The sequence below is a fragment of the Alligator mississippiensis genome, chromosome 13 (assembly GCF_030867095.1).
Source record: "Alligator mississippiensis isolate rAllMis1 chromosome 13, rAllMis1, whole genome shotgun sequence".
Lineage (NCBI taxonomy): Eukaryota > Metazoa > Chordata > Crocodylia > Alligatoridae > Alligator > Alligator mississippiensis.
The window spans coordinates 14,748,284-14,815,217 of NC_081836.1; the positions used below are offsets into that span (position 1 = coordinate 14,748,284).

A 66,934-nucleotide genomic window follows, 5' to 3' on the forward strand; every position below is an offset into this window, starting at 1 on the left:
CACTTGGTTATGTCATTCAAACTGCCTCATAAATGATGGCTGCAGCAGAAGCAATCCCAACAGAAGGGCACGTTAAAGGACTCAAGGACCCAATCAAGTGAGACCTTTTCCATCACTGCCTCAACAAAAAACTGGTGAATCCAATCAGCAACAATGGGAGCATGTCACCAGTGCTTGGGGTGCCCTCAAGTCCGCTGTTATCAGTGCCTGCACTTTGATTCACTACCAGGTAATGTCAAAACTGGTTTGATGAGAATGACCAGGAGATCCAAGAACTGATTGGCTGTAAGCAAAGGCCTTTTGTGTTCGGCAAAATGGCATCAACTCCAAGCAAAAGAAGTTGAACCACCAATAAGCCAAGGCAGAGGTTCAAAAGAGGACCCATGATATGAAGAACCGATGGTTGGAAGACAAGGCAAAGGAGATTCAACATCTTACTGACATGCACAATATGTGTGGTTTCTTCAGTGCCATCAAAGCCGTCTATGGTCCAAGCACTCAGGGACGAACCCCCCTTGAGACCGAAGGGTGGAGGAGACCTGATCAAGGAAAGGGGAGCCATTAATGACCACTAGAAGGAGCACTTTGAAGACCTTCTCAATCAAGACTCCGTTGTTGACAAAAGTGTTCTCAATTTCATCCTTCAACACCCAGTCACAGAGGATCTCAGAATCTCTCCAACTTGTGATAAGGTGAGGAAAGCCATCAAGCAGATGAAGAACGACAAGGCACCTGAAGCAATGGAATCCATGCTGAAATCTTCAAGTGCGGGGAGAAGAGCTCCATGTCCTCATGTTAAGGATCTGGAATGATGAGGAAAGCCTTGATGACTTCCAGGATGCCATGATCATGACACTCTTCAAGAAAGGAGAGGTCTGACCTACCATGAAAATTAAAGAGGGATTGCCTTGTTGTCCACCACAGGAAAGATCATTGTGAGAACCCTCCTGAAGCATCTCCTTCCACTTGCCGAAGAGCTCCTCCTGGACTGTCAGTGTGAGTTTAGGGCATCAAGAGGCACAACTGACATAATCTTCACTGCTTGCCAGCTGTAGGAAAAATGCTTGGAACAACACAAACTCCTCCAAATGGCCTTCTTTGACCTCACAAAAGCCTTCATCTCCATCAAACAAGAAGCACTGAGGAGGATCCTCCTGAGGTATGGATGCCCACTGAAATTCATCACCATTCTTTGCCTGCTCCATGATGGTATATGAGTGGTTATTCTCAGTAATGGCTCTATTACCAATCCTTTTGAGGTTAAGACAGCAGTTAAGTAAGGCTGCATCATTGCTCTAACATTTTTCTCAATATTTCTTCCTGCAGTGCTACACCGGACAACCAACAACCTTCTAGTCAGAGTGGAGCTAAATTACCAAATGGATGGTAAACTGCTTAATCTCAGCCAACTGCAAACCACAACCACCCCGACCTCAATCACTGAGCTCCAGTACACTGATGATGCTGTAGCATGTGCTCGCTCAGAAGCAGACCTTTGGGCAATCCTCAACACCTTTTACAAAGCATACAAAAAATGGGACTCACACTTAACATGAAAAAGACTAAGGTCCTCCATCAACAAGCTCTTAACGAGCAGTCCCCAGCTCTGCTAATCCTGATATACAGTGAGACTCTGGAGAATGTTGTGTATTTCCCATAACTCAAAAGCCATCTCTCACAGAAGCTGACATCAGTGAAGAAATCCAACATCACCTCCAGTGTGCAAATGCAGCCTTTGAATGCCTGAGGTAATGGCTGTTCAAAGATAGGTGACATCAGATCCAAAACCAAGCTTATGATTTATCAAACGGTCTTGATCCCCACCTTCCTGTATGGAGCTGAGATGTGGACAATGTACAGGAGACACCTCAAAGTCTCTGGAGAAATATGATCAACGCTGCCTACAAAAGACCCTTTTAATCTAGTGGGAGGACAAACACATGAACATCAGCATCCTCTCACAAGCAAACACCATGAGGTGACGATCATCCAACATCCACTTTGTTGGGCTGCCCACACCATCCAGGTGTCTGACTCCAGACTTCTGAAGCAAGTTTTATTCTCCCAGCTCAGTCAAGGTGTACGCTCAAGAGGAGGGCAAAGAAAGTGCTTCAAGGACATCCTTAAGACCAACTTGAAGAAATGCAACATTGACATTGACTTGTAGGAGGCTTTTGCGCAGGACCACCCCAAATAGAGGAAGAGTTTGCTTCAAGGATCTCAGCACCTTGAAAACTCACAACAGCAGGAGATGGAAAAGCAGAGAGGCCGAAACAGTTTTGCGGGACTGAATCAGGAATCCAGACCCATCCGCGCCACACCGAAGCAGGTGCCCAAGTTGCAAAAGAACCTGTCGATGCCGCGGTGACCTCTGTCAGTCATCTTCAGACTCACAGATAAGTCTGTCATGGAGGACAATCCTCCTCCACTGGGCATTTAACGTTATAGTTAAAAGTATGTCCCTGATTCAGATTAATAAAACGAGCATGCTTGGTGCCTTGGCAATGCCTCCAATACTTCCCTTAGTCCTTCCTACACCCGCATTAGGGTGTATAGCGAGAGCTGGAGACAGTCTGCAGGGCTGTGAAATAGAGAGAGGCATTTCCAGGAACAGGCAGAAGAAAGGATCCTGTGAGTAGTGAAGCACGGGGGTCGCTAGGGAGCAGAGAGGGTGGTGGACGCCTGCGGAGCGGGGAGAGGGCGGCCCGAGTGGAGCTGCGCCTGCCCCTCCGGGATGCTGGTGTGCAAGTCTGGGCACAAGGCAGGGTAGAGCAGGGACCGCTGCCCCCCGGATCTGCCCCTGCGAGCCCGGGCCCGGGGCCTCAGCCAGCTGCGTCCCCCCCGCTTCCCCTCCCCGCCCTGTGTGTTCAAGCGAAGTGGAAAGTCCCAAGTTCGCAGCTCAACTTTCGCTTTCGCCTCCTCGTGTCGCAGCGCGATCGGCTCCTGCCCCTGCCCCTGCCCCTGCCCCACCGCCTCAGCCCCTGGACCGGGCTGAGAGTCCTGCCCGGACCCCCGTTCCGCAGCGGGGCCGTGCGGAGCAGCCGGGGGCGCGGTGGCTGCATGGGGCGGGGCGCGCGGCGCGGGACGGCGCTGCCCGGCGGGGCCGGTGGGACGCGGGACCATGACGCTGGTAAGGAAGGGGCCGCGCGGGGGTGGCCGGGGGCGGTGGCCGGGGGCGATGGGGCAGTGCGGTCCCTGCGCGGGGCGGGCCGGGGCCGGGGGGCAGCGCGGTCCCTGCGCGGGGCCCCGGGCGAGCTCCGCGGGCGGGTTTGTGGGCGGCCGGGCCGGGGCGGCGCCGCTCGGCTCCGTGTCCTGGAAGCGCGGACGTGGCAGCGCAAGAAGCTGCCGCGGGGCCTGCTCCGCTCCCCGCCCGGAGCCGCGGGCAGGTGTGGACGGGCCAGGCCGGGTCCGTCCTGCCCGCTCCGGGCGTCGCAACAAAACACCGGGGTTGTGGCCGAGCCAGACCCCGCAGCCGCATGTCCTGGCTCCGAGAGCTGCAGGTTCACTGCGTCTCGCAGCCCCGATATTTGCCCCCGCCGCTTACGGCCGCAGCTTTTGCCTTCATCTCCTCCAGCTGCTTCTGCTTGGACCTGTCTACCTCTGCCACCTCCTTCGCCTGCCCTGCGCGCCTGGCACCACCGCGCTCTGCCCTGGCAGACCCTGAGCTGGTGTGAGCTGTGTAACCCCGCAGGGGCCGAGGCTGATGCTGGGAGGGGGGACAAGGCCGTATCACGTCTCAGCGCCCAGGAGCCTCCCCAGGGCACCTGGGCTTAAACCTGGGGGATGCGACTCCCACTGAAATGCCAAGGGGGCACGTCCCGCGCCTGCTCCCAGACTGTCCCCTTGGCAGCAGCCCCAGCAGAGGGGGCGTTCCTGTGCGGGAAGGACTGAGTTGTGCCCAGACAGGACAGGGAGGCTCTCCAGGGCTTGAAACATGAGCAGTTTGGCGCAGACCCAAGCGGCTGTGAGGAAACCGGAACAGGCCCCAGCCAGAAATCCCTCCCGTTGCCCTTTGTTCAGAGGCCTGATGTGCACAGGAGCAGGCTGGGAAGCTCTTCCAGACGCAGCAGCCTGAGGGGACCGCGGGACTGGGGCTTGAGGGGCTGCAAAAGGTTTTCCATTCCAGGTGTGGACAGACTGGGACACACTCACTTGAAGCTCAGTCTGTGCCTGGTCTCTGGGGCATTGTGTTGTGGCCTTGTGACATATTTTTCCCCGCACTTTCAAACTAAACGGAGGGAACCAGGGAGGGGATGGGCCTGGGAAGGTTCGAGGCAGCTGCAGCTACCAAAAGATTCATGTCTGCTGTGAGGAGAGGGCAGCCGGCAATGGCACTACACCGCAGCAGGACTGAGGCCCCTGAGCATGGTTCACTGGAGCTGCTGCCCTTGTGTTGAGGATCACACTCCATCTCCTGTTGCAAATGGGGTCCGCCAGATCAGTGTCCTCAGCTGCTTTTAGTGATCATGCCAGGCTAATCCTCCAGGTTGGGAGAGGGTGGTGTATGAAAGCTGCTGGAGGTCCGTGGGGCTGGCGCAGCAGGGTTGAGAAGGAGAGGGGTTGCCTCCAAGTGCTATCACCATTGGGTTTTTCAGCTGTTACAGGCCAAAGCCTCCCAGTGCTCTGATGCTGCCGTGTATCTTGCTGTGTGCTTTCGAGCCTGCAGGGCAGCATGCAGGATAGTATATCCCTGGTATTGTACAAAACCAAACCCCTTTCTTCTTTTTCTCCCTAAAGACTTTTCTCGTGTTCTTGGTAATAAGAGCAGTTCCCTCAGAAGCTGTGGTGTGCAGTCCAGGAGAGTACGCAGTACATGGCGAGTGCTGCCCTATGTGCAGTCCAGGTACATAAATGTGGTTTGTTTTTGAAACTAAGCCCTTCCCTAAAGCAGCCGTCTTGCCTGGCCTCTTCTTCTAGGCTACTTTGTCTCTGGACACAACTCCAGACACCAAACCTTGTACAACTGGAGTGACAGTGGTGGGATACGAGTTCTCTACCCTGCAGAACCCATTCATGTATATCAGCAGAGTGCCCGGGTGTAGACACAACATGTGCTAACAGAAGGAACTGGCCATCTTCCCAACAGCATGAGAGAAGCTGATAAAGGCACCTATGTGTGGGCAGAGCTGCATCCACCCCACAGGTTTTGCTGGCAGAGCTGTGTTGGCAAGGAGTATGATATTTTCAGTGCTTTAAGAGCAAAATTTTGCAACCCAGGCTGCACCAGGAGCTAAACTTTTGGGCATAGCCACATTTACAATGCATGTTATTAATGCCTCAGAGGAGGATGTGGGGTGGGTTAATCTCATGGCTGAGGCACTGGGTAGGACACAGGAGATCCCAAAAGAGATTTTCTGCATGGCTTTGGCCAAGTTGCGCTCATCATCTCTTTGCTGACTGTCTGGGCCTTAGCCTGGCAGCTTACTGGTGGGAGTGGGGATGGTCTCACAAAGACCCTTGCTCGTTGCTGGACACAATGTGATTCTCTTTCCATGGAAACCCTAACACAAGCAATTGCCAGTTTATGTTAGCATAGTTCCCTGTAGCCAGGGACTTCTTCTGTCACCCAGTTTCAGTCCTGCCTCTGGCCAGAGTCCTACAGGGTGCTTTCAAGAGGCCCTTATCACCAGCTCCTTTAACCCCTTTTCCCAGACAGTCACCAGGCTCTCACATGGCCCGTGCTGCAGAGAGCATCCCTGCAGACTCCAGTTCACTTGGGGACTCCCCAGGGAGATCTGCATTCCCCGGGATTCCATCTTCTGAGGAGCCAAGACCCTGCACAGTCACACAAGGACATGTACATGCATCACAGGGCCCATGTCCTGCTCTACAGACTGGAAGCATGAGTGCAGCGGGGATAACAACATAACAGCATAGTCACACACACTCCATCCCTTGTGCCCGTCCATCCTGTACCTGTGTTGTGCAGACAGAACTGGTCTGATGGGTCACAGTCGCCAAATTGGTAGAGTGCTCCCCAATGAGAACTCTGGATTTTAGCCTGTTTCTTTTAAGTCTCCCTTTGAGAAAGGAACCATTTTTGCAGTAGGAATATTTCTGGACAGTATTTCTTCCTTCTAGTGAAGGTGCAAACTGGGTGTGGACTGGGTGTGCATTATAATGTGCACTTGCCTGTGACTGTATGTAATCTGTCCATGAAGAAGGTATCAAATACACTGCTTTGGTTCAGACAGGAGCTAATGGTTTTGTGTTCTTTTAGGTCAGCGAGTACAGAAACATTGCAACAATTTCTCCTCCACAAGCTGCATTCCTTGTGTCGGGAACACATACACAGACCATCCCAATGGCTTAGAGGAGTGCAGAAGATGTAAATTTTGTGATGAAGGTAAAGAGACTGTGAAATGTTGAATGTGACTTTATTCTTGTTCCCCCTTCACCCCAGGCACAGGACCAGATCTCCAGAGTCTGGGGTTCTGCTTCTAACTTATTTTTGCATCCCTCTGGAGCCTGGCAGTAGTCACGTAGATTGCCAGCAGGGCTTTATGCATTTCATGTAAAGAAATAGGACGAATGTTTTATTATTTAGGAGAAGAATGCTGATGGCAACCTTTCACCTCTGCCAGCCCCAGTGCCTCCTCACTTCCATGTTGTACCTGGGGCAGATCAGACCCTTGCCTTTCAAGCAGCGGCTGATAGTTTCATAGTTTCATAGTTGGTAGGGTCAGAAGGGACCTGAGCAGATCATCAAGTCCGACCCCCTGCCCATGGCAGGAAAAAGTACTGGGGTCAAATGACTCCAGCAAAGTGTTCGTCTAACCTCCTCTTCAAGACCCCCAGGGTAGGAGCCAGCACCACTTCTCTTGGAAGTTGGTTCCAGATCCTAGCCGCCCTGACAGTGAAGTAACGCCTCCTGATGTCTAGTCTGAATCTACCGTCTGCCAGCTTGTGACCCTTATTTCTAGTCACTCCCGGTAGTGCTCGGGGGAACAGGGACTCCCCCAGTACCTGCTGGTCCCCTCTGACTAGTTTGTAACAGGCCACTAGATCCCCCCTCAGCCTTCTCTTGTGGAGGCTGAACAGGTTCAGGTCCCTTAGCCTCTCCTCGTAGGGCCTGCCCTGCTGCCCCCTGATCATGTGGGTGGCTCTCCTCTGGACCCTCTCGATGCTGTCCACATCCTGCCTGCAGTGCGGCGCCCAGAACTGGACGCAATACTCCAACTGTGGCCTGACCAGTGCTGCATAGAGGGGGAGGATCACCTCCTTGGACCTGCTCGAGATGCATCTGTGGATGGATGCATGACAAAGTGTGGTTGGCCTTCCTGACCGCGTCCCCACACTGTCGGCCCGTGTTCATTTTGGCATCAATAATGACTCCAAGATCCTTTTCTGCCTCTGCACTGACGAGAAGGGAGTTCCCCAGCCTATAGGTGTGCTGCTGGTTCTTCCCCCCCAGGTGCAGCACCTTGCACTTGTCAGTGTTGAAACCCATCCTGTTCTCATCTGCCCACCCCTGTAACCTGTCCTGGTCCAATTGCAGCCTATTCCTCCCTTCTAGTGTGCTCACATCCCCCCACATCTTTGTGTTGTCAGCAAATTTGAATAAGGTGCTTTTTACCTGCTCGTCCAAGTCACTGATGAAGATGTTGAACAGCGCGGGTCTGAGGACCGAACCCTGGGGGACCCCACTGCCCACATCCCTCCAGGTCGAAAATGACCTATCCACCACCACTCTCTGGGTGCGGCCCTCCAGCCAGTTAGTGACCCATTTGACTGTGTAGGTGTCAACGCCACAGTCCCCTAGTTTTTTAATGAGAATGGGGTGAGAGACAGTGTTAAAGGCCTTCCTGAAGTCCAGAAAGACTACGTCCACTGCTACACCTGCGTCTAAGGATTTTGTGACCTGATCATAGAAGGACACCAGGTTGGTCTGACAGGACCTGCCCCTAATGAGCCCGTGTTGGTTGCCCCTAAGCATAACCTCCCCTGCTGGCCCCTCGCGGACATGCGCCAGGATAATTCTCTCAAAAAGCTTCCCCAGGATCGAGGTAAGACTAACTGGCCCATAGTTTCCTGGGTCCTCCTTCCTCCCTTTTTTGAAAATGGGAGCCACATTGGCCCTTTTCCAGTCCTCTGGCATTACACCAGAGCACCACGAGTGCTCATAAAGCCATGGAGCAGCTGGTCTAGTGCAGAAGACAGAAGGTGCTTGGGGAACTTCAAGCTGCCTTTGTGAATTAAGTTCCCAGTTGTGGGGCCATGACGGTCTGGTCTCAACATACATTAGAGCAGCTGGAAGGCAGCCAGGCAGAAGGCTAGCCTAACAGATGTTATGACAGCTGGGTGCCCTTCCAAAGTCCCAGGGCAAGACAGTGCTCCTCAAGTGCTGTTGAAGCCCTAATTCTGTGTTGTCTGGCACCTGGGGCCAGGTTTTTACCTGGCACACAGAGAATGCAGGGGAGTGTTGAGTCTTATCTCCCTTGTAGGTGATTAGCGTTCACTTGGTAGCCTTTTGGCACTGCCCTGTAGTTATTTTGCCCAAATGTAAATGCAACCCAAGGAGTATGGGAGGGGAGACGGCTCTGGGTGGTGTGATGTACATAGAAGCAGGGGCAGATTTGGGTGTGGGGATGTGTGGTGGCCTGGACGCTGCCGCTTTCAGTCAACTGTGCTATGGGAGCAGCAGCTGGGTCCTTTTTTTCCCCATTCCCTGAAATAAGCACCCGCTCATCCCTTCCCCTCTTTACTCAGTGGCATCTCACCTCCCATCCCCACCTCACTTTTCCCTTTGCCACCAGTATTATTGCCTTTTTCTGCCCAGGGGTTGGGAAGCTCCATAGCCTCTGCTGCATGCTCCAGCTCTGCTCTTTACGGAGGTGGGCTCAGCTGTGGGCAACAGTAGCAGAGTCTGGGTCCCTCCTGCCTGCCTTGCCACCCTCGGACCAGGCATGATGGCAGGGAACCTGCTGTTAATTAGCCTGTTGTTGCTCCGTCTCTAACTCAACCTGCCTTCATGTGCAGCCCTGCTGGAGTGAGGCAGGAGCAGCTCAAAATGCCCCCCCACCTCTGCCCTCAATTCAGTTGTGGGCAGCAGCAGGAGGGAGGAGGAAGGAGAAAGGAGAGAGAAGGAAATGGGTCACTGCACAGGGATGAAGGGAGAGAAGGAGGAAAGATTTTTACATGCTTGAGGGACTTAAAAATAGTCCCTTGCTGCTGCTTCTGTTGTATGACCTGTCCACCCTGGTGAAGGGGGTGGGATGGGAGCAGGGCTGCAGCCAAACCTGCAGCAGAGGTCACAGCTCTTGCATTCCTTTTCCAAAATCCTGAATCTGCCCATGCATGGCAGCACTTGTTCAATAGGTCAGCATGCCCAGTTCTGGGAGCTGCCATGCTGTTAGGGTTGTACCAGCATGGGGTGTGCATGTACATCTGCTTTTGTCTCTACTGTTGATTCCTCAGGTGAAGGTGCTTGTTCTTTGTGTGATTTCCCCATAGAACTCAAACTGATAATAAAAGAAAAATGTGTGTACACAAGAAACACAGTGTGTGGCTGCAGAGAGGGGTATTTCTGCCGTGACTTCCACGATGAGGACTGCGAAATGTGCCAAAAACGCACCATCTGCCCCCCTGGCTTTCGGGTGTCCAGTCCAGGTAAGGGGTCCTAGTGGCCACACCATCAAGGGCAAACTCCTGCACTCAGACTGAACAGGGGAAAAGGTAACTACAGTTAACCATTCAAGACAGAGGGAGGATGCTAAGTCAAATCAGCAGCTGGAGGAGCTGGTGGGATGTATACAGGTTGCAGCTGCCTTGGTTTGGAGACGTTTCTTCAGTCAACGCTGCTTTGGGCCACACTTCCATTTAAGCAGCCCTCTGCCTTCCTCTCTTACAGGTACAGTGACCAGTGACCACGTATGTGAGATCTGTCCTAAGGGAACCTTCTCAGCAGCAAATATGTCAATGGTCTGCACACCATGGACCAGGTAGGTAACTGACTTTTACTGGCACTTTCTTGCATTGACTTTCTGCTTCGCTCTGTGTTTCCCTTCAGGATTGCATCTTTCACCTGAAGTTGCTGGTACATCAGCCGTTGGTAAAGGAGCTCCAAGGACAGCAGAAATAAATCAGTCTGGGCCCCAGGTTGAATAGTGGGGCATCCCTCCAAGGCTGGGGGCACAAATCCCTTTCTGCTTCCTCTGCTGCTCTCTGCCCCTCATCCTCATTGCACAGGGGCATATGGAGAGACCAGGTGGATCTGAGCACTGGGCCAATGCTGGGAAGCTGTCCATCCGCCTGTGCAGCACAACTGCTTTTTCCAAGGCTGAGCGGACCACAATTGTGTGGCCGTAGAGGGGAGTTTGACTTTCCCAGGCTCCTAGTAGATGTGGAGTTAAAGGTGTCATGGAACCTGACGCATGACCCCAGCAATCATGCTTCCTGCCATGCTACATGAGCATGTGTATTGTGGGGTCAGAGATCAGATCCAAATCATGCCATATTGTCAGTGCAGGGGGAGCACAAGATCATGATCTCCATCTCCACCTGCACTGACCAGTAGCAAGCCAGTCACTAATTTCTGCTCTCAGCCTTTGGAGCACAGCAGAGTCAAGGAATCCATGTAGCCCTCAGGCTGGGAGTGGCAGCTGATCACAGCTCCCAGCCTCAGTGGCACGTTGGAGCCCTTGACTTGGATGCACCCCTGAGGTTGGCAGGTGGTTGGTGATACCTATATATATGGTGGTATATCATTTTAATTGTGGAAAAATGTGGATTTGGGGTTTTTAAAAAAGAGTGTTTTGGATTTCTATATCACAGAATCTGGGATTTTCAAAGAGAAAAAAAAAAAACGGGATCCCTGTATCACTCCATTCCTGCCCTCTGTTAACACTTGATGCTTTTATACCTTATGTTCCCAACCTTGCCCAGGTTGCTCATCTGAAGGCCCAATCCTGCAGCCTTGAAATGAACAGGGTTTGGTCTAGATAAAGGCTGTAGGGTTGGGCCTGGACAATGGGAGGGACTTTATCCCACATGCTCCAGGTCTGGCTGATAGCAGGGTGTGAGCACAGTCAGTGGGGATGCTGGTGATACATCTATTTGCTCCTAATGTGCATGTATCTTCCTTTATCCCAGGTGTGAAGACAGTGGTATGGTTGAAGTAAAGGCTGGGACGTCTGCTTCAGATGCAGGTTGTGGAAGAGGCAGAGATGCTGTGACAACTGGAGCAGTTACTGGTCTTATTATACTTGTCTTGCTGTTGATACCTGTAGCAGTGTTCCTCTACTGGCGAAAAAAAAAGAAGAGGAAACAGTATGAGCCACGTAAGTGTTAGCAGCCGAGAGCTCCTAGCGGTCCAAAGGGTGGCTGTAACTCGGGTCGGCAGCATGTGCCCGATGGACTTTGTTTCCCCTGGATGATCCTGAGCAGCAGCTTCTAACTAGGTGCCCTGAGCACGTCTGATAAGGGTTGGGCCTTAGCCATTGTACTTCTACTCTGGGAGTCTCCCCTGGGCTTAGTGCAGGTAACAGTTACAGCCATGCAGTCCAAGCACTGTCCCTTGGCCCCCCTGTGTGCAGCTATGGACAGAGGTTGGTCTTGTGACCTTAATGCATGAATACTGTGATGCAAAACACCCAACTGCTGTTGACAGGACTGTTTTCTTTCCTTTGCAGGAAAACCGGAGACAGAGGTGAGTGCCCGATGGCTTATTTTGTACGTGCCCCAACCAAAGGCAGCTTATTCGACAGGGCATTGCGAGCTGTGTCCGTGTGCTGGAAGAGTCTTGGCTGACCTGTGTGTGTGAGTGTGCGAGTGTAGTAATGGCACAAGCGTCTGGTGTAGTGACTGGATGCTGGGTCAGGATTTGCAGGTCCTGTTCCCAGCTTTGCTGCTGACTCACTGATGTGACTTAGTTGCCAGATTGTTAGAGGCTTCCAGAGGTCGAGTTCCCAGGGAAGTGTATGGGGATTAGGTGCCTGTTCCTTCCTGAGCACCTATTTTTACAAAGCAGGTAAAAAATATCCTGTGTTTGAGAGACCAGCTTTTGGGAGCCAGGAGCCCCTTTAAGAAGGAGTGGAGGGATGCTACAAGGGAGCTAATTAACTGATGCAGAGCCTTGCTCCACGTCAGCACAAGTCTTCCTTCTGCCATGGAAAATAGGCTGTCCCTTTTGAATTCCCCAAAATATACACTATGTGAGCCCACTGTGGTACTCTCCCAGGTGTGCTGCAGGACACTGAGTATGAACCCGTGGTGCAGTGAAGGGGTGCTGGGCTGGATAAGCATTGGTCAGGGATGATATAAGAGTACATTTTTATATTTGTGCAGGGGATTGGACCAGAGGACCCTTGAGGTCCCTTCCAACACTGGTTCGTTGCAATGGAGCACTGTGCATGCCTTGTCAGACGTGGGGCTAGTGGTCCAAATGGAGACATGACTTGCATCTCAGGACAGCAGGACGTGACCCTGAAATTCTGGACTGGCACAGAAAATGTGGGATGCATGACCTAACTTGGTCTGTGCATAGACAGGGATTTGCCCTCTGATATTTGAGAAATGCTGAGGTCCTGGAATGAGGGATGCCCATGGAGTGTGGAGAACTGCGATTATTCAGTGTCAGGGGTGTCCTAGTTCCAAGGGGCAAATTGCATTGGTGTCTAGGCTGGAGTGGAGCTTGGCCATGAATGGCTATGCCACCTTTGAATCCCACAGTAGACCTGGATGTTCAAAGTCTCTCTTATGTTTCATTTTTAAAGGGCCTTGAGAAAGGTGAGGAAGCACTGGTGCTGGTGCCAGAGAATGGGCGAGAGATAGCTATAGGCATTCAGGAAACCGCCTCACACCCTGGAGTGCTAGGCCTCTGACCTGACACAGACAAGATCAGTTGATGGAGGAAAGCTGTTGGAAAACGGGAAGAACGAAGACCTCTTAGCCAAGCCTGCAAGCCGTATGTGTGCAGTCCTGGGGAATAGCCACCAGCCTAGCTCCTGTGAATGCAGCATAGGCTTATTTGGATAAGGCCCAACAAGGAAGAACTGAGAATGCATCCAGCCCAGTTCAGGAACAGGATGGTTTTTAGACTCCCTCCCTGCTGCATTCCAGTATCCTCCCCCTCTGGCAAGGGGGGTTAATTGAGCTGCATCTGGAGTAGCACGATAGGAGCATTGTAGTGGGAGACACCAACTGTACGACCATCCTGCAGCACTCAAATGTCTGAAGTCACACAGAGCTTCCTCACCATCACCCAGCCTGTCGATGCCACACCCAAGGAGGGACAACTACGGATGTGCAACGAGAGGCTGAAGAAAATACCTGACCGCAGGTCTGCGAAGGCCCCTGTGGGGAGGGCAGCAGGACAGAGAGACCCAGATCCTTGCCCCACTCTGGAGGGGAGAGGGCCTACAATATGTACATTACAGCAGCCGAGTCCTTCCCACCAGGGGATGAGGAAGCAAGGCAAAGGTGGTCTCAGACTAGGCAAGACCTGCTGCAGTGTTAGTTACATAAAGGCACATGTACAGTGAAAGATTTTGTCAAATACATTAAACGAACACAAGCATGTGTATCAAAATGGTCCAACATGGTGTATAAATATAAGAAGAAGAAGAATGGGATGCAGTCTCCTTTTCCATGTAAAATCAGTATCCTGATTATCGCCATTTCTATTATGAACTCTCCCAGTGGACACAGTGCCAAGTTTGAGGACTGGTGTTTTTGAACACTGGGCTTCATTCCATACCTACACTTATATTCTCAATGGGTTTTTTGTCACTTCTGTGTGGTAATCTCCCAAGCATGTGTCGTGTTAGACTCTGACACCACAAAGAGCTTCTGGTATCCAGAAATTTTGAGTCATATCCTGTATTCACCCACCCATTGATCCCTCAACCTGTTTCTCAGTTCTGCCACATTAAACCAACTGATCTTCAGGTTGCCTCGAAGTGGTTGATGGATGTAGTGTTAATATTGTAATAAACAAGGACAAGTTTTTATACAACCAGTACTAATTCTGAGTACTTTTCCTGACAATACATCTGCATGTACTTTTCCTTACAATACATCTGTCACTTGATAAGCACCTTTTATCTAAGTCTCTTCTAGGTTTAATATACACAGAGAATCTCTCAGGTAGGAAGTCTGTCTGGAAATAAAGTTGAACCCTGTGGGTAGCAGCCCCATTCTCCGCATAGAACAACTGTCCTGTTGCAGGGGACCAGTTTATTATAAAGAGCTTTCATTAGTTTGTAGACAAAGGGGTTCTTGACTGAGAGACAAGATTACAGGGGAAGGCATTGGTGTTAATGTGTGACATCCTGGGAGGTGCTGATTTTGAAGAACGGGGAAAAGGCTTTTCAGCGCAGCCTGGGGAAGAGTGGAAGCAAGTGCCGGGTGGTGGAGAAGCAGTTGGAGGGGTGATCCCTGCTGGCCTGGGTGGAAGTGTGGAGGGTAATGTCATCATCTTGTGAGCTACGTGAGCAGGTAGGGAGGTAAAGTAGAGGCCCAGCTCTGCTCTGCTGGCAGGCTTATGAACTGGGAGGAACAGCTGTGTTTTGCATGTGCTCTCATGCTGGCCTGCACTGTATATCCAAATCTGCTGCAGATCAGAGCCCCAGTGCATTGCTAGATCTGAGTCCCAACATTTGGACCAGGCCTATGGGCTGGCCCCTGGTGTAGGAGTAGGGCCTGGTGTGGCACAGGATTTCCTCTGTGTCGTGGTGTCTAGGCCTGAGCTTTTGCTTCTGACTGCCGAAAGCCCATCTGCTAACACAGAACTGTGTGTTATTAGTGTTTGTAAAGGACTTGACCATCCTCAGAGGAAAAGTGTTTGAGGGACGTGAAATATGAACTCTAAACATAACAGCAGCTGCTTCAGTATCGCAGGGCTGAGTGCTGAGAGCAGGGGTGTGGGAGTCCCGAAGGGGTGCTCTGGCCTCTGCGGTGCCTTTTTCCTGGTGCGTCATCTGGGGTAAACTATATGACTGCTTCCTGTGAGTAAAATGACGCAATACCAATGTCATCAATCATTTTGCAAGAGTCTGCTCCTTCCTGTCTTAGGGGTTGTGCTGCTGGTTGTGCTTCGAGGGGGAGCCTGGGAAAAGGGGTTGTAAGAGGGTGCTCAGCTTTGGGAGTTGCAGCTTTGAGACTGTGTGCGTGGGGGGCGGGGATAGGCACACTGTGGTGGGTTCTTGGTTTTTTTTACATGACATCATCCTACTAAAGAGACGTTGCAGTAGGAAGCATTGCTGTCTTGGGCTGTATCTAGGAAGTGGTTTACAGCGTGCAGATGAGAAAAGAAAGCAAAATGTTATTTGCTGCTGTTCTGAGGTTTCCTGCTAGCAAATGAGCCACATAGAAAGTGGGTCTTGAGAGTTGGGACCAAGTAGGTGGGAAGTTGCTGAGAATTTGGGCTTGCACGGCTCCATCAAAATCAGTTCATGCTTGTGAAGGGTTCTGTGCTATGTCTGGGCCAGCGCTTTCCAAAGGGAAGAATGAAAACAACCCTGGGCCTGTAAAATTTCTGTATCCGGCTGAGTTGAAGCAACAGCATTTGAAGCCCTTTGTGTGTTGTTTGAGTTGCGCTCTTAAGGCGTTTGAGTACTGGCTTTAGTGATGATCGCTGGCAAGTGATGCTGCTAGAAATGATTCCCTTTTATACAGTTTGAGCTGTATTTCCATCCGCCCCGTCATACAAACACTGCAGCCCAAACAGGGCAAGCACAGCTACCCAGCCCAAGGCTCAGGTACCCCATCAGGCAGCCCCCCCGTCTTTTTGGCCAATGAGTGCTGCCCAATCAGGCAGTAGGACTCCCATTATCCAGACAAAGGCACATCCTTAGGGAAAAAAAGGACCCTTAGCCGTGACAAGCCTACTCAGCAATAGCCATCCTTTGCCAAATTGCTTGCTACCTCTGTCTGCTGTGATGCACCTTGAGACCGACTTCTCTTACTCCAGCCTTGGCCAGTAGATCCTGCAACACATCTTGCGCAAGGCCACAGTGTCCCATGCCTCCAGACTCCTCCCTGAATGTAGCAATAGTATAGCGATGACAGCTCCTTTCAATCCCTCCTAGTCTAAACTGACACAACTTTGACTTGGACTGGCATCTTGCTTTAACTTAAAAAGCCCTTCTCCCTTTCTGGTATTTACTCATGAATACACTTAGAAGGAACCCTCAATATCCCCTTTCAGCCTTCAGCTGGCGAGGCTAAACAAGCCAAACTGGCTGAATCCATTGCCTCAAACACCGTCGGAGCTGTTTTTTGCATCTGTTCTAGTTTGAATTCATGCTTTTTGGTCCTAGGTGACCAGAACTGGCCACAATATTTTAAATGGGATTTTACAAATACGTTGAAGAATGGTGCAAATACTTCCCAGTCTCTTCTGAATGTACCTCATGAGATGCATTTCCGAGTAGCCTTTTGCACAGCTGCATCCCTTTGGTAGGTAATGGTCCTCCCTTGAGCAAGCAGTATACCCGTGCAGCAAAACCCCCAGTTTTTGTTTTATTTTTAAAATGCTTTCCATGCCGTTCCCCAACCATTTCTGAGCTCTTCTCTGCCCTCTCTATCCCTTATAAGTGATTACAAGTAGTACTAGGTAAGCTAAGTTCTTGTATACTATAATTGTAATATTCCCCTTTTTATATTGTAAATAGAGTTCTATTATGTTTGTATTCAGTTTTGTTCTTTTATATTCCATTATATTGTATCCATATTATTTGTACATTGATTTTTATTGTTTCCTATTAATATTGTATGGTTTAGGACTGTGTCTGTAAAGTGATGTCAAGTATCCATTCCCATCTTTTCCCATCTTGTCCCCATGCCTTGTTGTGTAAGTATGTTGCAGTTCTGTAACCTCTCCCATGTAAATTGGTTTTCCTTGAATGCCTGAAACAAAAGAGGAAATGGATGAGTGAAACACAATGATAGCAAGACCCCCTACTAAATCACCCCACCATCCAAAGCAGTACCTGGACCATTGACCCAGCCATTGGAACCCCCCTCAGCATTCAAGACGCAAAAGACGAGGCAACCCACCATTGTGCCAAGTCTGCACATGCTCACTATGAGCATCTGGAACAGGACTGACGTTGCCTGGCCAGGCCCTCCCCATAGGAGATCATAGGTAGTCTGCCCCATAAGAACGGGTAGTGAAAACTGACTCCTGGGTACGCCATCTTCACCGGGACCAGACCTGCTCCACGTCACGCTGCCTATCAACCCAGAGACCCTCCAGCGACCCCCCTCTGGACTACACCTGCTGGAGAAAGACCCTGACTGGCCATTGAGGACTCGCTCCCAGCCTGGATAGATAGCTATCACCCTCATCCTGTCTTCAACCAAGGACTTAGACTCTGTTTCTCTTCCCTACCTGGACTCCAACCCTTCCACTCAGTCTCTTTCTCCTGCTACTATTGTGCGAGTGTGTGTGGGAACCAAGCTGTACAATACGGTGTTCATTTAATGAAACTGTTATTTGGACCCCTGAGTTGGGTTTTGCTTTACTACCGTTTGGCCCTGCTCCAATCTCTGCTCCTCGCTCCTCTAACTTCTGTCTCATTTCTCCCCCTCCTGCTTCTGCCTCCCTGCCACCCCCAACACCTGTCCCATGCACCTGTGGCTCTAGCCATCCTGAGCCCCCTCTGCCTGCAAACCCCGGTTTCTTTGCTATTGCCCCATCTCCACTAACTTTTCCCCTGATCTCTGCCACTTGCTCTTTAGTTACCAAGCACCCCAGACCCAGGTACCACAGGCACCACCACACACACACTGTCACCTGAGTCAGTGTTTAACCTGTGTGTATATGTGTATGTATGGTGTATTGTGTATGATTTCATGTCATTATCATTAGAGCGTGTATGTGCTTGAATTGGTGCTAGGTATGCATGTGCCTAGGCTGGTAATCTTGGATGTGTGTGTGCCTGAGTTGGTAGTGTGTGTGTGCATGCCCGGTGGGGGTGTATGCATCTAGAGCGTGTGCGTGCACCTAATTGATTTTTGTATATGTGCAATTGTACACCACGCCCTCCTGTCTAACAGGAGATCCTGAGTGTTGGTCTGACCCCACAGGGCAACATCCACATCCCTCTCCTTTATATCCAATGTAAAACAAAAGTTTTTGTTAATCTCTAAGTACAGGACTTTGTCTTTCCTTGTTATATTTTATCATATCATAAGTACAGTTTTGGCCTAGCTGCTGAGTTTTAACTGCTTAAAATACAACTGTGTAGGTTAGTCAGTCTTAATTACCTGTAAAAAAATTGTTACCTTATAAGCTCCCCTTCAAAAAGGAAGGCAGCAAACTGACCTGTGAACCGATTTGCAAACTGCTTGCAAACACTGTTGTTTGCGCTCTCTGGTTGGTGCTCCCCTGGTCACTTGGAGTCTCTCCTTGCAAACCTCTCCTGGGCCTGGACTAGCTAGGCCACTTGTTAGGGCCTTTTGCCTCATTCCTTAGATTACCTCATTCCTATTAGTTCAGCACACATGTTTATTTTTTCTATACAATAAATCTAGTCTTCCTTAGTGTCTCAAGTGGGTTATGGAATAGAGAAAATTCCACGCAATTTACTGATTCGTTTGATGCAGTGGCTGGGGGAATTTTAGCTACTTGCACGATTTCACAATGATTACACTCTTAATTCATACAACACAATTTTATTTTAAAATTCTTTGCTACGCATAGAACACTGCTTAGCTTTAAGAAATACCACAAACATTAAGAACACAATAACTACATATATCAGAAACAATGCTCCAAATGCACTTCCTTAAAACAATTACAATTACAACTAAAAGTTAAATTTGAATCAATACTATTATTTTCATGATATTCTTACAATCCCAGAATTCCGAGAAGCCAAACACCTAAATATGGTTTCATTCCTCAGTAGTACAATTTAATGGGTTGGCCTCAGTAGTACGGTTCAATGGGCTGGCCTCAGCAATACAATTCAATGGGCTGGCCTCAATACTAATAGGACTAAGTCCCCTTCCTTCAGTCACTTTCAGGCACTCTGCGGCTTCAGCGTGAACTAAGAGATTCGTGTTCTTGGAAAGGGTGGTTCAGGTGATCAGTCTGATCCGGCCTACACTTGCGATTCTTCCTTCGTTGTTCTGCAAGTGAGGTTACCTCCAAATTAGGACAGTAGGTTACAGTTTTTGTTGAGTGAGTTGCCGTCTTGGGCCCCTCCTACCCAAACCTGTCACTACTCCCAAATTTGGGCTCGGATCTTTCTTAACAGATTCTTTTGCTGGGTTCAGTTTCTTTTCTTGACCATTTAATTACTTTGGGGAATTTCCTTTCTTTCCAAGCTTTTCAAAGGCTCCTAGGGTTTGATTTCTCGGAATGTGGGATGTTTGCTTAAGGGTCGTTTTTAGGTTAACTTTGTTAAAGGCCTCTAAAGATAAAATTCAAGAGTTAAGACTTTGAGCAAAGCTAGGACCTTCCACATGTAGGCCAAAACAATGGCCTAGATAAGAAGATGAATCTTGTCTTTTTCCTAAACTGGCTAATGGGCAACTATTACAAACATTCAAACTATTACATTCAATATGACACTTAGTATTGGCAGCTCTTCCCAGTTTTGAGTCTCCTGCAGATTTCATAGGGACACACTTGTGTACTTCATCACAGAGAGGGGTAGTTAGCTGTTGTTAGACTCACGTCAGTCAGTAGGCAAGATGATTATGTACCTTTATAGACTAACCAAATAAGATATATATGTAGCACAATATATATCTTATTCAATTCAGTCTATAAAGGTGTATCTCTACCCTGCCTCCTCATTGCCTCATAGTCACTGGTGAAACTTTTAAATGGGATAAATCCTAAAATGAATCCCTGTGGACCGCCACTACTAATGTTTTTCTATTCCAAAAGCTCATCTTTCAATATGAACAATTGTAGCCTCCTTGTTAATTAACTTTGTACTGACTTTATACTTCTTTTATTGACTGCAGTCTTCTCTGCCTTAAATAATATTTCCTAGGAGACACTGAATCAGAAGCTTGCCTTACATCTAGGTAAGTTAGGTCTACTGTAGTGCCTTTGTCTAAGGCTGTTGTTAAGACATGCGAGATGATCCTGATGCAGTTGGCTTTTGACAGAACTGTGAGGGTGTGTTTAGTCCATTTACTGTTTTCCCTGATTTCCTTCGTTATTCTTGCCTTCAAAATTTCCTGCAAACCATTGCTAAACCTGGTGATCAGTCTAATGGGCCTGTAGCCATTGAGGTGTCTCTTCCCTATTTTGAATGTAATACATTGGCTGTTCTCCAGTCCAGGGTGACAGCTTCCACAGTGGCAGTCATTATAAATGCTTTGTATTGAATCTGCAGTTTCATGTGGCAAACAGACCCCCCCTGCTGGCAATCTTTCTGGAGAGAATACTCGACCCAGCTTGCAACGTGTGAGAGACAGGTCATGCCATAAATGTTTGACTTCTATGCATAGGAGACAAACTATTGCCCACTGCCCAACAATCAAGTGTTTTCCTCAAGCAGAAAACTGAAAATAATAGAGCAGCTCCATCACAACACAGACTTATTATTTTAAAAGCAGGGTTTCACTTTTTGAGGGCTCCTATTGGCTCTAGTAGATATTCTGCTTGCCTGGGTAACAAAGAAATCGGAGGCATGTGATCTGCCAACCCTATAGAAGGAGCAGAGCTGATGGTCCCACAGCAGCATTTTATACATGGCAGATTCACTTCACAGAAGGGATGTAGTGGTGTGTGGGAAATCAAGGTACGGGGAAGGCTAAAAAAGCCCCACCTTGCCAAACAGTCACCATATCTTAGGCAGCCTCACGATCCCTCTTCCCCCATCTCCAGCTGTATGCAATCCTCTGTGCTCTTTCTGATCTCTTTTTTTCAAATGAGGGAACTGAGAAGCACTCTGGACCCTCAGAGTCTCTTTTTTTTAAAAGGAGGGTTTTATTTTCTGTAAGCTTGTTTCCTCAACCCCTGCCTTTGGCTCCAGTAGACATCCTGGTCACCTGGGTAACAAGCAAAGCAGAGGCATGTAATCCCATCAACCCTGGAAGGAAAAAACCATTCCGCCAAGCAGTTTGTTACTGGCTTTGATTACAGCTCCCTCACTCCCAAATACGGTGTAATGGCTGGATTTTGGAGCCTGTGCACTGACAAGAATCCAGCAATTGCCTTGCCACGCAAACACAATGGGGGATAGTTTTCCTGCTTTAACAACAAATGTTGTAGAAGGCCATGCGGTGGCAGTCTCAGATGAACTACCCCAGCCTGGGACTGCGGGAGTCATGGCAGTGTCCCTGGGTTCTTTCTTACCAGGCTCCTTCCCACACCGTGGGGTCTGCTGAACTAGCTTGAGGGGCAAAGCAATGTGCAGTGACTCAGTATTGGCAAGGACTCTTGGGCATTGACCTGGGGTGGTTGGTAAGTGTTTGTTTGTAACTACCAAGAAGGGCAGAGGCTCGGGCAGAGGCTCAGCCAGTGTGAAGGCTTTTCTGATCTACGAGCCTGATGAATCAGGTCACACAGGCAGGTTTGTGCTTTTGCAGCAGACTGAAGGGGTAAAGAGCACAGAGATATGGAGGGCCGACACTGCAGACCGGAAAAGGACGGCAAGAGAGGATAAGCATCTCCCCCCCGCTTTCTGTCTGACAGCTGATGTGAGGAGACTACCCTGGGCAGTGATGAACGTCAGTGTGTGAACATGGATCCAGGCAGACCTGTGAATAAAGCCATAGTGGGGAAGGGGGTGGCTGTGCTTGTGATCCACAACCTGAGCAATGGGGCAATGAGTGTGGTCACTGCACTAAGGATCAGTCTTCAATGGGCATGGCCTGCAGGCAGTCATTTCACGCTCCAGCTCTGCCTCAGCCCTGATGTATGGTTAATGATTGCTGGGTGGTGCCCTCTGTTCTCAGTTCTCGATCTCTCAGGAGCGTGCTCTGGTGAGGCAGTCAATGTGGTGCAGGGTTTGAAGGAGGAAAGTGTTCAGGCTCATTTGCATGCTTGCCCAGTGAGAATACGTGTAGCTCTTCTGCTTTAGTTGCACTTTATGTCCTGTTTTTTGCTGGCACTGCTGACAGAGAGCAGAGCCCTGCAAGACTCTGCTTTTGCATTTTGTCTCCTAGAATTTCCTGCTGGTTTTGGATGAGTCTATTCCTAGCGGAGCTAATCTCCATGGAGGGATGTGCCAGGAGCATTCAGGGACTGTGGCTGGTCAGCAGGAAGAAGGGCACATACTTCAGACTTCCTCAGACCATTCCTGCTGGTGCACATGCAGTGGTCTCCCATTACTGCTTCCTTTTGTATTTTGTATTACTTTACAGTTTGGTGGTACCCTGGACAGCAGCGAAAGCTGGTAAGGAGAGCAGAGGTCTATGAATCAGGACTGCTTGCTTATTCATGTGACTCATGAAATAATATTTTAGTGCGTCTGAAGCTCTGTCCCTCTGTATTGTGAAAATAACAGGCCTTATTGTTACAGGAGTGCTGTGAAAAATTAGTTTTTGCCTGAGTGGCTTGAGCACCTCAAACCAGTGTAATATAGTCATTATACCAAATAATTAGAAACAGAAGAGAGAAAGCTAACACTTCAAGACAACAGTCTTTCCTGCCCAAACCTACATCCATGCTACAAGCAAGGAGCACTGCCCAATCACAGTCCAAATCCTATAGTATTATTCCCATGACTTTCGTTTCTTTTTCAAACCCAGTGAAAAGTTGTGTTCATACAATCAATAGCAGGCCTGCACTGGTTGTAGTTTGCAGTTTGCAGCTCCAGCCCCAGCTCTAGCTCCTCCTGGATTTGAATTATTGCTGGGCCAGGTCAGAATTTTGCAATTGTCTTGTGCTCTGGGGGGCCGTGGCTGGAGGCACAGGGGTGACTCCAGGGGGCAGAGACCAGGGTGCAGGGCAGTGCCATGGTGGGCACTGCTTGATGATGGAGGGATGCAGCCTTGAGGAACATGCAGCCCTGGACTGCTAGCGACCTGCTGTCCCATGGGCCGATGCCGAGCTCTGCTGTCTCCCTGCAGGATGTTCTCCTTTTAATGGTCTCTCTCATTTTTAATGGTCTTGATGTTTCACGGTTCATACTGTTCTTTCTTTGGCAGTGTTGATGTCTCTTAGCTCTTCCTAGTTAATGTCTCTCTCCCATTTTTACAGCCTTGCAGACTGTCTTCAGCTGTAGCTAAAAATCATAACTCCGGTGTGGTAGTATTGACTCAGGTATAGAAATGAGTGACAGTGAAGTACTTTAGGCACTGCCAAGACCTTCATGAAGGCTAGATTTTGTTTCATGAATCTGAATAAGAGAGGGACTTGTAACTATAATGATTGCAGGACTAATGATATAATATCCTTTGATTATTTCTCACCCAATGTATTGTTTTTTAAATTTTATATATATTCTAGCAAATGAGTGTGTATTCCAATAGTTATATTTGCTTTTTGCCTTGATCTTAAACTGAATACTCTCCCCCTCCCCCCAGCATGTTGATAAAGCCTCTAGCGTCTCTTTAACTGGACAAAAATGTGTTGTGTTATATGTGATGATGTGTCGCACCATTTGCACCCCTTTTCCAAAATGAATCTATGAATCTATGAAAATCCTACATCTGAAGCTGTCCCTGGGGAGGAGTCTCAAATTTAGGCTTTGAATTGCCACACCGGTGTTCTCTGCCCCTTTGCTAGTTTTCTCTGCTTGCACCTGAGACAGGCCATCATGGGATGGAAAGTGCCCAACCTGGATGGGGAGCTGGGTGCGGTGTAGCACCGCTGGGGCTGTACATGGCCAATCCAATTTCAGTCCTTCCCAATGTGTCCTGATAAAAACTAATTAAATCTGTGTTGCAAACACCCTGCAGAGGGTTCAGCTGCTGAGCAGGGAGTGGAGAGAAGGGAACTTTATGTCCAAGTGGACAGGACTATAAACTGGGCTTAAAACCCCTAGGACATGTGGTTTCTCTGAAATGCTAGGGGTGGCACTTCCTATGCTGGCTCACAGGACTCTTCCCTTGTGAACAGGCCCTGACAAAGGGAGCATTCACATGTGTGAAAGGTTGAGTTGCACCCAGACCGATGTCAGGGAGGTTCCTTAGAGCTTGAAACATGAGCAGAGTTTGGCCCAGAATCCAGAGAGGCTAGTGAGGAAACAGCTAAACGGGCTGTGGCCAGAGCTCCCTCTGATTGTCCTCAGTGGCAGAGGCCTGATGTGCACAAGAGCCGGCTCAGGCCCAAGAAAGATCTCCCTGACCCAGAAGCCCTAGGGGACTGTGGGACTGGACTTTGAGGGGCTGCAGAAGAAGGTTTTCCCTTCCAGGTCATGGACAAATCTTTTAAGCCTTTCTTCTTTCCTTTTTTTATGGATAGACTGTGGTGACACACTTGCTTTTAGCTCAGTCTTGGCCTTGGCCTGCTAAACTAGCCATTGGGCCACTGTGGAGTGGCCCTATAGCATTATTTTTCTTTCTTTTTTTTTCCGCTTTAAAACTAATGGGAGGAAACCAGGGAGGAGATGAGACTATACAAGGTTCTAGGCAACTGCAGGTAATGCTGTTTCCCCTAGTCTCAAAATAATTCTTGCTCATTGTGAGAAGAGAGCAGGTGATGACATGGCACTGAACACTGACAGGACTGAGGCCCCTGCACATTGAGGCTAGGGACAGCCATTTAAAAAGCCTGAGCTTGAACTGATTCAATCTTTGGAGGTTTCATAGTTTCATAGCTAGTAGGGCCAGAAGGGACCTGAGCAGATCATCAAGTCCCACCTCCTGCCATGGGCAGGAAAGGATGCCGGGGTCAAATGACCCCGACTAAGTGATTGCCTAGCCTTCTTTTGAAGCCCCCCATGGTAGAAGCGAGCACCACCTCCCTTGAAAGTTGGTTCCAGATCCTCACCGCCCTGACTGTGAAGTAGCGCCTCCTGATACCTAGCTTGAACCTACTCTCAATCAACTTGTGGCTGTTATTCCTTATCACTCCCGGGAGTGCTCAGGGGAACAGGGACTCTCCCATTTCCCACAGGTCCCCCTGGTGAGTTTATAGATGGCCACCAGATCCTCCCTCAGCCTTCTCTTGTGGAGGCTGAACAGGTTCAGGTCTCGTAGCCTCTCCTCACAGGGCCTGCCCTGCTGTCCCTGGATCATGTGAGTGGCCCTCCTCTGGACCCTCTCGATGCTGTCCACATCCCTCCTGAAGTGCGGTGCCTAGAGCTGGACACAGTACTCCAACTGCGGCCTGACCAATGTCGCATAGAGGGGGAGGATCACCTCCCTGGACCTGCTCGTGATGCATCTGTGGATGCATGACAAGGTGTGGATAGCCTTCCTGACTGCATCCCCACACTGGCAGCCCACGTTCATCTTGGAATCACTAATGACTCCAAGATCTTTTTCTGCCTCTGTGCTGACAAGAGGGGAGTTCCCCAGCCTGTAGGCATGCTGCTGGTGCTTCCTCCCCAGGTGCAGTGCCCTGCATTTGTCAGTATTGAATCCTATCCTGTTCTCATCCGCCCTCCCCTGTAACCTGTCCAGATCTAGCTGCAGCCTGTCCTTCCCTTCTAGTGTGCCCACCTCTCCCCACATCTTAGTGTCATCTGCAAATTTGAACAAGGTGCTGTTCACCCCCTCGTCCAAGTTGCTGATGAAGATGTTGAATGGTGTGGGCCTGAGGACTGAGACAATTCCCTCAGCACCCTGGGGTGGAGATCATCTGGACCTGCTGATTTAAACACGTCCAGCTGCACCAGAAGTTCCTTAACTAGGTCCTCTCTGACCCTAGGCCTGGCGGTGGCTGTCCTGAATTCATCCGGGATCCTGGTGCAGGGAATGTTCTGATCTCTGCTCAGAAAAACGGAGGCAAAGAACTTGTTAAAGAGGTCAGCTTTATCATCTGGTGCAACCACCAGATTGCCAAGCGTGTCCTGCAGGGCCCCACATTACCCGGTGCCTTCTTTTTACTTCCTATGTATTTAAAAAAAGACTTCTTGTTTTCTTTGATTCTGGTCGCTAGTCCTAGTTCTGTCTCCACCTTAGCCTTCCTAACAGCCCCACTACAGTCTCGAGCAACAGAGGTATAATCCTCCTTGGTGATAGTCCCTCCCTTCCATGGGGTGTCCATTTCCTTTTTAGCTTTCAGACTTTTCTGAATGCTTCGGTGAGCCATGGGGGCTTTTGACCGCTCTTGCCCCCTTTGATTTGCGTTGGGACTGTCACTCTTTGGGCTCAGAGGATTGTGTCCTTAAGGAACGATCACTCGTCTTGGACTCCCAACTCCCCTACCCTCCAGGACCTCAGTGCTTCTCCGACTAATCTCCTTAACTCATTGAAATCGGCCCTCCTGAAGTCAAGGGCTACTGCCTTGCTGCAGGCTTTTGACATCCTGTGCTGGATAATGAATTCCAGTAGGTGATGTTAAGTGCGGGGCTATTCCTCCAGGATGGAAGCAGGTGGTATATTAAAGCCACTAGAAGAACATGGGGCTGGTGCACCGGGGTGAGATTAATGGGTTGGCTCCAAACGCTGTCACTGCTGGGGTTTCCAGCTGTTTCGGGCCAAAGCCTCCCAGTTCTACCCAGTGCTTTGATGCCACCTTGAACGGCCCAAATGTGCTTTTGATCCTGGAAGGCTACAGGCAGGATAGCATATCCCTGGTGCTGTATAAGCCAGAAACCCTTTCTTCTTTTTCTCCCTCAAGAATTTTTTTCGTGTTCTTGGTAATAAGACTAGATCCCTTGGAGGCTGTGACATGCTGCCCAAGACAGTACTCATTAGTGTTGCCCCACGTGTAGTGCTGGTACGTAAATGTGGTTTGTTTTTGAAGCAAAGCCCTTCCTTAAGCCAGCCCTCTTGTCTGGTCTACTTCCCTGTATTGCAGGACACAGGTTTAGAGACACAACTTTGTACAATTTCCTGAGTTTTGGTGGTGCGAGGTGAGGTCTCTACCCTGTAAAACCTGTTCAACTATGTCAGCAGTGCCCGGGTGTAGACGCAACGTGTGCTGACAGAAGAATCTGGCCGTCTTCCCCAACAGCATGAGAGAAGCTGATACAGGCACCTTTCTGTGGCAGAGCTGCATCTACCCCAGAGGTTTTGCTGGCAGAGCTGTGTCTGTGAGGAGTGTGATATATTTTCAAAGCTGTGTGAGCAAAACTTTTCAACCCAAGCTGCACTGGGAGCTAATCTTTTGGGCATAGCCACATTTACAATGCATGTTATTAATGCATCAGAGGAGGATGTGGTGGGGGTGAATCTCATGGCTGGGGCACTGGGTAGAACACAGGAGATCCTGAAAGAGATTTTCTGCATGGCTTTAGCCAAGTTGCACCTAGTGCCTCCTTGTTGGCTGTCTGCGCCTCAGCCTGGCAGCTTATTGCAGGGGAATGGTCTCACACAGACTCTGGTTGAGTGCTGGACACAATGTGGTTCTCATTCCCTGGAGACCCTAATGTGGTCAGTCCCCAGTTTACATTCTCCTAGTTCCCTGTACCCAGGGACTTCTGTCACCCGGGTTCAGCCCCACCTCAGTCTTGCAGGGTGCTGTCAAGAGGCTCTCATCACCAGTTTTTTAACCCCTCATTGCTCCAAGACTGAATTCAAGATAGTTCTTAGAGTAGCTGAAGACTGTTCCCAGGCAGTCAGCAAGCACTCATGTGGCCCCTGCTATGGAGAGCATCCCTGCAGACACCAGTTCACTTGGGGACTCCCCAGGGAGATCTGCAGTCCCTGGGAGTCCATCTTCTGAGGAGCCAAGACCCTGCACAGTCACACGAGGACATGTACATGCATCACAGGGCCTGTGTCCTGCTCCACAGACTGGAAGCACGAGTGCAGTGGGGATATCAACATAACAGCATGGTCACACACACTCCATCCCTTGTGCCCGTCCATCCTGTACCTGTGTTGTGCAGACAGAACTGGTCTGATGGGTCACAGTTGCCAAATTGGTAGAGTGCTTCTTGATGAGAACTCTGGATTTTAGCCTGTTTTTTAATTCTCCCTTAGAGAAAGGTACCATTTTTGCTGTAGGAATATTTCTGGGCAGTATTTCTTCCTTCTAGTGATGGTGGGCACAAGGTGCAAACTGGGTATGGACTGGGTGTGCACCATAACGTGCACTTGCCTGTGGCTGTATATAATCTGTCCATGAGTGCAGCAAGGATAAGAACAACACAACAGTATCGTTCATCACACTCAATCCCTTGTCCCAGTTCATCCTGTACTTGTGCTGTGCAGACATAGAACAGCCTTGGTGGGTCACAGTCACCAAACTGGCAGAGCACTGCTGATGAGAAGCCTGGATTTTAGCTTGGTATTTTAAGTCTCCCTTTGGGACTGGTACCATCATTTCTATTTGGATATTTCGGGGAAGTATCTCTTCCTGCTAGTGGCGGCAGGCACAAGGTGCAAACTGGGTGTGCATCATAATACACACATGTAACTGTGTATGTAATCTCTCCATGATGAACGTGTCAAATACACTGCCTTGGTTCAGACAGGAGCTAACAATTTTGTATGGCATTAAGTGAGCAAGTGCTGAAATATTGCAACAGTGTCCCCGCACAATTTGCTTTCCTTATAAAGAGGACACGTAGACCATCTCAATGGCCTAGACTGGTGCATGAGATGTAAATTTTGTGATGCAGGTAAGGGAGGGGCTGTGCCATGTTGAATGTGAATGCATTTCCCCATCCTCCCACAGAAAAAGCAGTCTCATTGTTTGGGCACAGGATCAGACGTCCAGAGACTGGGTTTCTGAGTCTGATTTCTGTCTGCATCCCTCTGGAGCCTGGCAGAAGTTACCTGGCTTAGGATTTAACTGTGGTTATTTTTCTGCTGATTTTTAAGGTGGAAAAAAATCATCCCAGAAGTGTTTATTTCAGTAGACTAAAGAGAGTAAACATTTTATTATTTAGGAAAACAGTGCTGATTTTTAAAAATTTTTGAAAAGTATATTTCTCTCTCTATATAGTTAATATATATGCAGCATCCCAGATAAGCATTTCCACACAAACCTTAAAATGCATTTAAAACCCACAGACTCGTTACAGTGGTCACCGCTGTGCACCCGTGCTCCCGTCTGCAGTCCTTTCCATAACACAGTCTCTTTGTTTTCACCCCACTGTTGGGGTTTACATTGTCCGCTTATTCCCTGTCTTTGTTGTTGTCACTGTCATGCTCACTGTTGCTTCCACCATGCTGCCCCTGCTGTTGTCATTGTCACTGTTTTGAGGTCCGGTTGTGTTGCTGTCATCTTTGTTATCGCTAATCACTCCGTCTTTCAGAGTGTTTTTGAATAGCCTTTGCCAAGAGTCCCTTTGCCAAGTGGAGTTGGTCGCCTCTTTTCTGTCCTCTCCCACCGCTTTTCTGTAGTAGGACTGGAGGTCCCTCAGAAACATTTTTGACACCGTCTGTTTTCTCAAGCTCTGTGTGTCTGTACACCAGTAGGTTCCTGCATTGCCACAGGGCGCTCCTGACACAGGACACAAACTGGTAAAAAACAAGCTGACTAGGACCAACCACAGGAAGATACAGAAGGCAATCAGAGACAGAGACATACTATCAATCGTGGAGATGCTCCCTGAAGATGACTGCCAAGCCGTCTGGAACTGGATCTTCCACAAGGACCTACGAAAGGACCACAGAGACTTGAACTGGCTAATAGTGCACTGTGCTCTCCCAGTGAGGCCATGGAGACACGGAGAGGGATGAGGGACTTGAGCCAAGTGCCCCAGAAAAACCTGCCAAGATGGAAGAGAGACCATCAACCACTTCCTGTGGCTCTCCCCTACACCAATGGAGTATGGAAAAAGGTAAGCTGCTCCTTGAAAAGGTGACAGGAGTCAGGTTGATGACAAGGGAGGTGGCACTGTATGGACACCTAACTAAACAGCAGGAAAAGAGTGCGGGTGGGAGCCTGTGACTTTTGTCAGCTCCAGCTCCTCCTCATTGTATCTTGTAGCTGGGGGAGGTCAGAGCCCTGCCTTTCAAGCTGTGGGTAAGGAGCAGCTGGTCTAGTGCAGAAGATAGAAGTGGGACTTTAAGCTACCTTTGTGCATTAAGCTCCTGGTTGTGGGACCATTGTGGTCTGGTCCCCAGCATGAATTAGAGCAACTTGAAGTCTGCTTTGTTTTTCCAAGGCCCAAATGGCCCCTAGTTAGCCACTGTGGCATGTCCGGCTCAGCTCAAGTGATTCGCAGTCAGATGGTAGCCTTTTGCATCCACCCTGAGGTTACTTTGCTCAGGGAGTATCGGAGGGGAGAGCAGGTGGTGCAATGTACCTGGCAGCACTTGTTCAGTGGGGCAGCATGCTCAGCCCCAGGGAGTCTCATGCCATACAGGGGTGTCTCAGCACAGGGTGTGCACCTGCATTTTCTCTTATTTGTGCTGCCCAGGGCTTATCAGAGTCAAGGGCTCTGCTTTGTGCCCAGGGCTGGGAGTGGCAGCTGATCATGGTTCCCAGCCTCAGTCTCACAGGCATGTTGGAACCCTTAACTCCAATGCACCCCCTGGGCTGGGAATGGCAGTCAGCTAACTGGTGCTCCCAGCCTTAAGGGTGCATAGGAATCAAGTGGTCCCACATGCTCCTGAGGCTGGGAGCCCAGCCACACCAGCTATTTAAGGCATGATGGGAACCAGCCATAAAGACATTTCAGGTATGTTTTGTAATAACTTTGTGGCTTATCCCTTGTTTTATCGTGTCATTTGTTGTTTCTTTCTCCCCTTGGTCAGCAGGGGAGTGGTAAGAAATTTCAGTCTGGCTTATGGTGCAGGCTGCCTATGGGGCAAGCAATCACATTTGTCAGTGCCTGCTCCCCCTCCACAGTGTGACCACATAACTAATGTGAGCATTCTGAATGCCCTAGTGAGGAACAATACAGAGACCTGGGCTCATATCCCAGGATTCAGAGTCCCCACTCCCACCTCTCTGTGCTCTCCAATGCAAGGGCATTATGGAGTGATTTATTTATTTCCGCTTAGGATTATGTGAAGAAAGAATCTAGACCGTTGACCACTGATTTCCTGGTAGGATGGTGGCAGCTGCAGCCTGCCTTCCCCTGCTGCCTCTGCACCCTTCTGTCTCCCCCCTGCACCCTCTTTCCTCCATCTCCCTGCCCCATGCATCCTCTGGTCCCTCACCTGCCTCTCCCCTTACCCATCTAGGCAGGATTGGTGCACACTACAGCCTGAGGAACTGAGCACAGCCCCAGGCCAGGCCCACAGCAGGGCTGGGCTGGGGCTGTGCTCCATGTTCAATGCCCCAGGCTAGAATGGGGACAAAGCCTGAAGGTGCAGTGCAGAGGCTGGCAGGGAGTGAGGAGAGCAGAGCAGCTTGTTACTGACTTTGATTACAGCTCCCGCACTCCCAAATACATTGCAAAGGCTGGATTTTGGAGCCTGAGCACTGACAAGGATCCATCTATTGTCTTGCCATGCCCAGCACAATGGGGGATAGTTTTCCTACTTTATGGAAACAAATGGTGTAGAAGGCCATGTGGTGGCAGTCGTCATACATGAATTACCCCAGCCTGGGACTGCTGGAGTCATGGCAGTGTTTCTGGGTTCTTTCTTACCAGGCTCCTTCCCACATCGTTAGGTCTGCTGAACTAGCTTGGGGGGCCAATAATGTGCAGTGACTCAGTATTGCCAAGGACACTGACTGGGTGGTTACTAGGTGTTTGTTCATAACTAGCCAGAGGGGCAGAGGATGTTCTGATCCATGAGCCTGATGAATCAGGTCATGCAGGCAGGTTTGTGCTTTTGCAGCAGTTTGGCGGGGTGAAGACCACAGAGACATCAAGGGCTAGAGCACAGGCAGGAAAAGGGGGGCGAGAAAGGGTAAGTGACAAGCATCTTCCTCTCCCTCTCTCTGTCTGACAGGTGACGTGAGGAGATTACGCTGAGCAGTGATGAGTGTCAGAGGAGTGTGAGCAAGGATCCGGGCAAGCCTATGAATAAAGCCACAGGGGAGCCACGCATGTGATCCACAACCTGAGCAATGGGAGCTCAAGCCTTCTGGGCACTGAACAGGTGGCATGGGGGATTGACCATGCAGCAGAGTCCCTGGAGTTCTGGAGTTCTCTTCCCACTGTATCTGCTTTGTTGCAGGACCCTCAGCAAGTCATGTCACTCTTCTTTGCCTCCGTTTCCCTGCTGGAAAATGACCACCTGGGGCAATAGTCACTGCACTAAGGATCAGTCTTCAATGGACATGTTTTGCAGGCAGTCATTTCACCCTTCAGCTCTGCCTCAGCCCTGACGTATAGTTAAAGCTTGCTGGGTGACTTTCCAGTGGTGCTCTCTGTTCTCAGTTCTTGATCTCTCAGGAGCATGGTCTGGTGATGCAGTCAATGTGATGCTGGGTTGGAAGGAGGAAAGTATCTAGGCTCGTTTGCATGTCTGCCTAATGAGAATAAGTGTAGCTCTTCTGGTTTAGTAGCATTTTATGCCATTTTAATGCTGACTGAGAGCAGAGCCCTGCAAGTCTCTGCTGGTGCATTTCATTCCCTTGTATTTCCTCCTAGTTTTGGACAAGTCTATTCCTAGCAAAGCTAATCACCATGGAGGGCTGTGCCAGGAGAGTTCAGGCATGGCGATGTGTCAGCAGGAAGAAGGGCTGTGGAGGAGTATTGATCTTTAGTCCATTTGTGGGGTAGGGTCCCAGAATTAAAATACAAGTGATGATGAAGCCTGCATAGTTTGTCTTGTTTGTGTGAACTCAGTATCCTTTCAAGGGAAATGCTTCTCTGGCATGGTCCTGGGACTTATTTTCCTCATTTTGTCTTTGAGAAGCATACACAGAAAGGGGAACAGTGCTGTAGTCAGAAGTCACATGAAAATCTCATTGCCCATCATCATGTGAATGGAAATAGATACTGAGGGGAGGGAAGTAACACCTGAAGATCTAAGTTTTGGTCTGGCTATGGTGCTCCATGTGATCTTGAGCAGCTGGCTTCATAGCTCTGTGCTCTGCTGCCCTAGCTATAAAATGGGGCATTTACAAAATTTTTATTCTGCCTCATTTTTAAAACCATGGGCCACATACTTATAGGCTGTAGTGTGATGAAAGACCATTCTGCTCATTTGGTCCTTTCTCCATCTGGATGGCCAGAGAACTTCCACCAAATTTTTCTTCACTGAGTCCAATATTCTTCAGCTGCTTTACAGCACATCCCTTCCTAGAAAGGCATCTGGATGTGATTTCTCAGTTCAGGGCAGAGAGAATAAACCAGCCCCTTTTTACTTCTGCTTGCCAAAACCATACAAATTTAAGGCAAATAGAGAGAGAGAGATAATAAGTACCTGAAGTCTATAAAGTTCAAGGCCATCTTTTATTGCAAGACACCATGGAACTGTAAAATGATTGCAGTAGAAACTGGCACGGTCTTCTGTTTACAGGACTGTGTTAGCACAATTCACCTCTCATCATAATAGTAATGGGACAGGTACTTACTTATCTACTTGATTCTAAGATGAGGTTCCCCCACTTGACATGGGGTGAGGCCCCCATCCTAAAATTGTGTATGAGGTGGAGGTGGGTGGTGTGGCCTAGACTCCAGCACCTATGCATGGTTGGGGCCATAGCCGTCCTATGCATGGGTGGGGCCATAGCTGCAGCTGCTGCCTGCCTCCCCCTGCTGCCTCTGCACCCTGCTATCTCCCCCCTGCACCCTCTTTCCTCCATCTCCCTGCCCCATTCAGCCTCTAGTCCCTCACCTGCCTCTTTCCCTACCCACCTAGGCAGGATCGGTGCATACTACAGCCTGGGGAACTGAGCACAGCCCCTGCCCAGCCCCACAACAGGGCTGGGCTGGGGCTGTGCTCCACATTCAATGCCTCAGGCTAGAATGGGGACAAAGCCTGAAAGTGCAGTGCAGAGGCTGGCAGAGAGCAGGGAGAGCAGAGACTGTGGGAGGAGGTGGGGCATAAGGCTGTGGAGGGGCAGGCAGGGGACAGAGGTGGTAGGAAGGCAGGCACAAGCAGGGTGTAAGTTACTTGGCCTCCCCACACCACCTGACCCCCACTGCCTGCCCCCTGAAGCAGTGGGACGGATGAATTAAATGTGACCCTCCAATAATTAGATTCTATACATGGAGAACGTATACATTTGTCATAATTTCCCATGTATAGAATCTGTACCTTACATTTGTACCAGTTAACCTAACAGTTATGACAGAGCTCTGACCTCCCGGGGGCAGCTTTGACATTTATATCAGTATTTCTGTTCCCAAAACAAATGAAATCGCAGGTGAAATGGGCATCCTTCTCCTTTTAAATCACTTCAGGCTTCCTTAGACCATCACTGCTGCTGCACACACTGCATGCTCTTATTGCTTACTCTTGTATTGTGCATTAGTTTATAGTTTGTTGGTACCCAGGTCAACATGCGAAAGCTGGTAAGGAGAGCAGAGGTCTATGAATCAGGATGACTTAGCTCTGCTACTTCATGTGACTTACAGAACAGTCCCATTATTTCAGTGTGTCTGAAGCTCTGTCCCTTTGTAACATGAGAATAGCAGGCCTTAGTGTTACAGGAGTGCTGTGAAAAATCAATTTTTGCCTGAGTGTCTTTAACTCCTCAGACAAAAGTGTATTACTGTCATGAAACCAAGTAATTACAAACAGAAGAGAGAAAGCTAACACTGCTGGACATCAGTGTTTCCTGCCCACACCTAGATCTATGCTACAAGCAATGCTGTCTACTCTCATTCCAAGTCCCATAGTAATATTCCCATGTCTTCCTTTCCTTTTTCAGACACAGTGAAAAGTTGTGTTCAGACAAATATATTAATCACAGGCTTGAATTGGTTGATTGCTACTGCAATTTGTTTTTAACCCCACTGAATATAGCTGTTATATTTGTTACTCGAACATCAAAACAGTGATGAAAATCAAGAACGGGATTGGCTTCATTGATGCTTCACATGCATGTTGAGAGAGATGGAAACAGCATACAAAGAGTTTACCAAGTGAAAAGTGCATGGGTCTTTAAAATCTAGGATCACTTTTTATAGCTTTCTGTTATTTGTCACCAGAGCAGCTTCATTATTCTATTCCACAAATTCACTGGTATCCAAATACTACTTCTAATATTTTTCCTGCTATTTGACTATCCAAAAATGATTGGGAAGCATGTTTCAGTGAATTTCAGTGATATATACTGGATAAACATGATTTCCTGCCTGCCCAGACTGGTGCCTTTATATAAGCCATACAACAATAAGATTGATGGTTTCAAATGACTGGAAACTGTTAGTCATTTGGCTAATTGCCACATTAAATTTTCATGACTGGGAAATGGTTAATTCAGTTAGTTGTTCCTCTGTCCTGCACATCTGTGGAGTGTTACAATCCCTGTCTTGCAAAACTGCCTTTCAGCAGGGAAATGGTGAGAACTTTCAGTCTGGCCTATGGTGCAAGTAGTCACATTTGTCAGTGCCTGCTCCCCCACCAGTGTGATCACATAAGTGATGTGAGCAGTCTGCCCTAGTGAGGAACAATACAGAGACCTGGGCTCATGTCCCAGGATTCAGAGTCCCCACTCGCTGTCTCTCTGTGCAAGGTCATTATGGAGTGATTAATTTATTTCCCCTTGAGATTGTGAGAAGAAATGGTCTAGACCAGTGTATCTCAACCCATGGGTTGTGACCCAAAAGTGGGTCACAAAAACATAGCAAAGGGTCGTGAACAAACTTTAAAAATGCTTGGGACTGGGGGGAGCGGGAGGAGGCCGGCAGGGGTGCCAAGTACGTATGTGTACATGCACACATGCACATGGTAGCCAGGCAGTGGTGGAGAGCAGCTTCCTGCAGGTAAGTGGAGGGGCGGGGGGAAGGGCGGGAGCGGGACTAGATGACTTGTTGGGAGGGGATGTCCCCCTCCCGATTTCTGCAACCACACTGGGCACGGGGCTGCAGCCTGGCTGGACCAGCACTGGCAGGAGCTGCCTTTATGGCCCAGCAGGTAGGACCCAGCATGGATGGGCAGATCAGGGCAGTTGGGCTTGTTGCTGCTGCTGCTGCCAGGACCTGCCACACACCAACTGTGCTATCAGTAGCGTGAGGAGTAGTAAGTGGAAGGAAGGTGTGTCGTGCTGCCCTTGCCTCTTCTTGCCACCGATTGTTCACATGCTGGGCCACCGCCCTACCCCACTGCCATGGCCCAGCTGCCACCACTGCTCCTCCCAGGCTGTGACTCTACCCTGGAAGGGAGGTGTGTGAGGGGCAGCCCAGGTGGCTCCTGCCAGATCCAGCCAGGCTACAGCCCCATGCCCACTGTGGGTGCAGAAACTGGAGCTGGGAGGGGGGATGCATGTGCATACCCAACCCCTGCCCCACAGACTGGGGGGCTGGGTCCTGGGGATGCAGGGCAGTGGGTCAAGAGTGAGGGGCACTGGTAGGGCCAGGGGGCTGTGTCAGGAGTGAGGTGCAATGGCAGGGCCAGAGGGTGCTAGTAGGGAGTGAGGGGGGGCCCTCAAGTCCGAAGAGGTTGAGAACCACTGGTCTAGACCACTGATTTCCTGGTGGGATGGGGACACATGCTGCTGTCTGCTACAGGCTCTCCCTTGCCATCAGGATCAAGGGCTACCACATGTCTTGGAGGCAGCAGCCATGAATGGCTGTGCCTGACAGCTGAATGAGAACAAGCTGATGCTGCAGATTGGCTTGTTCTGACACCGGTATTGCCTTGCGCATGATTCAGATGTGCTTGCTCTTCACAAGGTTTGCAGGCTTAAGTAAGATAATGGGATAGACTAGGTAGCCAACATTTGTGAATTAGTTGAGAGTGTTTAGAGACACCCAGCGTCTGATCCTGGTCTCCCTGCCTGCGTGTTGGCCTGGGGATACTCCCTCACTGGGTTCCCCTCAGTGCCTCCTCTTGTTGATCCGGTTTTCCCTGGCACTCACCAATGTGGCTATGGATCCCGGCAAAGTATCTCTTCCTGAGGTGGACTGGTCTTGCCATCTGGCGTCCACCGACCTGTGCTCCCTCCTGGATCACAGATACGGCTTCCTCCTCTTCCCTCTAGTAACTAGACCCTCCTCTGCCTTCTTGTGCCCGAAGGGAAAATGTGTTTGCCCAGCTGCTGGCTTTATAGTGGCCTGGCAAGCTAATCACTTTGACCTAGCCCTGGTGTGCAATCCCCTCACCTGGTGACATGTTTCCCTAAGCTTGCCCCCTGGCTTGGTGACCAGTGCCTCCTAGGTCCGGGGGGCACCTGAGGTCGGCCTGCTGCTGATTGCCGAGCTAGGAGGGCGGGGGGGGGGGGGGCTTCTGCCAAGCACATGGGGCTCCCCCGCGCTGCTGTGCAATGCTTCATCAGCCCCAGCATCGCAGCATGGACGAGCGGAGGCTGGTACCTCGAGGTATGTAGAAAAAAACGTTTAAAGCTGTGTCTCGGTGCACGCACAGCTCTACAGGTTACGTGTGTGGAGTGAGGTGATCAGTGGGGAGAGGGCGGCCCGAGTGGAGCTGCGCCTGCCCCTCCGGGATGCTGGTGTGCAAGTCTGGGCACAAGGCAGGGTAGAGCGGGGACCGCTGCCCCCCGGATCTGCCCCTGCGAGCCCGGGCCCGGGGCCTCAGCCAGCTGCGTCCCCCCCGCTCCCCCTCCCCGCCCTGTGTGTTCAAGCGAAGTGGAAAGTCCCAAGTTCGCAGCTCAACTTCCGCTTTTGCCTCCTCGTGTCGCAGCGCGATCGGCTCCTGCCCCTGCCCCACCGCCTCAGCCCCTGGACCGGGGTGAGGGTCCTGCCCGGACCCCCGTTCCGCAGCGGGGCCGTGCGGAGCAGCCGGGGGCGCGGTGGCTGCATGGGGCAGAGAGCGGCGCGGAGCCCGCAGGACCATGACGCTGGTAAGGAAGGGGCCGCGCGGGGGTGGCCGGGGCCGGGGGGCAGTGCGGTCCCTGCGCGGGGCGGGCCGGGGCCGGGGGGCAGTGCGGTCCCTGCGCGGGGCCCCGGGCGAGCTCCGCGGGCGGGTTTGTGGGCGGCCGGGCCGGGGCGGCGCCGCTCGGCTCCGTGTCCTGGAAGCGCGGACGTGGCAGCGCAAGAAGCTGCCGCGGGGCCTGCTCCGCTCCCCGCCCGGAGCCGCGGGCAGGTGTGGACGGGCCAGGCCGGGTCCGTCCTGCCCGCTCCGGGCGTCGCAACAAAACACCGGGGTTGTGGCCGAGCCAGACCCCGCAGCCGCATGTCCTGGCTCCGAGAGCTGCAGGTTCACTGCGTCTCGCAGCCCCGATATTTGCCCCCGCCGCTTACGGCCGCAGCTTTTGCCTTCATCTCCTCCAGCTGCTTCTGCCTGGACCTGTCTACCTCTGCCACCTCCTTCGCCTGCCCTGCGCGCCTGGCACCACCGCGCTCTGCCCTGGCAGACCCTGAGCTGGTGTGAGCTGTGTAACCCCACAGGGGCCGAGGCTGATGCTGGGAGGGGGGACAAGGCCGTATCACGTCTCAGCGCCCAGGAGCCTCCCCAGGGCACCTGGGCTTAAACCCGGGGGATGCGACTCCCACTGAAATGCCAAGGGGGCACGTCCCGCGCCTGCTCACAGACTGTCCCCGTGGCAGCAGCGGGAAGGGCTGAGTTGTGCCTAGACAGGACAGGGAGGCTCTCCAGGGCTTGAAACATGAGCAGTTTGGCGCAGACCCAAGTGGCTGTGAGGAAACCGGAACAGGCCCCAGCCAGAAATCCCTCCCGTTGCCCTTTGTTCAGAGGCCTGATGTGCACAGGAGCAGGCTGGGAAGCTCTTCCGGACGCAGCAGCCTGAGGGGATCGCGGGACTGGGGCTTGAGGGGCTGCAAAAGGTTTTCCATTCCAGGTGTGGACAGACTGGGACACACTCACTTGAAGCTCAGTCTGTGCGTGGTCTCTGGGGCATTGTGTTGTGGCCTTGTGACATGTTTTTCCCCGCACTTTCAAATTAAATGGAGGGAACCAGGGAGGGGATGGGCCTGGGAAGGTTCGAGGCACCTACAGCTGCCAAAAGATTGTTGTTCACTGTGAGGAGTGGGCAGCTGACGATGACACTACACCGCAGCAGGACTGAGGCCCCTGAGCATGGTTCACTGGAGCTGCTGCCCTTGTGTTGTGGATCACACACCATCTCCTGTTGCAAATGGGACCTGCCGGATCAGTGTCCTCAGCTGCTTTTAGTGATCATGCCAGGCTAATCCTCCAGGTTGGGAGAGGGTGGTGTATGAAAGCTACTGGAGGTCCGTGGGGCTGGCACAGCAGGGATGAGAAGGGGAGGGGTTGGCTCCAAGTGCTATCACCATTGGGTTTTTCAGCTGTTACAGGCCAAAGCCTCCCAGTGCTCTGATGCTGCCGTGTATCTTGCTTTGTTCTTTCGAGCCTGCAGGGCAGCATGCAGGATAGTATATCCCTGGTATTGTACAAAACCAAACCCCTTTCTTCTTTTTCTCCCTAAAGACTTTTCTCGTGTTCTTGGTAATAAGAGCAGTTCCCTCAGAAGCTGTGGTGTGCAGTCCAGGAGAGTACGCAGTACATGGCGAGTGCTGCCCTATGTGCAGTCCAGGTACATAAATGTGGTTTATTTTTGAAACTAAGCCCTTCCCTAAAGCAGCCGTCTTGCCTGGCCTCTTCTTCTAGGCTACTTTGTCTCTGGACACAACTCCAGACACCAAAACCTTGTACAATTGGAGTGACAGTGGTGGGATGCGAGTTCTCTACCCTGCAGAACCCATTCATGTATATCAGCAGAGTGCCCGGGTGTAGACACAACATGTGCTAACAGAAGGAACTGGCCATCTTCCCAACAGCATGAGAGAAGCTGATAAAGACACCTATGTGTGGGCAGAGCTGCATCCACCCCACAAGTTTTGCTGGCAGAGCTGTGTTAGCAAGCAGTATGATATTTTTCAGTGCTTTAAGAGCAAAATTTGCAGCCAAGGCTGCACCGGGAGCTAAATTTTTGGGCATAGCCACATTTACAACGCATGTTATTAGTGCATCATAGGAGGATGTGGTGTGAGTGAATCTCATGGCTGAGGCACTGCATAGAACACAGGAGATCCCAAAAGAGATTTTCTGCATGGCCTTGCCCAAGTTGTGCTCATCGTCTCTTTGCTGGCTGTCTGGGCCTTAGCCTGGCAGCTTACTGGTAGGAGTGGAGATGGTCTCACAAAGACCCTTGCTCATTGCTGGATACAATGTGATTCTGTTTCCATGGAAACCCTAACACAGGCCATTGCCAGTTTATGTTACCATAATTCTCTGTAGCCAGGGACTTCTGTCACACAGTTTCAGTCCTGCCCCTGGCCGGAGTCCTACAGGGTGCTTTCAAGAGGCCCTTATCACCAGCTCCTTTAACCGCTTTGTCACCAGGCACTCACATGGCCCGTGTTGCGGATAGCATCCTTGTAGATGCCAGTTCACCCGGGGACTCCTGTCACAGGCTGGCTAGGTGCTGTGAGTGTATCAGCTGTTAGGCTGCTGGGTTTGGGATCGAGGAGGCGATTTGGGAGGGAAGTAAAGGCAAATTTACTTATAGCTTAGCATACAACAGTTAACAGAAAGGTTAATGCGACAAACAGATAGTACAGTAATACAGCGTTAATAGTGAATGATAACAACAGATAGAATGACAAAGAGTTCCCACATGGGGTTGGCAACTTATTGGCAATCCCTCTATGCAAGGTGTGCGCCAAGTTGTTCCAGCGAGGTCAGTCATCCCAGATCAACACTGTCGGAGGGGTCACCAGAAAAGTCCCTTGGTCAGGATCCGGTCCTCACTCACACTGGGAGTCCAGGGTCCAGGTTTGGTACAGTGGTGGTCCTTCTGTCCCGTCCTTCTAACTGGTTACTTGACATGTGCATTCCTTTATGCCTTATCTTATACTAATATGTTGGCTTTAGAGCCACTCACAATCTTGCCCTATAGCTGTTACCCTATGGGATCAAAAGGTGTTAGACATGATCATGAAAAGTTACCGCCTGAACTCGGGTTCACCCAATAAGCAAATTACACCACATTACTTTGAGGTTTGAAATTAGCATTACTCTGCCCTTAGTTTCTTATTCCTGGTTTCCTTGGAATGTGCTAATTATATTAGGTGGTCAGATCTTGTTATGGCTTGACATTTAAAAAACCTATTAGATCAGCTAATCTTGTAGCTCTGCTTATTTTGGGGGCTCAGTGGTCCCATGATCAGTGCAAACAGTTAGATTCAACACTTTGGTTAAATTGTGACAGACAAATTCCACTTGCAGGTTGCAAACTTGCAAGCTTTGCAGTAGCTAATCTTAACTGCTTATACAATTGCCTGAATGCCTCCAAGAGCATATATTTATTGCTCATGATAGTAACCCCTCTGGTTCTGGCTACCACAGACTCCCCAGGGATCTCTGCAGTCCCTGGGATTCCATCTTCTGAGGAGCCAAGACCCTGCACAGTCACACGAGGACATGTACATGCATCACAGGGCCCATGTCCTGCTCCACAGACTGGAAGCATGAGTACAGCAGGGATAGCAACATAACAGCACGGTCACACACACTTCATCCCTTGTGCCCGTCCATCCTGTACCTGTGTTGTGCAGACAAAACTGGTCTGATGGGTCACAGTCGCCAAATTGGTAGAGTGCTCCCCAATGAGAACTCTGGATTTTAGCCTGTTTCTTTTAAGTCTCCCATTTGAGAAAGGTACCATTTTAGCTGTAGGAATATTTCTGGGCAGTATTTCTTCCTTCTAGAGAAGGTGCAAACTGGGTATGGACTGGGTGTGCATTATAATGCGCACTTGCCTGTGACTGTATGTAATCTGTCCATGAAGAAGGTATCAAATACACTGCTTTGGTTCAGACAGGAGCTAATGGTTTTGTGTGCCTTTAGGTCAGCGAGTACAGAAACATTGCAACAATTTCTCCTCCACAAGCTGTATTCCTTGCGTCAGGAACACATTCAGAGACCATCCCAATGGCTTAGAAGAGTGCAGAAGATGTAAAATTTGTGATGAAGGTAAAGAGACTGTGAAATGTTGGATGTGACTTTATTCTTGTTCCCCCTTCACCCCAGGCACAGGACCAGGCCTCCAGAGTCTGGGGTTCTGCTTCTAACTTATTCTTGCATCCTTCTGGAGCCTGGCAGTAATCACGTAGATTGCCAGCAGGGCTTTATGTGTTTCATTTAAAGAAATAGGACAAATGTTTCATTATTTAGGAAAAGAATGCTGATGGCAACCTTTCACCTCTTCCAGCCCCAGTGCCTCCTCACTTCCATGTTGTACCTGGGGGAGATTAGACCCTTGCCTTTCAAGCAGTGGCTAAGGAGCAGCTGGTCTAGTGCAGAAGACAGAAGGTGCTTGGGGAACTTCAAGCTGCCTTTGTGAATTGAGTTCCCAGTTGTGGGGCCATGACGGTCTGGTCTCAACATACATTAGAGCAGCTGGAAGGCAGCCAGGCAGAAGGCTAGCCTAGCAGATGTTATGACAGCTGGGTGCCCTTCCAAAGTCCCAGGGCAAGACAGTGCTCCTCAAGTGCTGTTGAAGCCCTGATTCTGTGTTGGCTGGCACCTGGGGCCAGGTTTTTACCTGGCACACAGAGAACGCAGGGGAGTGTTGAGTCTCATCTCCCTTGTAGGTGATTAGCACTCACGTGATAGCCTTTTGGTACTACCCTATAATCATTTGGCTGAAATGTAAATGCAACCCAAGAAGTATGGGATGGGAGATGTCTCTGGGTGGTGTGATGTACATAGAAGCAGGGGCAGATTTGGGGGGGGGGGAGGGGAGGTGTGGTGGCTGCCCCTTTCAGTCAACTGTGCTATGGGAGCAGCAGCTGAGGACTTTTTTTTTCCATTCCCCGAAATAAGCACCTCTTCTTCCCTTCCCCTCTTTACTCAGCGGCACCTCACCTCCCATCCCCACCTCCCCTCTCCTTTGCCACTAGTATTATTACCTTTTTCTGTCCAGGGGGTGGGAAGCTCCACAGCCTCTGCTGCACACTCCAGCTCTGCTCTTTGCAGAGGTGGGCTCAGCTGTGGGCAACAAGAGCAGAGTCTGGGTCCCTCCGTCCTGCCTTGCCACCCTCAGACCAGGCATGAGGGTTGGGAACTTGGTTTTAATCAGCCTGGTGTTGCTCCATCTCTAACTCAGCCTGCCTTCATGTGCAGCCCAGCTGGAGTGAGGCAGGAGCAGCTCTAAATGCCCCCCACCTCTGCCCCCAAGTCAGCTGTGGGCAGCAGTGGGAGGGAGGAGGAAGGAGAAAGGGGAGAAAGGGGAACGGGTCACTGCACAGGGGTGGAGAGAGGGGAGGAGGAAAGGTTTTTACTAGGGCTGTGTGAAATTTTGCCAGCTGTTCTGTTTTGACGCTGTTTTAACTCATTTTGAGCTTGAAGCAGCGAAATTGAAATGAAACGAAGGGCTTCTAAACAGCCTCAAAAAGAAATGAGGGCAGTCGAAACCTTTCAAAATGTGTCAAGTTTCAGAACTCAAGCAGGGCTTGCCTGCAGGGAAACAGAAAGTTAGGAGAGGGAGGGAGAAGAGGGGGGAAGGAGTGCTCTCATATTGACTGTGTAGCTGGCCAGTGACTGTGGTCCTTCCCTGAGGTCCCCTCCAATCCCAGTGCTCTGGGGGTGGGATGGAAAAACAGCATAAAAAGCAGCATTGTTTGAACCGGCCTGCTTTCTGTCACCCATGTCACAAGTTTTGCTTGTCAGCAGTCTGAGGTGCACTTTCCCAGAAACCCCTGCACCTCTCTCCTTGAAACGGAACAGTGGTTTTGAAATGAAATGAAACAAAACTTGAAACGAAACACTGTCCCGTCAAAACAAAATGGTGCTGTTTTGCACAGCCCTAATTTTTACCTGCTTGAGGGACTTAAAAATAATCCCTTGCTGCTGCTCCTGTTGAATGGTCTGTCCACCCTGGTGAAGGGGGTGGGATGGGAGCGGGGCTGCAGCCAAACCTGCAGCAGAGGTCACGGCTCTTGCATTCCTTTTCCAAAATCCTGAATCTGCCCATGCATGGCAGCACTTGTTCAATAGGTCAGCATGCCCAGTTCTGGGAGCTGCCATGCTGTTAGGGTTGTACCAGCATGCGGTGTGCATGTACGTCTGCTTTTGTCTCTGCTGTTGATTCCTCAGGTGAAGGTGCTTGTTCTTTGTGTGATTTCCCCATAGAACTCAAACTGATAATAAAAGAAAAATGTACGTACACAAGAAACACAGTGTGTGGCTGAAGAGAGGGGTATTTCTGCCGTGACTTTCACGATGAGGACTGCGAAATGTGCCAACAACGCACCATCTGCCCCCCTGGCTTTCGGGTGTCCAGTCCAGGTAAGGGGTCCTAGTGGCCACACCATCAAGGGCAAACTCCTGCACTCAGACTGAACAGGGGAAAAGGTAACTACAGTTAACCATTCAAGACAGAGGGAGGATGCTAAGTCAAATCAGCAGCTGGAGGAGCTGGTGGGATGTATACAGGTTGCAGCTGCCTTGGTTTGGAGACGTTTCTTCAGTCAACGCTACTTTGGGCCACACTTCCATTTAAGCAGCCCTCTGCCTTCCTCTCTTACAGGTACAGTGACCAGTGACCACGTATGTGAGATCTGTCCTAAGGGAACCTTCTCAGCAGCAAATATGTCAATGGTCTGCACACCATGGACCAGGTAGGTGACTGACTTTTACTGGTGCTTTCTTGCATTGACTTTCTACTTTGCTCTGTGTTTCCCTTCAGGATTGCATCTTTCACCTGAAGTTGCTGGTACATCAGCCGTTGGTAAAGGAGCTCCAAGGACAGCAGAAATAAATCAGTCTGGACCCCAGGTTGAATAGTGGGGCATCCCTCCAAGGCTGGGGGCACAAATCCCTTTCTGCTTCCTCTGCCCCTCAACCTCATTGCACAGGGGCATATGGAGAGACCAGGTGGATCTGAGCACTGGGCCAGTGCTGGGAAGCTGTCCATCTGCCTGTGCAGCTCAACGGCTTTTTCCAAGGCTGAGCGGACCACCCTTGTGTAACCATAGAGGGGAGTTTGACTTTCTCAGGCTCCTAGTAGATGTGGAGTTAAAGGCATCATGGAACCCGGTGCACGACCCCAGCAATCATGCTTCCTGCCACGCTACATGAGCATGTGTATTGTGGGGCCAGATATCAGATCCAAATCATGCCATATTGCTAGTGCAGGGGGAGCTGAAGATCATGATCTCCATCTCCACCTGCACTGACCAGTAGCAAGCCAGTCACTAATTCCTGCTTTCAGCCTTGGGAGCACAGCAGAGTCAAGGAATCCATGTAGCCCTCAGGCTGGGAGTGGCAGCTGATCACAGCTCCCAGCCTCAGTGGCACGTTGGAGCCCTTGACTCGGATGCACCCCTGAGGTTGGCAGGTGATTGGTGATACCTATATATATGGTGGTATATCATTTTAATTGTGGAAAAACTTGAATTTGGGGTTTTTAAAAAGAGAAATTTGGATTTCTATATCACAGAATCTGGGATTTCCAAAGAGAAAAAAAACCTGAGATCCCTGCAATTACTCCATTCCTGCCCTCTGTTAACACTTGATACTTTTATACCTTATGTTCCCAACCATGCCCAGGTTGCTCGTCTGTGAAGGCCCATTCCTGCAGCCTTGAAATGAACAGGGTTTGGTCTAGATAAAGGCTGTAGGGTTGGGACCGTGCTATGGGAGGGACTTTATCCCACATGCTCCAGGTCTGGCTGATAGCAGGGTGTGAGCACAGTCAGTGGGGATGCTGGTGATACATCTATTTGCTCCTAATGTGCATGTATCTTCCTTTATCCCAGGTGCGAAGACAGTGGTATGGTTGAAGTAAAGGCTGGGACGTCTGCTTCAGATGCAGGTTGTGGAAGAGGCAGAGATGCTGTGACAACTGGAGCAGTTACTGGTCTTATTATACTTGTCTTGCTGTCGATACCCGTAGCAGTGTTCCTTTACTGGCAAGAAAAAAAGAAGAGGAAACAGTATGAGCCACGTAAGTGTCAGCAGCTGAGAGCTCCTAGCGGTCCAAAGGGTGGCTGTAACTTGGGTGGGCAGCGTGTGCCCGATGGACTTTGTTTCCCCTGGATGATCCTGAGCAGCAGCTTCTCACTAGGTGCCCTGAGCACGTCTGATAAGGGTTGGGCCTTAGCCATTGTACTTCTACCCTGGGAGTCTCCCCTGGGCTTAGTGCATGTAACAGTTACAGCCATGCAGTCCAAGCACTGTCCCTTGGCCCCCCTGTGTGCAGCTACGGGCAGAGGTCGGTCTTGTGACCTTAATGCATGAATACCGTGATGCAAAACACCCAACTGCTGTCTGACAGGACTGTTTTCTTTCCTTTGCAGAAAATTCGGAGAAAAAGGTGAGTGCCTGACATCTTATTTTTAATGTGCCCCAACCAAAGTCAGCTTATTCGACAGGGCATTGTGAGCTGTGTCCGTGTGCTGGAAGAGTCTTGGCTGACCGGTGTGTGTGAGTGTGCGAGTGTACTCATGGCACAAGAGTCTGGTGTAGTGACCGGATGCTGGGTCAGGACTTGCAGGTCCTGTTCCCAGCTTTGCTGCTGACTCACTGATGTGACTTAGTTGCCAGATTGTTAGAGGCTTTCAGAGGTCAAGTTCCCAGGGAAGTGTATGGAGATTAGGTGCCTGTTCCTTCCTGAGCACCTATTTCTGCAAAGCAGGTAAAAAATATCCCGTGTTTGAGAGACCAGCTTTTGGGAGCCAGGAGCCCCTTTAAGAAGGAGTGGAGGGATGCTACAAGGGAGCTAATTAACTGATGCAGAGCCTTGCTCCACGTCAGCACAAGTCTTCCTTCTGCCATGGAAAATAGGCTGTCCCTTTTGAATTCCCCAAAATATACACTATGTGAGCCCACTGTGGTACTCTCCCAGGTGTGCTGCAGGACACTGAGTATGAACCCGTGGTGCAGTGAAGGGGTGCTGGGCTGGATAAGTATTGGTCAGGGATGATGTAAGAGTACATTTTTATATTTGTGCAGGGGATTGGACCAGAGGACCCTTGAGGTCCCTTCCAACACTGGTTCGTTGCAATGGAGCACTGTGCATGCCTTGTCAGACGTGGGGCTAGTGGTCCAAATGGAGACATGACTTGCATCTCAGGACGTGACCCTGAAATTCTGGACTGGCACAGAAAATGTGGGATGCATGACCTAACTTGGTCTGTGCATAGACAGGGATTTGCCTTCTGATATTTGAGAAGTGCTGAGGTCCTGGAATGAGGGATGCCCATGGAGTGTGGAGAACTGCGATTATTCAGTGTCAGGGGTGTCCTAGTTCCAAGGGGCAAATTGCATTGGTGTCTAGGCTGGAGTGGAGCTTGGCCATGAATGGCTATGCCACCTTTGAATCCCACAGTAGACCTGGATGTTCAAAGTCTCTCTTATGTTTCATTTTTAAAGGGCCTTGAGAAAGGTGAGGAAGCACTGGTGCTGGTGCCAGAGAATGGGCGAGAGATAGCTATAGGCATTCAGGAAACCGCCTCACACCCTGGAGTGCTAGGCCTCTGACCTGACACAGGCAAGATCAGTTGATGGAGGAAAGCTGTTGGAAAAGGGGAAGAACGAAGACCTCTTAGCCAAGCCTGCAAGCCGTATGTGTGCAGTCCTGGGGAATAGCCACCAGCCTAGCTCCTGTGAATGCAGCATAGGCTTATTTGGATAAGGCCCAACAAGGAAGAACTGAGAATGCATCCAGCCCAGTTCAGGAACAGGATGGTTTTCAGACTCCCTCCCTGCTGCATTCCAGTATCCTCCCCCTCTGGCAAGGGGGGTTAATTGAGCTGCATCTGGAGTAGCACGATAGGAGCATTGTAGTGGGAGACACCAACTGTACGACCATCCTGCAGCACTCAAATGTCTGAAGTCACACAGAGCTTCCTCACCATCACCCAGCCTGTCGATGCCACACCCAAGGAGGGACAACTACGGATGTGCAACGAGAGGCTGAAGAAAATACCTGACCGCAGGTCTGCGAAGGCCCCTGTGGGGAGGGCAGCAGGACAGAGAGACCCAGATCCTTGCCCCACTCTGGAGGGGAGAGGGCCTACAATATGTACATTACAGCAGCCGAGTCCTTCCCACCAGGGGATGAGGAAGCAAGGCAAAGGTGGCCTCAGACTAGGCAAGACCTGCTGCAGTGTTAGTTACACAAAGGCACATGTACAGTGAAAGATTTTGTCAAATACATTAAACGAACACAAGCATGTGTATCAAAATGGTCCAACATGGTGTATAAATATAAGAAGAAGAAGAATGGGATGCAGTCTCCTTTTCCATGTAAAATCAGTATCCTGATTATCGCCATTTCTATTATGAACTCTCCCAGTGGACACAGTGCCAAGTTTGAGGACTGGTGTTTTTGAACACTGGGCTTCATTCCATACCTACACTTATATTCTCAATGGGTTTTTTGTCACTTCTGTGTGGTAATCTCCCAAGCATGTGTCGTGTTAGACTCTGACACCACAAAGAGCTTCTGGTATCCAGAAATTTTGAGTCATATCCTGTATTCACCCACCCATTGATCCCTCAACCTGTTTCTTAGTTCTGCCACATTGAACTAACTGATCTTCAGGTTGCCTCAAAGTGGTTGATGGATGTAGTGTTAATATTGTAATAAACAAGGACAGGTTTTTATACAACCAGTACTAATTCTGAGTACTTTTCCTGACAATACATCTGCATGTACTTTTCCTTACAATACATCTGTCACTTGATAAGCACCTTTTATCTAAGTCTCTTCTAGGTTTAATATACACAGAGAATCTCTCAGGTAGGAAGTCTGTCTGGAAATAAAGTTGAACCCTGTGGGTAGTAGCCCCATTCTCCGCATAGAACAACTGTCCTGTTGCAGGGGACCAGTTTATTATAAAGAGCTTTCATTAGTTTGTAGACAAAGGGGTTCTTGACTGAGAGACAAGATTACAGGGGAAGGCATTGGTGTTAATGTGTGACATCCTGGGAGGTGCTGATATTGAAGAACGGGGAAGAGGCTTTTCAGCGCAGCCTGGGGAAGAGTGGAAGCAAGTGCCGGGTGGTGGAGAAGCAGTTGGAGGGGTGATCCCTGCTGGCCTGGGTGGAAGCCTGGAGGGTAATGCCATCATCTTGTGAGCTACGTGAGCAGGTAGGGAGGTAAAGTAGAGGCCCAGCTCTGCTCTGCTGGCAGGCTCATGAACTGGGAGGAACAGCTGTGTTTTGCATGTGCTTTCATGCTGGCCTGCACTGTGTATCCAAATCTGCTGCAGATCAGAGCCCCAGTGCATTGCTAGATCTGAGTCCCAACATTTGGACCAGGCCTATGGGCTGGCCCCTGGTGTAGGAGTAGGGCCTGGTGTGGCACAGGATTTCCTCTGTGTGGTGGTGTCTAGGCCTGAGCTTTTGCTTCTGACTGCCGAAAGCCCATCTGCTAACACAGAACTGTGTGTTATTAGTGTTTGTAAAGGACTTGACCATCCTCAGAGGAAAAGTGTTTGAGGGATGTGAAATATGAACTCTAAACATAACAGCAGCTGCTTCAGTATCACAGGGCTGAGTGCTGAGAGCAGGGTTGTGGGAGTCCTGAAGGGGTGCTCTGGCCTCTGCGGTGCCTTTTTCCTGGTGCGTCATCTGGGGTAAACTATATGACTGCTTCCTGTGAGTAAAATGATGCAATACAAATGTTATCAATCATTTTGCAAGAGTCTGCTCCTTCCTGTCTTAGGGGTTGTGCTGCTGGTTGTGCTTCGAGGGGGAGCCTGGGAAAAGGGGTTGTAAGAGAGCGCTCAGCTTTGGGAGTTGCAGCTTTGAGGCTGTGTGCGTGGGGGGCGGGGGTAGGCACAACTGTGGTGGGTTCTTGGTTTTTTTTACATGACATCGTCCTACTAAAGACATTGCAGTAGGAACGATTGCTATTTTGGGCTGTATCTAGGAAGTGGTTTACAGCGTGCAGAAGAGAAATGAAAGCAAAATGTTATTTGCTGCTGTTCTGAGGTTTCCTGCTAGCAAATGAGCCACATAGAAAGTGGGTCTTGAGAGTTGGGACCAAGTAGGTGGGAAGTTGCTGAGAATTTGGGCTTGCACGGCTCCATGAAAATCAGTTCATGCTTGTGAAGGGTTCTGTGCTATGTCTGGGCCAGCGCTTTCCAAAGGGAAGAATGAAAACAACCCTGGGCCTGTAAAATTTCTGTATCCGGCTGAGTTGAAGCAACAGCATTTGAAGCCCTTTGTGTGTTGTTTGAGTTGCGCTCTTAAGGCGTTTGAGTACTGGCTTTAGTGATGATCGCTGGCAAGTGATGCTGCTAGAAATGATTCCCTTTTATACAGTTTGAGCTGTATTTCCATCCGCCCCGTCATACAAACACTGCAGCCCAAACAGGGCAAGCACAGCTACCCAGCCCAAGGCTCAGGTACCCCATCAGTCAGCCCCCCCGTCTTTTTGGCCAATGAGTGCTGCCCAATCAGGCAGTAGGACTCCCATTATCCAGACAAAGGCACATCCTTGGGGAAAAAAAGGACCCTTAGCCGTGACAAGCCTACTCAGCAATAGCCATCCTTTGCCAAATTGCTTGCTACCTCTGTCTGCTGTGATGCACCTTGAGACCAACTTCTCTTACTCCAGCCTTGGCCAGTAGATCCTGCAACACATCTTGCGCAAGGCCACAGTGTCCCATGCCTCCAGACTCCTCCCTGAATGTAGCAATAGTATAGCGATGACAGCTCCTTTCAATCCCTCCTAGTCTAAACTGACACAACTTTGACTTGGACTGGCATCTTGCTTTAACTTAAAAAGCCTTTCTCCCTTTCTGGTATTTACTCATGAATACACTTAGAAGGAACCCTCAATATCCCCTTTCAGCCTTCAGCTGGCTAGGCTAAACAAGCCAAACTGGCTGAATCCATTGCCTCAAACACCATTGGAGCTGTTTTTTGCATCTGTTCTAGTTTGAATTCATGCTTTTTGGTCCTAGGTGACCAGAACTGGCCACAATATTTTCAATGGGATTTTACAAATACGTTGAAGAATGGTGCAAATACTTCCCAGTCTCTTCTGAATGTACCTCATGAGATGCATTTCCGAGTAGCCTTTTGCACAGCTGCATCCCTTTGGTAGGTAATGGTCCTCCCATGAGCAAGCAGTATACCCGTGCAGCAAAACCCCAGTTTTTGTTTTATTTGTAAAATGCTTTGCATGCCCTTCCCCAACCATTTCTGAGCTCTTCTCTGCCCTCTCTATCCCTTATAAGTGATTACAAGAAGTATTAGGTAAGCTAAGTTCTTGTATACTATAATTGTAATATTCCCCTTTTTATATGGTAAATAGAGTTCTATTATGTTTGTATTGAGTTTTACTCTTTTATATTCTATTATATTGTATCCCTATTATTTGTACATTGATTTTTATTGTTTCATATTAATATTGTATGGTTTAGGCCTGTGTCTGTAAAGTGATGTCAAGTATCCATTCCCATCTTTTCCCATCTTGTCCCCATGCCTTGTTGTGTAAGTATGTTGCAGTTCTGTAACCTCTCCCATGTAAATTGGTTTTCCTTGAATGCCTGAAACAAAAGAGGAAATGGATGAGTGAAACACAATGATAGCAAGACCCCCTTTTAAATCACCCCACCATCCAAAGCAGTATCTGGACCATCGACCCAGCCATTGGAACCCCCCTCAGCATTCAAGACACAAAAGAGGAGGCAACCCACCATTGTGCCAAGTCTGCACATGCTCACTATGAGCATTTGGAAAAGACTGACATTGCCTGGCCAGGCCCTCCCCATAGGAGATCATAGGTAGTCTGCCCCATAAGAACGGGTAGTGAAAACCGACTCTTGGGTACGCCATCTTCACCTGGACCAGACCTGCTCCACGTCACGCTGCCTATCAACCCAGAGACCCTCCAGCGACCCCCCCTCTGGACTACACCTGCTGGAGAAAGACCCTGACTGGCCATTGAGGACTTGCTCCCAGCCTGGATAGATAGCTATCACCCTCATCCTGTCTTCAACCAAGGACTTAGACTCTGTTTCTCTTCCCTACCTGGACTCCAACCCTTCCACTCAGTCTCTTTCTCCTGCTACTATTGTGCGAGTATGTGTGGGAACCAAGCTGTACAATATGGTGTTCATTTAATGAAACTGTTATTTGGACCCCTGAGTTGGGTTTTGCTTTACTACAGTTCGGCCCTGCTCCAATCTCTGCTCCTCGCCACTCTAACTTCTGTCTCATTTCTCCCTCTTCTGCTTCTGCCTCCCTGCCCCCTCCAACACCTGTCCCATGCATGTGTGGCTCCAGCCGTCCTGAGCCCCTTTCTGCCTGCAAACCCCAGTTTCTTTGCTATTGCCCCATCTCCACTAACTTTTCCCCTGATCTCTGCCACTTGCTCTTTAGTTAGCAAACACCGCAAGCATAGGTACCACAGGCACCACCACACACACACTGTCACCTGAGTCAGTGTTTAACCTGTGTGTATATGTGTATGTATGGTGTATTGTGTATGATTTCATGTCATTATCATTAGAGCGTGTATGTGCTTAGATTGGTGCTAGGTATGCATGTGCCTAGGCTGGTAATCTTGGATGTGTATGTGCTTGAGTTGGTAGTGTGTGTGTGCATGCCTGGTGGGGGTGTATGCACCTAGAGCGTGTGCGTGCACCTAATTGATTTTCGTGTGTGTGCAGTTGTACACCACCCCCTCCTGTCTAACAGGAGATCCTGAGCGTTGGCCTGACCCCACAGGGCAACACTAGCAGTGGTGATACCATGACAACGCAGGGCCAGGGTTTCCATGGAGACTGTCCCCAGGAGCGCTGGCAGGGCACGTGGCTGTGCGAGGAGCTGCTCCGGGGCTGGGACCTTGGAGCAGTGACATCATAATCCAGAATTGGGGCAGAGCTGCGATCTGATGCCTGCAAGCCCTGGGCAGGGGTGTGTAGGCAGTAAATCGTGGCTCCAGACCCTTCTGTCACCACTGCAAGATCCCAGCCCAGCCACAGAGTCTCTCCTCCTCCAGCTGCGCACCTTGCAAATGCTGCTGGAGCCAGTCCTTATGGAAATGCTGTCCTGCCACCACTGCTGGGGTCTCCATGGAGACTGGCCGCATTGATGAGGGCAGGGGCTGCTAGGAAATGGAGTGCTGCTGCTAGTTGTCCCTGGGGAACACATGTTCCCACTTGTGGGGACATGCCCCATGTGATTTTTGGTGGTCTATAGCAGAAACCCACCATGACATCAACCTTGTTGCTCTCCCCTGTAACCTTAACCCAGAGACTTTCAACAGGCCTATCTCCTGTTTCACGCTGGAGGTGTAAGCAATCACACAGCTCTTTGACATACATCGCAACTCCTCCTCCTCTTATCCCCTTCTTGCTGCCAGAGGTCACAAGCAGGGCCATCCTTAAGGGGGGTGAATTGGAGGGACTGCCTTGGGCCCTGCACTTTGGGGAGCGCCGCGGAGCCAGGGGGAGCAGCCATGGGGACTTATCATCCAGCCGCTCAGCATCCCGCCCACCCCACACGGCTTCTTCGTGTTCAGGGCGCGCCAGAGCAGGGCTCCGCACAGGCTGATTTGCCCTGGACCCCGAACCCTGCTCTGGTCATCTCTGGTCACAAGCTTCCAGCTTCCACCTTCCTTGGAGTCCATGCCCTCTTCCTTTTCTAGCACCGCCTCGGCAGTCCTTCCTCCAGAGCCCTAGAGGTTTCTGCCAGCATGGAATCGATGAAGTCCTCATGGCAGAGGATGCTTTGGAGCCTTTCCACCTCCTCCTGTAGCTCTCTTGCCTTCTCCCTGCTGCACACCAGCAGAAGGCACCACTCACATCACAGGTACTCCCCCACCTGGCCAACACCAGAAGGAACCTGCAAGCCAGTCTGCATAGCACGAAACCAGGACTTGGTTGTGGTGCTGCTGGACAGGCACCTTGCAAGTGCAAGCAGAGGAAGAACTAGAAGTGGCAGTGGCTCTGGGATTGAGATGGCCTCCAACCATCTCTCTGGGTCTTCTAATCTGCTGTCTCTCACTTCCTGCCTCTCTTTCCAAGCAGACCTTCCCTAGCAAACTCCTCTGGAGCTGGCCTGTCTGCTGTTCCTTGATCCTGAAGGATTTCCTTTTCCCTGCAAACGTCTTTCTTCTCAGCAAGTTTGCAGTGAAGGAATGTACAGTTTGCTAGCAAATTCCCTAGCAGACTGCCCCTCTCTCTGGACTCTACTTAAACAAGGGGCTTAAGTACTGGCCTAGCTGCTGAGTTTTAGCTACTTAAAATAAAACTGTGTAGGTTAGTCAGTCTTAATTACATATATTAAAAATCCTATCTTACAAGCTCTCCTTTGAAGAGTAAGGTGGCAAACTGAGCTGCGAACCCACTTGCAAACTCTCTTGTTTCACTCTCTGGTTGGTGTTTCCCTGGTCTCTTGGAGTGTCTCCTTACATACCTCTCCTGGGCCTGGGCTGTCTTGGCCCTTTATTAGAGCCTTTTGTCCTAAAGGACTCATTCCTATTAGTTCATCACACATGATTATTTTTCCTATACAATCAATCTAATCATCCTCAGTATTGGCAGCTCTTCCCAGTTTTGAGTCACCTGCAGATTTCATAGGGATATAGTTGGATACTTCATCACAGAGAGAGGTAGTTAGCCATGTTAGACTCAAGTCAGTCAGTAGGCAAGGTAGTTACGTACCTTTATAGACTAACCAAATAAGATATATATGCAACACAATATATATTTTATTCAGTTCAGTTAGTCTATAAAGGTGCATCTCCATCCTGCCTCCTGACTGCCTCATAGTCATTGGTGAAACTTTTAAATGGGATAAGTCCCGCTGGCAATCTTTCTGGAGAGAGTGTTTGACCCAGCTTGTAACATGTGAGAGAGGGGTCTTGCCATAAATGTTTGACTTCTATGTGTAGGACACATCAATTATCATCCATTCCCCAACATTAGGTGTATTTAATCATTTTGCAAGAGGCTTCTTATTCCTGTCCTACGGGTGTTCTTCAAGGGGGAGCCTGAGAAATGGGGTTGTAACAGAGTGCTCAGATTTGGCAGTTGCGGGTTTGAGTCTATGTGGTAGGCACAACTGTTGTGGGCTCTTGATTTTTAAAACGATGTCACCTTGGTAAATAGATGTTGCAATGGGAACTATTGCTATCTTGGGCTATGTCTAGGAAGTGGTTTACTATGTGCAGATGAGTGAAAAGAAGCTAAGTATTATTTGCTACTGTTCTGATGTTTCCTGCCAGCAGATGGGGTGCAGAGATCTTGGGCCTCTCGAGCGCTGGCAGTGAAGCAGGAAGCAAACTTGCAAGAAATCAGGGCTACTTACTTCCATGGAAATCAACCCATGCCTGTGGAAGGCTGTGTCATGGATAGGTTGGCACTTTCCAAAGGGAAGAGTAAAAACAAATCAGTCACTAAAAAAATCTGCATCCAGTTGAAACAAATGGGTTTGTGTGACATTCCAGTAGCATGACCCAGGCTGTGCTCTCTAGGAGCAGGGGCACCTGCTTCAGCAGTGAGCACAGGCAGCAGCTGTTGCTGCTAGAAGCAGGAGTCAGTTTTGAAATCTGAGGATCTGTTTCTTCATCACAACCAGCACTCTGAGACCCAGAGGCAGCACCTGCGATCGGATGTTATGATCCAGCCCACAGGCCATATCTCTGACATCCCTGGCTTAAACAAAGTAAGCCAAAACTGTGAAAACCTGAACTGGACTTAAGGAAGCTTGCCAGCAGTTGAGTTAAAGAAGTGCTGTGCATTGCATGAAATGCCCATCTCTGGAATCCTTGTGCCCTGTTTTGCAGATAGGAACCAGTATCAGAAGTGCAGTTACTAGCCCAGGCACACTGGGGAAGGGAGCTTAAAAGTCCATGGCCCACTGCTCTGACCACAGGCCACACACACTCCCTCCCTGCTATGTACAAACTGCCCTGCCGTTCTGTACTACAACCTGCCTGTCCCATGAACAAAACCCCATCACCCTTCCCTATCTATGCTATTCCTTGCCCATGTTGCATGGGACCAGAGCTTTTGCAATGCAGTTTATTTTACAAGACCACGTCTAAAAAAAAAAAAATGAGTGCAGTGTGAATGCTGGATCCTTGTGGGTTTTCAGCCAACTAGGGTGGGGGGGAGAAACCTTAGACCAGAATTTTTTTTAATTTCAGCAAAGATTAAAAAGCTGTCAGCTCAATTGGAATATTTTGCTCATCCTGAATAAGTCATTTCCTTTCCAGCCATTTTTCACAACAGCAAAGCACTAGATTTACAAGAGGCCTAGACCCTATTCACTAAACACATGGGGAGAAGAGGAGCCCTCTTAAAACCCCTAGCCTAGAGTTTGGGCCACTCAGCTAGAGAGTGAGATCTCTTGACTGGGTTTAGTTCTCTGTATCAGGCAGGGAGGGCTTGACCACAGGTATTATGTTTGTTATTTTCCAGGCAAAGGCTGCAACTCCTGACCTGGCAGATTCCTCATAAATGCTTGCTACTTGAACCAGCAGTTTCATGTGCTAGGTCTTTCGGTACTCTGACTAGCTAATATGCATATTCTGCTCGACTGAAATCAGAATGAAACCAGAGGTCAAATTTGCATGTGGTCCCATCAACTTGGGGAGGAAAAAAAGCTTCCTTCCAAGTGGTTAGTTAGTTTCCTTTTAATGATAACAAAACAAACCCCTACAATAACATACTCAATTTGCAGACTGGACTATGGGGCATGAGTGCTGTAGTGGTGACAAATACAGGATTCAAAACCACTAGGGTGGTGAGCAAGTAGGGTTAGGTTAGTATTAGGCTCACTTTCAGTGCATGGCATTAGCACATTGAGAGATGGGAGTGCCAGCCTAACTTTTGCTGAGGTCGTTGGCCCACAGCCAGGGAAACACATTAAAAGTTAAAAAGATAAAACAAAGATTTATTGGAAGTACAACAGGGATTTAAAGAAAAGATAAGGGATAATAATAAATAATAATGGAAGAACGTGTATAAACATAAGAGAATACACAGAGATACAATCTATGTGTTACCAATCTTTAAATAGCAAACAGTGAACGAGGTCAAAGTTGATGGATCCAATAACAATATGAGTCAAAACCAAGAGAGATCATCCAAACCAAAGTTGAAAAAGGGGCTGCCTATACACCTGCTCAGAGGTATGTGTGGTGGGGTGTTTTAATTAGAGTAGTTCCTGGGCAGCTGCTTTAATTAAAACACCCCAGCGGCACAGGTATTAAGTTCCTGGGTGTTCAAATATGGCTGTGGGATGCTTTATCTAAACTTTGCTCGATGAGGTTTAGTTAAAGGGCCCTGTGGCCATTTTAAAATGAGCAGGGGCTTAATACAGGTGATGCTGCAGCGATGCTGCAGCATTCAAATTAGAATGTGGAGCAGACTCGATTAACTGAGTCTGCTCTGGCATGTGCATAAGCAGCTGGGGGATCATAGGAGAAGGCACTGGGAGATTGAGGTTCAGCGAGCCATATCAATCTCCATCCATGGAAGAAAGCTATCAGCTACACTGTTGCCCATAATCTGCTACAGCTTCACAGGCCAAATTATAAATACCCAGATTCATTATCACCAGATTGAACCAATTTACACAAACCAGTCACCACCCGAGCCACACCACACATCTCCAAACTAGGGTGGCCACTGACCCATCCCCTAAATACAGGACATCCCCTTGGTGAGGGGCATGGGGAAACAACCAGCAGTAAGCGGCAGGGCTGCTGTCTCCTTGGCCAATCAGCAGCGAGGGGTGGGGCCACCCTGTCTCCTGGCCAATCAGCAGCAAAGGGTGGGGCCACCACAAAAAAAGACTACCTCCTTTCTGACTGGCTCAGAACCCTGCTCCTCCTGGCTGTGCACTGCCCTACCTCTAGGCACAGCCAATAGATTTGAGGACAGATGATTTACATGTATTTCCAGCAATGAACAGAAAAACAGGACTTTTTGCAGTCTGTTCTTCATTTAGAAATGGACAAAGGGTTTCAAAACAGGGTGGTCTGGTATTAAACAGGATGAACAGCCACCCTACTACAAACTCAGACAGAAACCACACACATCCCTCACAGCACCAAGTTGCAGGCTTTATAGGTCACAACCACCCCATTTTCTTCATCCAATCCTCTGAAGCAAATGACTCAATGTCAGTGTGATGGTGGGAACCGGAGAGTCATGCATGAAGTGCTGGGTTGCCGGACCGGAGCCATGACTGACAGCCTTCAAGCAGCTGACCGGGCTCTGTTACGGGTGGACCACCCATTAGACTTACCTGCAGGAACACCACAGCTGACAGCAGAGCGGTGTACGGTGCTGCAGTGCTGATTTATCAGTTTGTGCTCCTTTCGGCTCCAGGGGCACATGGCTGATGATGTCAAGGAGCCGTGATGCCCTGTCAGTATAAAAGGTGGTGCGGCAGCACACAGGGAGAGGGAGCAGAAAGCCAGGATGCAGAGCCCAGTACGAGGAGGGTTATCAACCTCCTGAAGCATCCCCAGGGGAGGGGGGTGCCAGGGGACCGAGACTGTGGGCCCCACCTTCAGGGCTGTCCTCATCCAGGACAGGGGAAACCCTGGGAGAGCTGAGTATCGCTGCTGGAGGGTCTCAGCCTTATCATTAGGTCAACCAGGATGGTTTCATTTTCAATTTCTCTTTGTTCCTGAATACTGGGAGGGGGCTGGGGTATTTTTTTTTAATGTTTCTTTATCTGCAAGTGTGACTGAAAGGGTGAAGACCTCAGGATTGGTTTACGCTTACTTTCAAGACATTGACTGGAGGATCTCTTGGAGTACCAGGAGGATTAGAGTACTCCCACCCATGAGCAGGTTTTAGGGATAGGGGCATCTGAAGCCCACCAGTGACTTATCTGGGTAGGATCCAACACATAAGGGATCCAGTGCTGCCCCAGTGAAAGCATATTATTGGTTTCATAGTAGCTAGGGTCAGGAGGGACCTGAGCAGATCATCCAGCCTGACCCCCTGCCACAGGCAGAAATGAATGCTGGGTTCACAAGACCCCAGACAGGTGATCGTCCAACCTCCTCTTGAATTTGCCCAAGGTAGAGGCGAGGACCACTTCCCTGGGAAGTTGGTTCCAGATTTTGGCCACCTTAATTGGTGGTTCCTGCTTTACAGAAACATGAAGACAAATATAAACCCCTGGTGGCAGCTTTAGACTTCCCTGTTCTAGTAGTGAGGTGGTATTAACGTTTGAGATAAAAACTCCAGTTCCTTGTTTCTATTAGAATTGTCTATGAGGAGAAATATTTTGATTAAGTTTAAAAAAAAAAACGTTGAAAAATCACCCTATATACTCATGCGTGCACACACACACAGGGGTATATATAGGTGGGGTACCGTCTTTTAATTGCATAGCCTCCCAATGGAGAAAAGGCTCTGTGCTTACCCTATTAGGCTTCAATGTAAGCAATGCTCATTAACTTAAGGATCAACCTGTGCTAAGTGTGTTGAGCTCATCCCTGCGTGTTGCTTCTGGGAGTCTTCTGCCTCCATCAGCAACCTTAGAATTGGCCAGAATTGGGCAGTTGGATGATTATTGCATTACAAAATAAGCAGTAGGACTGCCTGTTCCTATCTATTTATGGGGTTGATGCACATAGCTAGCACACTGATAACCAATGTTTGTTATAATGTGAGCAATAGGTATAACTTTGGGACTGAAGTCCTGTTATGTAGTTAAGAAAGTTACCTACTTATGGAAGCTGGATATAAGGGGAGGATACTCTGTATGTGTGTGTATATGTGTATTTGATCTGTGGTCGCATCCTCTGGAAACTGGCAGTGCACATCCTTCACTTTTTCTTCCCTCTACATGCTGGTGGGAGTTTAGGGAAGAGCAAGACAGTGTGGGATTACAGGGCTCCCTTTGAATAATGCTTAGATCCCAGGGAGCTGTGCTTTTCACCTTTAATCCAATGCAAATGCCATGCCCCTTGCCTGAGTTTGCAAGTTGTTTTTTTCCTCCCCTTGTTCCAGTTTGTGTCCTTTTAGACAGCTGCTGGGCTCCATCTAGCGGGGAAAGGAAAAACTCAGAGAATGGAATCTGATCAGTTTTAGTTTTTAATTTAGTGTGAGGTAATATTCAGAAAGACTCAGGGCATCCTACAATAAATGAGATGAAGGACATTATATATATATGTAACACCCACACACACTTGGGGTTGTGTGTGGTCAAGTGTGTTCTGGTTTTATTTGGTTGTGTGTGCTGTATCTCTTGGTTCCTCTAGGACTGGAAAGAACCATCCTCCCATCCCCCCTTATTGTGCCCAGACCCTTTGACTTAAGCTTCCTTTCAAGGAACCTATGGAACCAGTTTGGTAACTGGCCCAGTTCAACAGGGGCTGCCGCCCACCTTTGAACTGATTGCTCTGCATTAACTGTGTTCCAATGAGGATGCTTTTTGACTGGGGCCCTGAGTCTGAGGACTGAGGTTAGAAAAGTTATTTAATGTTGAGGCCACCTGGTCTGGGCTCTCTTTCTTTCTGCTGCTGATTTGGGAGTCAGAGGAGCCTGCTTCCTATGCGGGGTCACCCGCCTGCTCTTCACTGATGAAGCAAACTGAAGCCATGTGAAGGGAAAGCTCAGGTACAGGGAGAGAAAGTCTGTCTTAGGGCTTGAGATCTCTGTTCTCTTCCACTCCTTTCCCCTTTTGTTTTTTTGGGTCTTGAGTGGGATGATACCATGTTGGGGGCATCAATCCCTGCAGCAAACTGACCAAGGTTGAAGTCTGGCAGTTTGCTGGCATGCTCTGGGCCAGGGCTGAGAGCCTGGCATGTTTTAGTTGCTGTTGCAGCTTCTTTTGGATTCAGCATAGCTGTCGCTGAACCCTAGCTATGTGTCTTGCTGGCTGTTTTGGCCATGCAGGCCTTGAGTGGGAGGATGCCATGAGTGTCTCGTCCCCTAGAGCAGGCTGTCCAGGAATGAGGTCCTGGCACCTATCTGCCATTCAGGCTTTGAGTGGGATGATGCCATGAGAGTATCATTCCCTAATGGAGATTGAGTCCTGGTAGTCGCTGTGTTGGGGATTGTAGTGTCTCAGCGTGGTGGTATAGCTGAGACTAAAGGTACCAGGCTGCAGCCACAAGTGTGGGCCCTTTTTACTATTTTACAGCTGCTGCATTTCAGCCCACCGTTGTGGGGCTGAACCCCAGCCATATGTTGACTGGCAGACTGGGCCAGGGTGAAGCCCTGGCACTTTCTGTTGCTTATGCAGGTCTCAGTGTTGTGTAGTCCTGGTTGGTTTTTGCTGCCCAGTGAAATAGGCCTGGGCCTTCTTTTGTCCCTTTTGCAGTTTATGCACCGACCAAGTACTGTGGTTGGGTGCTAGTGCTAGTTCAGACTCAAGCCAAAATAGGCCTGGCCCTCTGTTTTGTTGTTTCCTAGCTGTTAGGTCTCAGCCTAGCAATGTGTCTGAGGTTATATGTCCAGGCCACAGCCAAATAGGCCTGGTGCTCTTTGGTTGTATATTCAGGCCCAGGTGCAGGTCAGGCCTGAATCCCCCCTCTACAGCAGTTGTGTCTCAGCACAGCTGTATTGCTGAGCCCCGTGGTACATTTGTTTGCTGTATGTCTGGGCCTGGCACAGGTTCTTTTTGTGGCTCTGTGTCCTGAGCAATGCAGCGTGGTTGGCACTGGTTGCTGGTCAGGCTCTTTTGCTGTTTGGCTGGTTTTTCTCCGAGCTCTCTTGCATTTTCCTGCCCCATCAGAACTGGGATTAGGATTAAAAACTTTGGGGTGTGATATGCTGATAAAAACTGCAGTTCACCCCTCAAATCCACCAGGTGGAAATGAGAATCAGCGTTACAGTTTCACAGGGAACAATGAAGGGCCACTTGCAACGCAGAAGGACCTACGCTCTCTAGCAGCTCCCTGCAGTGCAGTGAACCCATGGAGCAGCTCACTGGACTCTCCAGTGTGGGCCCCCCCCCTTTCCAGCCCATTGCTGAAGGGCTGGTATAGGGGTGCAGGCCCCCCAAAACTACCCTTTAGGACATCCCAAGTCCCAGACTGCCTGGACATGGGTAAACAACCCCCCAAAGAGGGTGCCACCTATAGACTTTGTTTTGTAGTTTGTAGCTTTTTAAAATGACAGTTAGTGTTTACTTTTGTTCTTCTTTATGTTTTGTAATACATTTGGTTTTTGTGCTTACACTGCTTGCAGGGGAAGGTTGGTTGGTTTTATTGGACACCCTAGTGTTTTATCTAGTGTTTCCCAGGTAGACTGGGTGGGGGCTCGAGCCAAGGTAAAATATATTTAATATCCCTGAAATTGAACCTGGCTCTTCTTGCTGCTGACAGGTGCTCAGCAGAAGGGTTACATATAATATGCAATCTTTCTTAAGTTAGTCCTGTTGTCTGGCCTCTTTTGCAGGGCTCTCTTGGGCACTGAACCTTGTACACCACCAGGGTGACAGATGATGCGGATGGCTGTATCATGCAGAAATATATTTCCAAGCACTCTGTCCAATAGTAAGGACAACTCCAATGGCTGAAGGAATAGTCTGAGATGCAGGAAGTTCCAAAGGAGATATCTAGGGTAGTTTTGGCTTATTTTCTTGAAGGGAGAAATAGCTCTTCGGTCTGGACTGTATTGGGTCAGTAGAGCCAGGAGACAGTAAGGGAAGAATTCCCTGGAGTTCCTTATACTTGCATAAGCTCCGTCTTTCAGCTCCAAGTCAGTGTCATGTGCATGTGATTAAGACGCCCTGAAGTCACTAAAGCACTCTGGTCTCTATAACCACTGCCACACATCACAGTGTTATGGCCAACCTACGTAGTCACCTTTGACTGCAGTGTGCATGACTTGGTCCCCCTTACAATTGGGTCTACAGTGAGCAGCCTTTGGCGTGAGTCCAGAGTGGGGCTCATATGTGGCCTTCATAGCAAGATGCTGTAACTGCTCAGCCACACCATGTACACTCTTTGGGTTATGGACAGACATAACTTTCAACCTCATTAAAGGAAGAGGGGCAGGGGAAGGGAGAGCTGCTGCTGGTGGCATGCATCAGCTGTTACAAGGTAAGTGTTACATCTACATGGCCTTGCAGCAGTACAGATGAGCTAAGTGGCTGGTGATGGTGGTGGCAGTCCCTCATTTGAGGATGATCTTTACCATGGATCATTGATGGGTCTTGAGATTACTTAAGAGTCTAATCCTTGAGCCACAGATCTGTCCACAGAAGCTGCAGAGGTTGTGGTGCCGTTGGAGTAAGTCACCAGCCAGCTCCTCCCAGCTCTTGATGTTGGCATCTATTTTCTTGAGGTCTGCCTTCAACATGTCCTTGCAGTGTTTCCTCTGATCCCTGCAAGATCTCAGGCTGGTACCAAGATGGGAGTAGAGCACTTGGCTTTAACAGGCAAGCCAGGCATCCACAGTCCACACGCAATGTCCACACACAATGTCCGGTCCAGTGAAATCGGTGCTGGAGGATTATGGACTCAATGCTGGTGACGCTGTGTTCTGCAAGGATGCTGGTGTTTGTGTGCAAATCTTCCCATTTTTTGTGGAGGATTTTCTGGAGGCATCTTGGGGATACCCTGCCAGGCTCTTGAGATGATGAGGCTAAGTCCCCTGCCTATCTGTAGAGCAAAGTGGGATGAGGACTGATTTATAGGCCTGGATCATGGTGTCTTTGTGCTATAACTAGCATGGAATGACACAGGGATAGACGTGCCTTGGTTTTGCTGGGCTGTGCCCCAGGGTGGGGAGGCAACAGGTTGCTTGTACTTGGTGGGTGCTGCAAAGTGGGGCACTCTCCCCGCTTGCTTAATCCTTGGGAGCTCCCCTCCCTTCCTGGGTGGAGCTTAGCTCCCCATGAAGTGTGGGGTGAGGAGGGGGTTTCTTTGCCTGTGGGGATGGCAATGGCTCAGGTCCTCCCGCATTGCCCTGCCTGGCACTGCTGCCAGTGCCTGTCCTCAGCCAGCTGTAGCCTGGCAGCACAGCAGTGGCAGGATGTTGTGCCTCAGCCACTGCACCCCACAGACATGCAGTCATCTTCTCCTGCCCCTCAGTGTCAGGGGAGCCCTTGGCCCCTTTCCTGGCAGGAAGCCAGCTGCCCCTTGGGCAGCAGGGATGTGTCAGTCTCTCACCAGAGAGATGGCACTTTCACCATGCCTAGGCCCTTGGCCAGCCAGCAGGGCAGGCTTGGCCTCCTTTATCCATCTACATCAGTAGTGCTGGGCCCATGGCCAGATCTGGTTCTGGTCCATGGGGTCTGTGGGGAGCCCCAGGAGCCTTGGCTAGGTGTGCAGGTTGGGTGGCACAGGGTCCAATCCTGGCACATGGGAGCAGTGCGGGTCCCCAGAGCAGGATACCAGCAGGACAGGTGGCAAGAGGCCCAGTCTGGCCCATGAGTTACAAATGGAAATGATTAACCCTCTACCCCAAGAGGTCACTGGAGATCTTGCCCAGGTCTTGATGCTGAGAGCAGTGGGCCTTAGAGCCTCTTGTTCATAGCATGGTGTGTGTTGCCGCCTGCTGAATGCAGAGCTTTTCCTCAGAAAGCCTGGCAAACCCCAGACACTGGTTATTAACCACAAAGAGGTGGTGGGGGAACAGCCAGGCACTATCCTCTTACCCCCTAAAATCCTGATCTTGGAAGTGGTGGGTGAAATGACTGAAATGTTCCAGCCTGGGCTTTCAAATCCCATACGTGGTTCTGGCCGCATAGTCACAGGTGACGTCTGATTAGGTGGAGCTGTGCTTCCTGTGGAAGGACTATCTGTGCATGGTGCTCTTTCTGCGGAGATTTGGTTGCCAAGTCTGCCGCTGGATCGCCCAGGATGCCAGCCAACTGAAGACGCTGCTGGACAGTCATAACGCCTGCCTGAGTGGTATGGGGCCAGAAAGCATGGGACTGAAAGAATTTAGTGATGGGAACTACTTCAATGGAGGTAAGGGATGTCTCTGGGGTGGCTGGTTGAGCGGAAGATGTTTTCTCCTGCACCAAGAACCCCTCTGGTCCTTTTGTGCCTTGGCCCTTTGCTATCTGGCAGACTGCTATAGAGGGTGGGTTGGACAGCTCTTTGCCTTTTCCTGCTGGAAGTTGTGCCGGGGCTTTCACTCCCTGGTGTAAGTGTGCCGTGGGACAGGTGGGGGGGCCCCACACAGGCTGCTTTGCCCTGGGCCATACACCCAGCTGGGATCATCTCTGTTAGAGACTAACTGGTTCACAGAGTTTTTGTAGGCAATAGCATACTTTATCAGATGCTATACTTTCTCTGACTTATCAGTGAAAGTAGAGGAGCACTTAATATTTTTAAGATAAGGCCTCTGTATCCCACTGAATGGTTATGGGGGTAGGGTGAGGTGAACAGTTGTACTTGATCTGAGATTTTATTTTTCTTCAGGCAAATGCAGACAGCATCCAAGGCAACTTAAGTGGCGACCTGTTGCAGAGTGGAGGAATGTTAATAGTCAGTCAAGGTAAAATAAATATTCATGTCTGTCAAAGCCCTAGGTATCTGACCATGTTCAGCTAAGGATGCTTGTACTTCTAGGTAACCTGCCAAGCTCTTTAGCATCCAAAATGTTTCTTTGCTTGGACAAGGCTTATAAGCAACTTCATAAAATTTTGTTAAGACGCCAAAGCAAGTGAGGGTCAGGGTGGAATGGGAGGTAATACCTGCCAGTGGATCACCAGTTACCCGAGCTGTTTTGGATGTACTGTAGTTCTTTGTCACGGACGGATGACCTCCCTGCTAGGATTCTGGTTTTGTCACTGTTTTTTAATGGTGTCTTTCCTGGGACTAATGCACCCCAATAAATAAACTGGCAAATTGACCTTCCCAGATCATAAAAACACCAACTCAGGAAGATTAAACCATTAAGACAGGGCTGTGGCCTGTGCAGGCATTCTTGCTTTTATGCTGTTGACAGTAGAAAGATAAAAGCATGAAGATAGACTGAGATCTCACAGCATTTGGCTTGGAGGAATAAGTCACTCCTGATTTAAACATGGTAACTTTATGTTGGACACAAGCTTAGTGCAGAGATTCACCGGGTTTCTGCCATGGTAGCTATCCGTGCTTTAACATCTGCAGCTGAATGAATGTGTTGAGTGCACTTGGATCTTGAGAGGCCTGCTCATCACTGGTGTGATGCTGGGATGCTGCAGTCTTTCCTATTATCACCATGCTTGAAATTTCAGCAATTGGGTCCAGGTCGGGCCAGCAGGTGGCAGCATGGTAGAAGGCAATATCAAAATGATCTTGTTTGAACAAGACTTCAAAAGTTTCTAAAATGCAATTTTCTTCCTTCTTTCAACACTAAATCTGTTCAGTACAGTTTCTCTAATATTAAGATGCCAATATAAAGTAATGGGGATTCATGATGCAGCCCTCACAATCAAGCATGTGGCCCAGCCTACTTTTATGTACAAGCTTCTTTCCTCTGAGATTAAATAGCTCTCTGTAAAATCTGAGTTGCAGCTAAGTGTGGGGGCAATTAGCATGTAGCAATAAACTCGGGTGCAGTTCACGCTGGAGTTTATTGCTCCTGGGCACAGCGTTTACATGTGCACCTGGGACTACAGCATGTTAAGCTGGGGTGGAGCAACCCCAGCTGGCAAGGTGGGGTCAGCCTGCCGGCCCAGAGCTTTTCCCTGTGGCTCAACAGGCAGAGGGGTTAGCTGGGGCCCATGGGTACTACAGTGAGGGGTTTGGTGGCATGTGACCTCTGCACTATAGCACCCTTGTGCCCCGGCCAGCCCCATCACTGTCCACACATGAGTTTTGCTGCATGTAACTACTCTGCTGTAGGATAGTACTTGTTCCAGACAGCACTATCCTACAGCGGACTTAATTAGTTTACTGTGCCCTAACATAGGTGCACGTATAGACAGTGATGCTTTACTGCGGAGCTAATTAGCCAGCTCTGCAGTAAAGCACATGTGTAGGTGCACACTATATGTCCAAGAATAGACAGTTGTACCTTGCCTCTCTGATTTTACTGTCTCAGTGCAGAATTGGCAAAGTCTTGCTGAAGGTAAGTGTGGGTTGGGTTTCCCAAAAGTCTGAGGTAGC

General features: G+C 49.7%; 3 protein-coding genes across 8 annotated transcripts in view; all 3 read left to right on the forward strand.

Moving 5' to 3' along the window:
- Positions 1 to 2,690: 2,690 nt before the first annotated feature.
- TNFRSF14 (TNF receptor superfamily member 14) lies at positions 2,691 to 17,442 on the forward strand. 3 transcript variants are annotated; one of them, XM_059716855.1, is made up of 8 exons: positions 2,691 to 3,130; positions 4,738 to 4,843; positions 6,221 to 6,346; positions 9,454 to 9,609; positions 9,851 to 9,941; positions 11,092 to 11,279; positions 11,631 to 11,647; positions 12,286 to 12,801. In XM_059716855.1, the coding sequence occupies exons 1-8, from the start codon at positions 3,122 to 3,124 to the stop codon at positions 12,307 to 12,309; spliced, it is 717 nt and encodes a 238-aa protein (XP_059572838.1). In that variant the 5' UTR covers positions 2,691 to 3,121; the 3' UTR covers positions 12,310 to 12,801. The 3 variants fall into 3 exon arrangements, with proteins under 3 accessions (XP_059572838.1, XP_059572837.1, XP_059572839.1); XM_059716854.1 differs by having other exon boundaries at positions 2,697 to 3,130; positions 12,714 to 17,442; XM_059716856.1 differs by lacking the exon at positions 2,691 to 3,130 and adding an exon at positions 3,744 to 4,126 and having other exon boundaries at positions 12,714 to 17,442.
- A 19,981-nt stretch (positions 17,443 to 37,423) lies between these two features.
- On the forward strand, positions 37,424 to 52,040 carry LOC132244680 (tumor necrosis factor receptor superfamily member 5-like). Of its 4 annotated transcripts, none has more exons than XR_009456402.1 (8): positions 37,424 to 37,795; positions 39,364 to 39,469; positions 41,785 to 41,910; positions 44,071 to 44,226; positions 44,468 to 44,558; positions 45,699 to 45,886; positions 46,239 to 46,255; positions 46,894 to 52,040. XR_009456402.1 is itself a non-coding variant. In XM_059716886.1 (7 exons), exons 3-7 carry the CDS (start codon positions 44,175 to 44,177, stop codon positions 47,419 to 47,421), a joined length of 456 nt encoding a protein of 151 aa, XP_059572869.1. In that variant the 5' UTR covers positions 39,364 to 39,469; positions 41,785 to 41,910; positions 44,071 to 44,174; the 3' UTR covers positions 47,422 to 52,040. The 4 variants fall into 4 exon arrangements, 1 of the variants encoding a protein (XP_059572869.1); XR_009456400.1 differs by having other exon boundaries at positions 37,426 to 37,795; positions 47,314 to 52,040; XR_009456401.1 differs by lacking the exon at positions 37,424 to 37,795 and adding an exon at positions 38,350 to 38,752 and having other exon boundaries at positions 47,314 to 52,040.
- An 11,269-nt stretch (positions 52,041 to 63,309) lies between these two features.
- The window catches only part of PRXL2B (peroxiredoxin like 2B), a 4,438-nt gene continuing 813 nt past the window's right edge, over positions 63,310 to 66,934 (forward strand). The window contains 3 exon segments of the mRNA XM_059716725.1: positions 63,310 to 63,387; positions 64,582 to 64,887; positions 65,261 to 65,336. Of these exon segments, the coding sequence (XP_059572708.1) occupies positions 63,310 to 63,387; positions 64,582 to 64,887; positions 65,261 to 65,336 (460 nt within the window).

What these genes read in the sequence shown, in the direction of transcription:
- TNFRSF14 (XM_059716854.1), top strand. An exon ending in ATGTAAATTTTGTGATGAAG is followed by an intron (nt 6,347 to 9,453) that starts GTAAAGAGACTG and finishes ATTTCCCCATAG; the next exon opens with AACTCAAACTGATAATAAAA. An exon ending in CTTTCGGGTGTCCAGTCCAG is followed by an intron (nt 9,610 to 9,850) that starts GTAAGGGGTCCT and finishes CCTCTCTTACAG; the next exon opens with GTACAGTGACCAGTGACCAC.
- LOC132244680 (XM_059716886.1), top strand. Translation starts at nt 44,175, where the DNA reads ATGTGCCAACAACGCACCATCTGCCCCCCTGGCTTTCGGGTGTCCAGT. An exon ending in CTTTCGGGTGTCCAGTCCAG is followed by an intron (nt 44,227 to 44,467) that starts GTAAGGGGTCCT and finishes CCTCTCTTACAG; the next exon opens with GTACAGTGACCAGTGACCAC. An exon ending in GTCTGCACACCATGGACCAG is followed by an intron (nt 44,559 to 45,698) that starts GTAGGTGACTGA and finishes CCTTTATCCCAG; the next exon opens with GTGCGAAGACAGTGGTATGG.